General features: G+C 38.8%; 1 protein-coding gene across 1 annotated transcript; it reads right to left on the bottom strand.

Annotated features, from left to right (window-relative positions):
• Positions 1–20,247: 20,247 nt before the first annotated feature.
• KIF11 (kinesin family member 11) lies at positions 20,248–66,818 on the bottom strand. The gene is made up of 22 exons (XM_055560079.1): positions 66,676–66,818; positions 60,028–60,160; positions 59,700–59,797; positions 59,535–59,613; positions 58,274–58,459; positions 58,024–58,148; positions 55,388–55,478; positions 54,569–54,811; positions 53,172–53,267; positions 47,084–47,172; positions 45,536–45,623; positions 44,605–44,793; positions 43,462–43,669; positions 41,967–42,139; positions 39,971–40,096; positions 38,492–38,650; positions 36,013–36,119; positions 28,780–29,059; positions 26,054–26,276; positions 24,580–24,728; positions 23,597–23,713; positions 20,248–21,699 (listed from the first exon to the last, which is right to left on the bottom strand). The coding sequence occupies exons 1-22, from the start codon at positions 66,750–66,752 to the stop codon at positions 21,568–21,570; spliced, it is 3,168 nt and encodes a 1,055-aa protein (XP_055416054.1). The 5' UTR covers positions 66,753–66,818; the 3' UTR covers positions 20,248–21,567.
• Between the last annotated feature and the right edge of the window lie 5,271 nt (positions 66,819–72,089).

Raw genomic sequence — 72,089 nt, 5'->3', positions numbered from 1 at the left:
ACCACTTCCCCGGGGACGCTGGTAGAAGTCCCTTCGGGCAGGAATCAAGGGAAAGTCGGGGTCCTACGGCGCCTGGCAGGAGCTGTGCAGTCTTCTCTGACCTCATGCGGGCTGCTCCATGTCCCCGGTCCCCAGGTCCTGGGGGATCGCAGCTGCGCGCGGTCCCGCTTTCCCGTTTTGCACGTGTTTTCTATTGAAGCGGCGACGCTACCCGGTGTGGCCTCGGCTCTGTGCAGCTCCACTCGCCTGCGGGGCAAGGGGGCATTTTCTTGATTGACGCCCTCCCGCGGTTGTCACACCTCGCGGTGAGCGGTTTCTGCTAAGGTCCTCCGTCAGTCGTGGAATTGGAAGAAAGAAAAAAAAAAACTTCCCGGCTTTTTCTATTAAGAGTTTTTATTTACATCTTGGGATTATTTTTCCGACTGCAGCGGGACAGCACTAGGCAGAGTGGGCTGGAAGCCGGATGGCTTGAGTTCGAGTCTCAGTCCAAACTCTGTGTGTGTGTGTGTGTGTGTGTGTGTGTGTGTGTGTGTGTGTGAGCAACTACGGTATGCCAGCAGTGAACAGAACAGATGTGGGTCCAGTCCTCGCAGTGGCAGGAAACAAATTTTGAACAGTGACTTATGTCTGCGCTGGGAGAAGTAAGTGCACGATGACCAGAAACCTTGTAAGAGAGGACATCTCCTCCTTGGGGGAGGAAGATGAATTAAGGAGGGGAAAGGGTTCCCCAAGGAAGTGATGTTTGAAAAATGAGTAGGTGTCAAGGAACCCGGAGAGGAATTAACATTTCCAGTCCAGAGAGTATATTATTTGAGTGTTCTCAGTACAGCTTTTCAAGTCACCGTCCCTGAGTTTTTCTTATCTGAAACATTTAGCATTTAGCCTAAAGGTTTCTAATCTTTTGGGATTGGGATCCTAGGCATCTTTCAAAATCTGATGACAGACAAGAGCTACAATATGATAAAATGATAATCCAAAGTGATAATATGCTATCACTTCAGTTAAAACGTTGACAGAAGAATATTTATCTGCATCTTTGCTCTATTATAGAAACTATCTCTAGAAGGATACACAAAAACCTAGTAACATTGGCTGTCCATGAAGAGAGAGGTAGGGTTGGAGGGAGAATGTACTGTACGCTTTGTGACAGTTTGGAATTGGAGAATTGAACCGTGTAGATGTATATAAGTAGGTCCTTGAAGGAGTGGCTGATTCTAGGTTGGGGCAGGAAAATACAAGGTGAGCTCCAGGCATCTGGTACCAAAAACCACAGAAAGAAAACAGGAACCAGCTTGAAGGGTCTTCCATTGGCCAAATTTGGGGTCATTTAAGCATCAAAACTATGGATTAAAAGAGTTCATAGTATCACTGCCTATAGTGATACTCAAAGAGAGACAGAAAGGGATGGTAGATGGTAAAACTGGAAGAATGCTAGCTAACAAGTGATAAAAATCAGAAAAGTAATAATTCATTCAAGAATCACTGGACACCAAAACCATCAAGGGAAACATTGTTAAGGATGAGGATTTTCACAAGGTCTCAGTGTCACCCCAGATTGATCGGATTCTGGATTTTTTTAAGCTATAAAAGACATTTAGGAGGATAATGGGCAAAAACTGAATAGGAATTGTATGTTAGATGACATCATTAGTGTTCACTGTTTTAGATGTGATATTGGTATCACAGGTGAAATATCCTTATTCTGGGAGGTACAAGCTAAGGTACTGGGGTGTGAAGAGTCATGAAACCTGTAAGTTACTTTCAAATTGATACACAAGCATATATACATATATGTATATGTAAAGATGGAGATAAACCAAATTGAAAAATTATTCATTTGTGAATTTAAGTGAAGAGCATACAGATGTTCATTGTACTAGTTTCAGCTTCTCTGTAAGTTTGACCTTTTTGAATATAAAAAATTCTAAAAAGTATGATTTTTATTTAAAAATGAAAACACTCAAGTCTTTTTAAAAGGTAAAATTATTTAAATTATTTGTTAAATCTGCATACAAGTTTAGGTAGTGCATACCTCCTGGAAACCATCTGTGGAGGGCCATTTGCAAATCATTGGTCTCTCTGGGGTCTGGTTTGATGTTGTGTGCCCCCCAACCCTACCGCACCCCCACCCCACCCCACCCCCAAGTCATATTTCTCCTCCAAAGATGATGGAGAATTCAGGCAGGTGCTGGGAGACTGTGACATGAGGGGTGTGTTCTTCTGTACCAAGGTCAGAGATTGGATTTGGGGACAAAAAAAGAACAGTGGTTATGTTAAAGGACTTCAGAAGTTATGTTTGAGTCTTCAAAGATTGGGACCTCAGGAAACTAACCAGGTGACTGTGATTTAATATTTTGTCACAAAAATTTTCTCCCTCATCTTTGTTTTTCTCCTTTTTCCTGCCCCTTCTACCTAGCACATAATTGAGATTATTATTCCAATTCATTTAATGCCCTTACAGTAAATCACTAGTGAGCCTTCATTCTCCATCTTCATAAATAGTATGAGTTTATAGTTTATTCTGTACATGATTCAGCCACAAGTCAAAAAGATCTAGGTCTACAAGCATTCCAAAAATAAATATTAAAATACTAGGGAAATAATCACTAATATAGGAAAAGGAAGCATCATTCCTTTCTTTGATTTAGCCACAGATCCTGTGAGGTGATGGAGATCTTATAAGGCATTGGTATAACATTCCAACTCAGCTACATAATCCTAACCAGCAAATTGAAGCACTTAATTCTGTTAAGCTATATAACACCACCTCTTCTAAATCCAGTCGTCAGATCCATGTTCATTTCGCTATAGTTAAAAAAAAATTACAACCACATTTGTGAATGTCACATTCATTGAACTACATAATTTTTAATATCACTTGTGTAGGTTTTATAGTTTGTTTTATTGTTTTAAAAGTCATTTGGGGCTCTAAAAGAACTAGATTTTTCCAAAGTTGTCCTTATAATTTTTTTTCTCCCAGTCAGAACTAATAAAACAAAACTGTTGTAGCTATTTAATTCAAAATCTCTTGGAGTTTCAATATTTTTTCTCTGCTGGATACTAAAACCAATAAAGCTACATGAGATTTTAATTATATTCTGAATTTAAAAAGACTCTTTAAAATTTTGGCACCATTTATTTTAGTCACTACTATTGTGTGAGATACCAAACTTTGTAAGAAGAGAAGGTGGTTCTTACCTCTAGTTTATCTAATATCAGCTTTGGTAAAATTTTTGGAACTTATTTTCAATAATTAAATGTACATAGAAGTAAAACTTCAAATTAACTATACCTTGAGGGCACGAATGGATTTTGTATAACAATGTAATCCTGTTTTTGCTTACACTAAAAGTTTTATTATCTTCAGCCATTGAAATGACTAAATCATTTAGTAAGTCACATATTGAATCATTGTATTATATTTTATTTAAAATTTGACAATATCTAATTTGTGTTTTAGGGTTTTACTGACTTAAGAGATGCTACTATGATCAAAAGAAATATTTTGTCCTTGTCATGAGTGGGATCAGAGCTCTGGAATACACAGGCAACAGTCATCACGATGTTGCTTCAGTGGTGGTCACATTTCATACTCTCATGTACTTTACATAACACCATAATGTGGATAAATTTTACCAACCATTGAGCTTTGGGTGGAGCTTATGATATTTATTTGCTCCGTTTAAATAATGATGAATTCAATAACAAGACAGAGATCACTATTTTTTAAACGGGCAAAAGATCTGAATAAACGTTTCTCCAAAGAAGATACACAAATGGTCAATAAGCACTTGAAAAAATGTTCGATATCGTTGGTCATCAGGAAAATGCAAATGAAAACCACAATTAGATACCACTTTGTACGCAGTAGGATAGTTATAGTAATTTCTTTAAAAAAAAATAATGTTGGTAAGAATGTATAGACTTAGAACCCTATACGTTGCTGGTGGCTGTTTAAAATGAAGCCACAGCTGTGGAAAACAATCCGGGAGTTCCTGAAAAGGTTAAACAGAGTTACTGTATGACCCAGGAATTCCACTCCTATGTATACATCCAAGAAATGAAAATGTCTGTCCATACAAAAACTTGTATACAAATGTTCACAGTAGAAATAGTCATGACAGCCAAAAAGAAACACACCAAATGTCCCCAAATGTCCACATACTGATGGATGAATAAATGCACGTCAAGCAATGGAATATTATTTGGTAATAAAAAGGAATGATGTACTGGTGGATGCTACAACATGGATGAACTTAAACATTTTGCTAAGAAGCCAGACACAAAAGGCCACATTTATGTTTATATGAAATGTCCAGAAAAGGCAAATCTGTACAGACAGAAAGTAGATTAGTGGTTGCCTAGGGCTAAGGAGAAGGCATTGGCACCCCACTCCAGTACTCTTGCCTGGAAAATCCCGTGGAGGGAGGAGCCTGGTAGGCTGCAGTCCATGAGGTCGCTAAGGGTCGGACAGGACTGAGCGACTTCACTTTCACTTTTCACTTTGATGCATTGGAGGAGGAAATGGCAACCCATTCCAGTGTTCTTGCCTGGAGAATCCCAGGGACGGGGGAGCCTGGTGGGCTGCCGTCTATGGGGTGGCACAGAGTCGGACACGACTGAAGCGACTTAGCAGCAGCAGGGCTAAGGAAGTTGGAGGTAAATGAAGGGTGACTGCTAATATGTACAGTTTCTTTTTGAGGTAGTGAAAATGTTCTAGAAGTTATTGTAGTGATAGTTATAAAACTTTGAGAATATCCAGAAAAGAAAATATTTAATGGGTGCATTATATGGTGTGAATTATATCTAAGTAGAGTTGTTGCATTATTTTTTTTTAATGATGAAAGAGTGTCACATGAAAGTCAGTAACGTGCCCTATAATCATTTTAACAAGAGCAATAATATCAGAAGTGACAGTTTGACGTGTAATCGAAACTTATAGATATGCAGCTAAGCTCCCAGGCAGTAGTCCTGGAGAAAGAACCAGAAGTGATGAACCAGGACTCATGGTGTGTGGACCACGGGCCCTTTCTATTCAGTGTGCCAACCTTCTCCCCTGGCCCTGTGTTCCTTCATTTGCAGTCTTTCACCAGGCAGGTGCCCTTCTTTCTAATCACACCCTAGAAAGGAGAGAAAGAGGAATTTTATTACCAAGGAACCAAATAATCCAAAGAAAAAGTTAAAGCCATTTCAGACTCTGGTTCTGATTTTTTAAATTTTCATGAAATCATTTGAGATCTAATGGGCACAAAATTCCACTGTCCTTAACTCTAAGGAATACTCTAAAGATTGTTTTCTGAGACAAGGAAAAGGCAACAAATTTCATGATTCCCAGACCACAAAGGAGATGCAGGCCTTATTCAGCAGGACTGTGGGGATCATAGAGAAATCTTCAGTTCAGACAGGTGAAGTGGAAACATTTTGGAAATCCTAAGTGTGAGGATCACTGAGACCTGGGGTGGATGACCTCCTGGAAAATTAAGTGCCTCATGGTCAAGAAACTGTGAGCTGCCTACAGGCACTCATTCTCTTGCTTGGCAATGACCTCGTCTCAGATAAAACTTAATCTGGCTTCCCAAGGACACATTTTTTCCCCAGCTGTGAAATGGGCCTGAAATACTGAGTTGTTTCACACAACTCATCAAAGAAGTCTGAGACTATTAGGAGAGGTGGGGAATATCGATTATGCCAAGGTTTGACCTAAAAGGGAAATTCCTGCCTGAATTTATAGGTCCCAAGAAACTGTAACATCAGTAGCTTCGAAGGCAACTGCATGGTGGTGCAGACGTAGGAGTGGGAGTAAGAATGAGACTGGAAATGGCTTTAGGCTGTACTTTTGTACTTTTTGAATTGTGAACGCAGTTCCTGAAACGGTGTCTGGCATGTAGTAGGTGCTCAATAGATATTTTGGAAAGGGTGAATGGAGTCAAACAAACGTAATTTTTTAATTCGAGCTCTGCCATTTTTACTGTGAACTTTGATAAGTTTCTTAACCATTTTGGGGCTTCCCAGGTGGCAGTAGTGGTGAAGAACTCAGCTGCCAGTTCAGGAGACATGGGTTCGATCCCTGGGTTGGGACGATCCCTTGAAGGAGGGCATGGCAACCCATTCCAGTATTCTTGGCTGGAGAATCCCCATGAACAGAGGAGCCTGATGGGCCACAGTCCATAGGGTTGCAAAGAGTTGGAGACAACTGAAACAACTCAGCACACCCTGACCTGGTGCATTCTCAACCTCCTTCTGTCTGAAAGGAGTAGAATAAATGTTGCCTAGTACAAACACTAAGCAGTGAAGAACTTAGTTTAGCCCATCTTTCCTTCTCCCTCAGTGAACACAAGCGATTTTTGGTTGATTAATTTTTAACCTCATAAATTATGCAAAATACTATTTGCATGGCTTATGTTGAAGAAAAAGGGAATTGATAACAGAGGCAGGGCTATATATTTCCTAAATTGTTGCTAGTTGAGGAAAGATCATTTTGATTTGTTCCTCTTCTGAGTTCAGGATCCTGGTTTTTAGAACCTTGTATCACTCAGCCACTTAAGGTAAAAAGAGAAGAGTCATGTTGGAGACAGGGAAGAGGGAAGAAAAGAGAAGAGGGATTGAATGATTGAAGTGGAAGTAATGTAAGGGAATTCCCTGGCAGTCCAGTGGGTTAGGATTCCACACTTCCACTAAAGACGGCACAGGTTTGGACGTAAGATCCTGTATGCTGTGCAACAGGGCCAAAAATAAATAAATAATAATAATAATAAGTGGAAGTAGTATAAAAGAGGAAACAAGAACATGAATGCCAGGTTGATTTGGGGTACTGAACTTAATGAAATAGGATATAGTCCCCAAGACTGGAGAAGACTAATGGTTCCTAAAGAGCAGAAGCTCTATCTTGGTCATCCCTGTCTCCCGTCAGCATCCATCACTGTCCCTGGCCCCAGGATTGTGTCATCAAATATGGGTCACTGAGCATCACCCCAGCACTTCTAGGAGAAAGAACAGAGTTTGGCAGGCTAATAGCCCAACCTTGAGTACAAAACGGGTTTTCTGGGTTTCTAGGGAGAACAAGCAGAGGAACCAGAGATCAAATTGCCAACATCCGCTGGATTATCGAAAAAGCAAGAGAGTTCCAGAAAAACATTTATTTCTGCTTTATTGACTATGCCAAAGCCTTTGACTGTGTGGATCACAATAAACCGTGGAAAATTCTGAAAGAGATGGGAATGCCAGACCACGTGACCTGCCTCTTGAGAAACATGTATGCAGGTCAGGAAGCAACAGTTAGAACTGGACATGGAACAACAGACTGGTTCCAAATAGGGAAAGGAGTATGTCAAGGCTGTATATTGTCACCCTGCTTATTTAACTTATATGCAGACTACATCATGAGAAATGCTGGGCTGAAAGAAGCACAAGCTGGAATCAAGATTGCCAGGAGAAATATCAATAACGTCAGATATGCAGATGACACCACCCTTATGGCAGAAAGTTAAGAAGACCTAAAAAGCCTCTTGATGAAAGTGAAAGAGGAGAGTGAAAAAGTTGGCTTAAAGCTCATCATTCAGAAACGAAGATCATGGCATCCGGTCCCATCACTTCATGGCAAATAGATGGGGAAGCAGTGGAAACAGTGGCTGACTTTATTTTGGGGGGCTCCCAAATCACTGCAAATGGTTATTGCAGCCATGAAATTAAAAGATGCTTACTTTTTGGAAGGAAAGTTATGACGAACCTAGACAGCATATTAAAAAGCAGAGACATTACTTTGTCAACAAAGGTCTGTCTAGTCAAGGCTATGGTTTTTCCAGTGGTCATGTATGCATGTGAGAGTTGGACTATAAAGAAAGCTGAGTGCCGAAGAATTGATGCTTTTGAACTGTGATGTTGGAGAAGACTCTTGAGTGTCGCTTGGACTGCAAGGAGATCCAACCAGTCCATCCTAAAAGAGATCAGTCCTGGGTGTTCATTGGAAGGACTGATGTTGAAGCCGAAACTCCAGTACTCTGGCCACCTGATGCCAAGAACTGACTCATTGGAAAAGACCCTGATGCTGGGAAAGATTGAGGGCAGGAGGAGAAGGGGACGAAAGAGGATGAGATGGTTGGATGGTATCACCAACTCAATAGACATGAATTTGGGTAGACTCTCGGAGCTGGTGATGGACAGGGAGGCCTGGTGTGCTGCGGTTTATGGGGTCATAAAGAGTCGGACACGAACTGAACTGAACTCTTTCAGTTCAGTGACTGAACTGAACTGAGGGAGAACAAACCTATTCTTTCTCTCTCAATAAGGAGGTGACCATCTGGATAGTCCAGAATATTTAGAGGGGATGAGGACAAAGAATACGGACAAGAGCAGCAGTCACAAGGGCAGCAGCAAATGCTGCAGCAGCTCTAGGTCAAGATGAAAAGCAGCATCTCCTAAACGTGGTGGCTCACGGCACTGAGCAGAGTTCGTGAGATCCTTCTCATTCGTGGTCTTCAGGAGCGCTCACTGTGAAAGTAGAGCAGGAGGTCATCACACGTGGAGGTCCAGCCTTGAAGCTGATGGAAAACCAGCCACCAAATGACTATAGACTCAGGCTTCCCTGGTGGCTCAGTGGATGAGAATCCCCTGCCAATGTAGGAAACACGAGTTCAATCCCTGATCTGGGAAGATACCCCAAGCTGCGAAGGAACTAAGCCCATGCGCCACAACTACTGAGCCTGTGCTCTAGAGCCTGTGTGCCATGACTACTGAAGGCCGAGTGCCCTAGAACCTGTGCTCCACGACAAGAGAAGCCACCGCAATGAGAAGCTCATGCACTGCGACTAGAGAAAAGCCCGCACAGCAATGAAGACCCAGCACAGGCAAAAAAAAGTAAACATTAAAAAAAAAAATGACTCCAGGCTCATTATTTTCCACCTGATTATCCCTCTAAGGCTGGAAACCCAAGAAACTTTGCTACCTTTTGATAGTCCAGCAGATAGGTCACAACTTCATGTTATGGTTGAGTTATTAGGCCCAGAGAAATCAAACAACTTGTCTAAAGGCTCAGAGCTGCTGCTCCTGCTGCTGCTGCTGCTGCTAAGTCGCTTCAGTCGTGTCCGACTCTTTGCGATCCCATAGACGGCAGCTCACCAGGCTCTCCCGTCCCTGGGATTCTCCAGGCAAGAACACTGGAGTGGGTTGCCAGTTCCTTCTCCAATGCATGAAAGTGAAAAGTGAAAGTGAAGTCGCTCAGTCGTGTCCGACTCCTAGCGACCCCATGGACTGCAGCCCACCAGGCTCCTCCGTCCACGGGATTTTCCAGGCAAGAGTACTGGAGTGGGGTGCCATTGCCTTCTCCGAAAGGCTCAGAGCTAATGCATAGCAAAGCAAGGATTTAATCTCAGAAATGATTCTTAAACAGGATCTTTCTGTGGCTCTATTGGTTAAGCAATTGTAGCAGGTGCAAGTACTGTTTTTAAATAAGTCCATAACTATTACTTTATTCCCTGGGTATGCAACCATTCCTGAGTGATCTGGAACATTAAAGTGAAAAACAGTAAGTCTCCTCAAAAGAAAAAAGGAGGGCAAGTTATTTCATTAAATCTAAATGTATAAGCAAGTATATATTGTCTATTATGCTCAAGACATAAGTACATACATATAGTATACACAAAATTATTAACCAGTTAGCTCAAATTTGATTTCTACTCTACTACCTTTTATTTTAAAAATTGCAATAATTGCACTGAGTTCAGTTCAGTCGCTCAGTCGTGTCCGACTCTTTTCCACCCCATGAATTGCAGCACGCCAGGCTTCCCTGTCCATCACCAACTCCCGGAGTTCACTCAGACTCATGTCCATTGAGTCAGTGATGCCATCCAGCCATCTCCTCCTCTGTCGTCCCCTTTTCCTCCTGCCCCCAATCCCTCCCAGCATCAGAGTCTTTTCCAATGAGTCAACTCTTCGCATGAGGTGGCCAAAGTACTGGAGTTTCAGCTGTAGCATTAGTTCTTCCAAAGAACACCCAGGACTGATCTCCTTCAGAATGGACTGGTTGGATCTTCTTGCAGTCCAAGGGACTCTCAAGAGTCTTTTCCAACACCACAGTTCAAAAGCAGCAATTCTTTGGCGCTCAGCTTTCTTCACAGTCCAACTCTCACATCCATACATGACCACAGGAAAAACCATAGCCTTGACTAGATGGACCTTTGTTGGCAAAGTAACGTCTCTGCTTTTGAATATGCTATCTGGTCATAACTTTCCTTTCAAGGAGGAAGCGTCTTTTAATTTCATGGCTGCAATCACCATCTGCAGTGATTTTGGAGCCCAAAAAAATAAAGTCTGACACTGTTTCCACTGCTTCCCCATCTATTTCCCATGAAGTGATGGGACCAGATGCCATGATCTTCATTTTCTGAATGTTGAGCTTTAAGCCAACTTTTTCACTGTCCTCTTTCACTTTCATCAAGAGGCTTTTTAGTTCCTCTTCACTTTCTGCCATAAGGGTGGTGTCATCTGCCTATCTGAGGTTATTGATATTTCTCCTGGCAATCTTGATTCCAGCTTGTGCTTCTTCCAGCCCAGCATTTCTCATGATGTAGTCTGCATATAAGTTAAATAAGCAGGGTGACAATATACAGCCTTGACATACTCCTTTCCCTATTTGGAACCAGTCTGTTGTTCCATGTCCAGTTCTAACTGTTGCTTCCTGACCTGCATACATGTTTCTCAAGAGGCAGGTCACATGGTCTGGCATTCCCATCTCTTTCAGAATTTTCCACAGTTTATTGTGATCCACACAGTCAAAGGCTTTGGCACTAGATTATTTCAAACCCTGGACTTTGAAATAATGGGCTTTCCTGGTGGCTCAGATGGTAAAGAATCTGCCTACAGTGTGGGAGACTGGGGCGTGATTCCTGGGTCGGAAAGATCCCCTGAAGAAAGGAATGCAACCCACTCCAGTATTCTTGCCTGGGGAATTCTGTGGACAGAGGAGCCTGGCAAGCTACAGTCCATGGGGTCGCAAAGAGCTGGACATGACTAAGTGACTTTCACTTAACTTCAAACTCCATATATTAAAAGTGTTTTGATTACATTTTAATTATCCAATATTTTATTTTAAATAAGTGAAAGATACTTTTTCATCCAAAGGATAGAAAACAGGCACATTATTTATCTTTATAGAAACTTCAAGAAAAGCTTATTAGTTTCATCAATTCATGGTCTATTCCCTTTGATAAAAAGAAAAATCAGAGTGATTTTAAAAGTTTAGCTTGATTTTGTTTTTGCTATTCTTTTTTTCATTTTTTGATGGCACCACACAACATGTGAGATCTTAGCTCCCTTGCCAAGGATCAAACCCACATCTCCTGAATTGCAAAGCAGATTCTTAACCACTGGACCACCAGGGAAGTCCCTGTTCTTGATTTTCTAATTGGCGCTCTTCTAACTGGTAGTGTAGAGATCAAATTTATTTTGAGCATGGTGCTAACTGGTTAATTCTTCTAATTCTGAGTTATCCAACCATGTGATCTATAAATCAGTGAGAAATTAACAGCCATTTAAAATAATATTTTAAATAGAATATCTATGAAATAGTTTTTATCAGTTTCTCTTCTTTGTTTTCCTCTTTAGGGGAAAAAGTACCAAGTGAAATGTGCTACTGAAGCTTCTATTGAGTGAAAGCCACTTGCTCCTGCAGATAATTTACCACCCAAGGTACAGCAGCAAGGTTTTCAGTTTCCTTCAAAATAAAAGCTTTTCAACATGGAGATTAGATTAAACTTAATAGGATCTAATTCTTATATGCTTACGTGTTTTTCAAATACACAGGGGGAAGTATCTTTGAAGGCATGGGAGGTTATCATAAAGACTGAGAAAGATTTGGCTGGTAAGGAGCCAGAAGAAATAATAAATAAGAAGAGTCAAATAGGAACAAAACAGGCACTCATTTGAGAAGGGAATCTCTCTTGAAATCAGTCCCACTATTTATCTAACAAGTTAGAAGACGTTAACAGGAGACTATTGATTTTGCTCCCACCTAGGATGCAGCAAGTTGTAAAGACCATTGTTGTCACTCTAACAGGAAAAAATCTAGACAAACACAATCATAACTTTTCTGCATCAGTCAGAGAGCTGAGGTCTCAGGCCAGCCAAGCACTTTGAGAAAAAAGGACTTCCTATTGAGAGACAGGGAAGAGTGATAGCTGACCTGGGAGAAGGAGACACCAGATATCATGCAAGCAAGTAAGAAGAATTCAGCTAAAACATTTAACAAATTGACAAAGGTTTAAGAAGGCAATGGCACCCCACTCCAGTACTCTTGCCTGGAAAATCTCATGGACGGAGGAGCCTGGTAGGCTGCAGTCCATGGGGTCGCTGAGGGTCGGGCACGACTGAGCGACTTCACTTTCACTTTTCACTTTCATGCACTGGAGAAGGAAATGGCAACAGGCTCCAGTGTTCTTGCCTGGAGAATCCCAGGGACAGGGGAGCCTGTTGGGCTGTCGTCTATGGGGTCGCACAGAGTCGGACACGACTGAAGCGACTTAGCAGCAGCAGCAGCATGAAAGTACAGAACCCCTGGGAGCTGCAGACACAATGGAAATTTGCACCCACTACCAGGCTCTTCACAGACATTACAGGTGCTCAAGAAAAACAGAAACCCAGGGAGGAAATCAGAAGAAGCCTCTATTTGTGATGCAGGCTTGGAAAAGGAAGCAGCCACTACTACAAAAACAGGCATGAAGCTCTGACCAGAGACTTCTTCCTTACAGACCAAAGCCACAGGGAGAAGGGCAGCAAAAGTTGTGGCTCCTAGGGACACATGTGAAGACTGCTGGGCATGGGTGCTAAGTCGCTTCAGTTGTGTCCCACTCTTTGCGACCCTATGAACTGTAGTCTTCCAGGCTCTGCTCTCCATGGGATTCTCCAGGCAAAGATACTGGAGTGGGTTGCCATCCAGGAATTTACTGCTATCTCCTGCAATGGCAGGCGGGTTCTTTACCACTAGGGCCACATGGAAAGCCCACTATGATCAAGGTTTAAAAAAAAATTTTTTTTTACTCATAGAGGAAGGGCAGGAAACTCTCCTGCAAAGAGCCTGCCAAAGTTCCCAGCAGAGTTTGGCTACCCCAGAGAGGGACAGGATCACTGAGAAAGCCCAACTCTCCCAAGACCCAGGACACAGGGCCTGCTAGGACGAAGGCTGGACCTGGACAGCAGAAAACACTTCCCAACCCCCAGCTTCAGGCCAGCGAGACCCAAGAATGAAAAGAGAGTAGCACCTTCCCATGGCAGAAGTGCTCAGAAACCCTACACCGGTTCAGGCACACAGGGAAGGCTGAAAGCTGAGGGTGGAGAAAGAACATTGAGAAAAGCTCTCTAGCAACCTAGCTCCCACCCTAATCCAACCACTGAAAACCAAAGTTAAAGAGAAAACTTTGAAGGCAGCCAGAGAAAGAAGACATTAAATGCAGAAGAACAAAGATAAGAATTGCACATTAGGCTTCTTAACAGAAACTGTGCAAACCTGAGGATAATGCAGTGACATTTTTAATGTGCTGAAAGAAAATAACTGCCAACCCAGAATCACACACACGATGAAATATCTTTCCAAAATGAAGACAAAGAATATTTTAGAAAACAAAAGTGACAGAATTCATTACCAGCAGTCCTATACTGTAAGAAATATTAAAGCAAGCTCTTCAACAAGAGTGTATTAGACAATATGGTATCATACATAAAGGCAGATCTACAAAAATAAAGATCTCTGGAAATGGTTAAAATGAAAATAGACATTCTTTCTCTTATTTTTAATCTCTCCAAAGATTTTGAAGAGATTATTATCCAAATATCCAAAATAATTATCTTTCAAGATGAAATATAGTAACAGTGGATTGTGGTTTTATTGCAAATATAAGAGTAAAATGAAAAACACAGAAAAGATGAGAGAGAATAATTAGAAGTGTGCTGTTGTTAGGTTCTGAAGCTATATATGATTCAGTATAATTTTTTTGAGGGCAGACTATGATTAGTTCTATATATATATAGTAAGCCTTTGGAAAAAACTAAACAAAAGTTTTAATGGAGATAAAATGGACTCATAAAAACATTATTTCTAAAGGAGGTAGAAAAAAAAGAAAAAATAATAATTATTAAAGAAATGCAAATCAAAACTATAGTAAAGTATTACCTCACACTGATCAGAATGGCCATCATCAAAAAGTCTACATCATTAAGAAAGAGAAACCTGGAGTTATAAGTCAACTATACCTCAATTTTTAAATTAATTACTCTTTTAAAAAGGAAATAAAGAAAGCTAGAGTATCTACATTAATATAGAATAAGGAATGGGCTTCCTTGATGGCTCAGATAGTAAAGAATCTGCCTGCAATTCCAGAGACCTGGGTTCGATCCCTGTGCCAGGAAGATTCCCTGGAGAAGGGAATGACTACCCACCCCACTGGGCTTTGCAGGTGGCGATGCAGGAGACATAACAGACATGGGTTCAGTCCCTGGGTTGGGAAGAGCCCCTGGAGGAAGGCATGGTAACCCACTCCAATATTCTTGCCTGGAGAATCCCATGGGCAGAGGAGCCATGGGCTACAGTCCATAGGGTTGCAGAGTCAGACATCACTGAAGGGACTAACTCTTTCACTTTAAGGAATTCACCAAGAATAAAAAGGGACAATACTGATAAAGGTGTTGATTCATCAAGAAGTATAACAATTCTAAATATATATGTACTTCACAGCACAAGCGGCTCAGCTGGTAAAGAATCCACCTGCAATGTGGGAGACCTGGATTCGATCCCTGGGTTGGGAATATCCCCTGGAGAAGGGAAAGGCTACTCACTTCAGTATTCTGGCCTGGAGAATTCCATGGACTGTATTGTCCATGGGGTCGCAAAAAGTCACACACAACTGAGCAACTTTCACTTTCATAGTGCAAGTCCTAGAAGTAGAAAGAAAGAACTGAAAGGAGAAATTTTAAAATTTACGGTTAGAGAGTTCAACATTTTTTGTGTGTGTGAGGGGTGGGGGTGGGGGCTGCACTAAGTGCTTGTGGAATCTTAGTTCCCTGACCAGGTATCAAATCTGGGCCCTTGGCAGTGAAAGCACAGAATCTTAACCACTGGACCACCAGAGAATTTCTGAGACTTTAACATTTTAATTAGCAGAACAACTACACAGAAGATTAGTAATGTTATAGGAGACCTGCAACCCTATCAATCAACTTGGCCCTACTGACATTTACAGAAAAAATTTATCCAATGATAGAATATATTCAAATTTAATATTTAATATTTTCCTTAGACTTTACTTATCAAAGTCTAATATTAGAATCTTTACTACCTCCCTGATAATCAAAGAATCTTTGATTGTTTCAATTCCTCCTTTCTTCCATCTTATGTGTTATTCTTGAGGGTTTTAATTCCATATATATTTTAGACTCATAAAACACTGTTATTGTTTTACAGTGATAATTTACCTTTCTGATGCATTTATATTTTTTATTGTTCTTTATTCTTTCCTACATCTCTGAGATGCCATTTGATACCATTTTCTTTTTGCCTAAAGAACGCCCTTTAGTGTTTCCTTTAGTGCCAGATTGGTGATAACAAAAATCAATTTTCATTTCTTAGACACATAACATGCCTTTAATGCACCATCATTCCTAAAAAGTCTTTTCACTGTGGTGGCAATCACAGTTATTTTGCTTCAGCAGTTTAATTATTGTTTTTACTTCCTTATTTCATTTATCCTTTTAGCAGTTTGCCCGTAGTGTACCTAGGTGTGATTTTGCATTTGTCCTGTTCAGGATTATAAAGCTTCAGTCCTGTTCTCTCTTCTTCCTTGTAAGGCACTAATTATATACATGTTTAATCTCTTCACCATGTCCTGTTTCTTTCGTGTTTCTTATCCTTTCGTCTTGCTATGCTTCAGTGTAATGATTTTCGTCCAACCTATCATCCACTTTTTTTAAAGTATGTATTTATTTGGCTGCATAATAATAAAGTATGTATTTATTTGGGTCTTAGCTGCAGCATGCTGCTGCTACTGCTGCTAAGTTGCTTCAGTCGTGTCCGACTCTGTGTGACCCCATAGATGGCAGCCCACCAGGCTCCCCCGTCCCTGGGATTCTCCAGGCAAGAACACTGGAGTGGGTTGCCATTTCCTTCTCCAATGCATGAAAGTGAAAAGTGAAAGTGAAGTCGCTCAGTCGTGTCCGACTCTTAGCGACCCCATGGACTGCAGCCCACCAGGCTCCTCCATCCATGGGATTTTCCAGGCAAGAGTACTAGAGTGGGTTGCCATTGCCTTCTCCAACATACTGGATCTGATTCCCTGACCGGGGATCAATCCCAGACCACCTGCACGGGGAGCACTAAGTCCCAGCCATTGGACCATCAGGGAAGTCCCTATCATCTACTTTTAAAAACTCTCTTAACGAGGTCTGTTCAGCAACTAAACCCATTCCCTGTGTTCATAATTTATTATATTTTTTCAGTTCTAGAATTTCTATCGATTCTTTGTAAAATAATTTTCATTCAAAATATTTCACTGTCTATAGATTCTTTAAATGTTAATCTTAAAATTATCTTGTTTGGCAACTCCATTAGCTTTAATTTCTGTAATTTGTTTCTGTTCTCTTTCCTGTTGATGTCCGGTCTCTTTGTATATTGGGCTTCCCTGATAGCTCGGTTGATAAAGAATCTGCCTGCAATGCAAGAGACCCCGGTTCGATTCCTGGGTCATGAGGATCCCCTGGAGAAGGGCTGTGCTACCCACTCCAGTATTCTTGGGCTTTCTTATGGCTCAGCTGGTAAAGAATCCACCTGCAATGCAGGAGACCCGGGTTCGATACCTGGGTATTCTGGCCTGGAGAATTCCATGGGCTGTATAGATCCGCAGAGTTGGACACGACTGAATGACTTTCACTTTTACTCTTTGTATACTGGATTATTTTTTGAAAGTGAAAGTGTTAGTCGCTCAGTCACGGCCAACTCTTTCAGTCGTGTCCAACTCTTTGTAACCCCATGGACTGTATCCCACTAGGCTCCTCTGTCCATGGAATTCTCCAAGTAAGAACACTGGAGTGGGTTGCCATTCCCTTTTCCAGGGGATCTTCCCAACTCAGGGATCAAACCTGGGTCTCCTGCATTGCAGGCAGATTCTTTACGGTTTGAGCCACCAGGGAAGCCCAGTTACTTTTAAAGGAGGGTAAACAGCTGTGTTTTATGGGCACACAATATATACAACATATGTTTAAATTGTCATGTTTCTTTAAGAACATTTTACTATCTGCTAATCAGTTCTACCTACAATATTAATGCCTTTATGATTCAAGTTCTTCTTCTTTAATAGATGATAGGACTCGCTTTATATTTTGAATGGCTTTTATTCTCAGGTCAAAATCACATAAAATGAATAATTGTGAGAATTATTGTGGTGATTTTACAATGTATACAAATATCAAATTGTTGTACAATTAAACTAATATGTGCCAATTATACCTCAAAATTTTTAGTTAAAAAAAATAATTCCATGGCATTTAGTATATTCAGTGTTGTACGACCACCACATCTGCCTGGTTCCAACACATTTCCAACATCATAAAAGTCCACATTTGTTAAGCAATCACTCCCTTTCTCCCAAGTCAAAACAACCTTGGCATCTACCAATCTGCTTCTACGAATTTACCTATCCTGGATATTTCATACAAATGTAAACATACAACATATGAATTTTTGCATCTGACTTCTTTCACTTAGCAGTTTTTTTTCAAGGTTTATCCACACAGTAGCAGGTATCAGCACTTCATTATTTTTATGGCTAATAATCCATTATGTTATTTTATCCATTTTGTTATATTGTTTATAGCATTTATAGTGCTAACATGAACATCTGTGTACAGATGTGTGTGGATAAATTTTTTCTTTTCTCTTGGAGAGCTATCTAGGAGTAGATTTGCTGGGTGAAATGGTAATTCTACGTTTATCTTGTTTAGGAACCACCAAGCTCTTTTTAAACAGTGCTTGACATTTTTCATTCTCACAAGCAGTATATGAGGGTTTCCACTCACCATCTTCACCAGCACTTATTTTGTTTTGGGTCGCACTGTGCATCAGGCAGGATCTTGGGTTCCCCAACCAGGGATCAAACCTGGGGCCCCCTGCAGTGAAAGTGCAGAGTCTTAGCCACTGGACCAACAGGGAAGTTATTTTTGTTGTTTTTGTTTTTGTTTTTTTGTTTTTACTACAGCTATTCTTGTGGATGTGAAGTGATATCTAACTGTGGTTTTAATTTGCATTTTCCTGAAGACTACTCTTGCTGCTTTCAAGATTCTGTTTGCAGTTTTAACAGTTCAGTTATAATGTGTCTTGTGGATCTGAGTTTATACTGTTTGGACTTGTTGAGCATCTTGGATATGCAGCTTTGAGTGTTTTAGCAAATCTAAGTTTTCAGCCATTATTTCTTCAAGTATTCTTTCTGCTCCTTTCTCTATCCTTCTGGTACTTCCTTTTTGCAAATGTTGTCTTGTTATGCTCTACAGGTCTCTTAAATTCTATTTGTCCTTCATTCTTTTTCCCTCCTGATTCTCCAACTGGACAATTTCAATTGACTTAGCTTCAAGTTCACTGGCTTTCAATTGCCTGTTCATATATACTATTGGAAGCCTCTAGTGGTTTTTTTTCACTTCAGTTATTTTTCAGCTCCAGATTTGTATGGTTCCTTTTTACAGTTTCTTCACTGATATTTTCTATTTGTGGAGACAACTTAACTGGATTCCTTTAGCTCTGTGAGCATATTTGAGACAGTTGATTGAAAGTCCAAAGTTTATGCTCCCTCAGCAAGTTTGTTATTTTCTTCTGCGAATGAGCCATACTTTGCAAAATTCCCAGTTTGTTGTTGAAAACTGAACATTTGAATATCATGGTAAGTTTGGCAATCAGATTCTTCATGCCTCATGGTTTGTTTTTGTTCCTTGCTGTGGGCTGTAGCAGTTTAGTGACTTTTCTCAACTTTTTTTGTAAAGTCTCACTTGACTTTTCTTTGAAGACTTTTTTGCTTGTATTCAGCTAGTATTGACAGATTTCCTTGAATGCCGGTGGCAAAAATATATATAAGACAAGAATTAAAAGAAAACAAAAGGGGAAAAAACCTCCCCCTAGTCTTTGTAGAGTGGCTATATTGGAGCACTCCTTTAGTGCTTAGCTAGATCATTTTTAAATCTGCTTAGCCTTCACTTCCTACTTGTGCTGAGCTCAGTTCAGCCAGCAGTGAACACTTAAGTCTTCTCTGGTCTTCCCTAAGGATGCAACTTGCCCTAAACATAGATGGCTTTCTCAGTTCCCTAGTATACACTGTTGTTTTTGAATAGCCTGATTTCCCTAGGAAATCCTCTCCCATTATTTCCTCTCAGGCTTTGGGCACACCTTTATTTACCTCAACTGTAATCTTTTGCCAAACGTGGCAGCAGGTTATTTGCTTACAATATTTTCGAGAAATGCCTTCCATTTTTCAACCTGAGTTCAGTGTTAGCTGAAACAAAGGAAAGTCCCTTGCTTCACTCCTTCACGTTGGCCTAAACAGGTTTCAACAACTTTTTGAGATTAAAACTGCTTCAGCTTCTTCGGGACCAGGGAACAAGGTCCCTCTCTGAGAACCCTGGGCTGCTGCCTGCCTTCAAGACTACCACAGTGCTGGGAACGGGGATGGAGCAAGGGCAAGTAGAACACCAAAAGGCTTTCCTAATTCTTAGGTTACTTTGCTCCTGATGCGACATTTGCTTGGTTCTATAAACTTCTGTTTTTCCAAGTTATGACAAAATTATTTCTGAATGTTTTCATCTCTGAGGAGGAATGATGGGCCCTTGAAGCTACCTACTCTATTTTTGCTGAGGGTTACCTTTTGAGTGCTTCACAATGTATATTAAAATGTACCAAGTTAATTTAAGGCTCTAGATGTTAAAATTCTCCTGATTTATTTTGGCTTCTGTAGGCTGTTCAGCCAGCTGCATTAGCATTCCTAGATAAGCTTAAAACAGTTTGGGAATGAGATGGCTTAAAGCTGGACATCAGGCCCTGTGAGGGCTAATCTGTTTCTCATTCATCTCACACTAAGGTGTAGCCCCGTGGGGTGCAACAGAAAGCTGGGACGTTTACCAAGGCCTTTCTTCCTTGCTGGTACCTGTGCAGAAGTCTATTTTAGGAATTCTAATACAACTTGCTTAACTCTGTAAACCCACTGCAAAATAAGAAATAATGAGACAAGGAACTTAATGTAGAAATCAAATTTATTAATCATGGATTTACCAAGGGTAGCTTATTTTTATTAGATATTATTCATAGCTTGTATTGACATCTGATTTTGCAGAGAAATTATATGATCATTTTTATTAAGATAATTAATACTCTGCAAGGCAAATTGAGTTCCTTGAAGTAGCACGTTTTCTAATTCTCCAACAGGGCTTGGTTTTACTTAGTTATCAAAATCAAACCCTGAATTTCTACACTTAACTTGACGTGGGCACAAATTTATTCTTTGCATATATTCTAAGTGCTCTGGTTCTTCATGCTGAAACATCCCAACTTCCAGAAATTTGGCTGCTAGATCAAAAAAATATCAGGGACCTTCAATTAAGGGTTAAGATTTCAGCAGAGAAAAATATATACACACATATTTTATTATATACAAAGAACAACAAAAAGTTTCATCAAGTAAACAAAAGAATATAAATTACACTCATAATCAATAGCTTCAAAAAGCCCTTAAATCAGTGTGACCTTTTGCACAAGACATAGGCCTCAAAATGGGGTCACACAGCCATTAATCAGAACTCAGGGTTTTTCTCCCATAATAGCAATCTATATTCTGGAGAGAATGGCTTTTTGTGAACTCTGTAGGGGCTGATATGTTAGGCCTCAAAAAGGAATGAAATGCTTTTTCACATGTAGGGGTAAACAAAAATATTGATGGGATATTTCCAGGGTTATGTTTACTGTTGACAGTGATTTTAGAGATAACCACAGAAAAGTGTCAAAGATGTCTAGATAAAACTCTGGCTATCTCATAATAATAATGGACAGATACCATTTTCTAGCTCTACAAATGGTTTGGTGACAAATAAAAAGGGAGAAAGTGAGCTGAGAAAGCAGAATAAAAAAGTCTAGGGAAGGAGGCAAGGAAAAATAAACATAATTCAATCATAGTAAGAAAAGAAAGGATATGGCCTTCTAAGACCAAGTGCTGGTGATATTTACCTATATAAGTTCAAGCCTAAAAGAACACTGCAACATCTATCTATCTGCTATTTAGTAATATACAAGAAAACACTTTTCATTTGTTCTGAAAGAGCTATTTTATATCAAAAGCTAGAAATACATATTTACTCCATGCAAATCCCAAATGAAATCTAACTTAACACAGAGGGAACTACAGCAATGACAGAAAAATAGGTAGTAAATTCAACTACATTTACAGTATTGCCTTGATATTTTCTACTCATTTTTAATCTACACACAAGGCTCAAGTTCTGGGGTTACAGGTTTTATTTTTCATTTTCCTTAAAAAGTAAAATTACCAATCCTCAAGTTAACTAAAAATTGTTCTGGGCTCGTAGAGGTAACCTGCTCTTCGTAACAGATTGCTCTATGATTTCTTCTACTTTAGACTTCTCCAATGGATTAGTGCCTCTGTTTTCTTTGTCTTTTCCATGTGATTTTTTATGCTGTGGATTTAAGGGAGAAAATTAAGTCAATATAAAGTAACATGTGACACATATTAATCATATTCTATTTTCAAAATTCTCTGGGTTATAGGGAAGAAATTAGGTGTGGAAAACTTTAGAAATACTCAGCACAAATTTGAGCCAACACTTTGCCTAGAAAGTAGAAATGAATGCCTTCTTATTTTATCACCAAGTGGGGGGTGTGTTTGAGAAAGAAATTTAACTTTATGTATGGTTTTCCAAAAAAATAATTACAGATTTTACTGTAGGGCCATGGTGATCAACACGGAGACTTTTGCCTCTCGGGACATTTGCTTATGTCTGAAGACATTTTTGGTTGTTAAAGCTAGAGGGGTACTACTGGCTTTCGGTGGATAGAAGCCAGGGAAGCTGCTAATGAATACCACATAATACACAGGGCAGGTCACCACAACAAAGAATTAGCCAGCCAGCTCAAAATGTCAATAGTGCTGCTGCTAGCAATCTTGCTCTAGGGAAACAAAGATGGGCTATTGTACAAAAATGGCAATTCTGGGACTTCCCTGGCAGTCCAGGGGTTCGGACTCTGTGCTTTCACTGCCAGGGCCAGGGTTCAATCCCTGGTCAGGGAGCTAAGATCCCACGGGCTGCAAGATGCAGCGCCCCCCACTCCAAAAAAAGAGGTAATTCTATTTTAAGCATAGATCTATAGGCGATCGCAAGATACTTTTTATTTAACCTATATTTTATCTTTTAAAAAACTTATTTCATGTTTCTCATTTGGGAATACTTCACTGGAATCCTTGTACTTGCCCTTAGAGAGCTTTAGGTAACTGATGACTTTTCTTATAGACCCACTCATCAATTCTTAGACAAATTGTAAAGCAGCTTTAGAGTTTCTAACCTAGAAAACTTCCCCAAATCAGATAGATATCAGAGAAAAAAGTAATTTCTGGACTTTAGCTAAAGGTCTAAAATCCAGTCCCAAGTCTTTTCTGGTACTGTAGGAACTTCCTTGCCGTAACTGAAGCACTAAGCCTGGCCTTCAGAACATCATATGCTGTAATAATGAAAGAATTTTCAAATAGGGATTAAGCAGTCACTTAAGTCCTCTTAACTTTCCCTCTTTTCTTAATTTTATAAGATAGAAGAGAGGGTTGAAAAATAGAAATATATCTAGCATTTTCTAATAGTAAAGAATAAAGCAAAAGGTAGGAAGATTTGGAGGATAAAATTGCCTTGATGCAGAGAGAGAGGAATTTAATGGAATCTGAGCTAGAATAGGAAATTCTTACTTCACAGACTCTGTCTAGGCTTATGCCTTTAAATGAGAGGGAAAGATTAGACAGTTGGGAGTGTCATACTCCCAAAAGGGGTGAAAAGCGGGAAGGAGAGGGCACAGGATGTAAATAAATGCTCAAGATCAAGGCAGGTGAGAAGTGCAGGCTACCTGGGGGAATAGTTAATAGGAGAAAAGCCTAAGGCAGGAGACTCAGTCATTAAACCGGAAAGGCATTCAGTCTCAATTTAAACATCTTAGCCTTCAAAGTCTTATTGTGGGCAGAGATAGGCTCCAGGACATCCACTTCGAAGGTGGAGGGAAGAGAGAAATGACTGCTTTTAGTATCATTCTGAGTATGGAGGAAATAGAAAAGGGGTAAGGATAACAACAGAAGATTACCAGCCAAGGATGGGAATAAGTCAAATTTTGCATTTATTTATCCTACCAAAAAAACCCTAACCAATTATCATACTTGTATAAATTCTTTAAACCAGAAAAGTTAACAAGCCATCCCAAAGGAATGACTAAAATACTTTTCCTGTTCCATCCATCAAGAGCAATGCCTTTATACTGAATAGCAAATAACAGATTTACGTTACATGTGGAAGGGTTATCTAACAAGATACAATCAGGTACCTGGAAAAATGGAACCCCACCACTTGATGAACAATCCAAACTAGTATCTACAGATGGCTCCTGAGTTAGAGGTTCTTCAACAGTGAGCACCAGAACCGCATTCTCTTCATCCAAGTCCTAAAAGAAGAAGCTAGATGAATTGATAAATTCCCAGGGCTCAAAAATCTTCACATGGTGGGGGTGAGGTTACAAAAAATCTTCACACAAGGCAGTTTTCTTCTTTGAAAAATAACACAATGTCCATTACTTAAAAGTTAAACCTCAACAAAATTAGCGGAACATCTACAAAATAATAAAAATAATTCCTGTTATGTTTTCACATAGAGAAGTACCTATAATAAAGTGTTAAATGTGATAATCTCAGAATAAAGAGATTATAGTTTACTTTTTACTTTCTTCTTTGTTACTTTCCAATTTCCCAACTTTTCTATAATTACTATAGGTAAACACACAGATTGTAGAGATTCTCTACGTTCTACTTCCAGCTCCATCCTTGTGATTTGGGACAAGGTAATTCTTAGTTTCCTCACCTGTTAAACTGGGGATAGTACTAGCATTCACCTTATGGAGTTACTGAAAGAATTGACTAAGTAAATACATATGTAAAATGCTCAGAACAATGTCGAGCACATAATAAACACAACATAAACATCGTCTAGGGCTTCCCTGGTGGTCCAGTGGCTAGGAGTCCGTCTTGCAATGCAGGGACATGGGTGGATCCCTGGCTCAGGAAGCTCCTACATGCCAAGGAGCAACTAAGCCCACGTGCCCCAACTCTGGGACCACACACCTAGAGCCCGGCTCTGCGACCAGGGAAGCCACCACCACTAGACAGCCTCTGACTGTCACAGCTAGAGAGAGCCCTCATGCGGCAGCGAAGACCTAGCACAGCCAAAATCAGAGATACAATAATAGATAAAGGTAGATTAAAAACAAAGCTTATGGGAGAGTTCTAAAATTATGATGCCTAAAATAAATTTTACCTGACTGGTCTCTTTGTTGTTTTCTGAACAGTTTAGCGTTGTTAACAGTTCAGGCTGTTTCATTTTCAACTGATCAAGGAGCTGTTCACGTGGCTGGGTTCTCACCAGTGTTGATGGGTATACATAATTTTTCCTCTGTGGGGTTGTACCTTTAGTGGATATAAGTGGTAAAAATTGAAATGTGGCTTATGAGTAAGGTTTTTTTTTAACTGAAAAATAATTGTTTTATAATATTGTGTTGGTTTCTGCCATACATCAACATCAATCAGTCATAGGTATACATATGTCCCCTCCCTCTTGAACTTCTCTCCCAGCATTTTTTTAATGCTAAAACTTATACTTCCCAGTAAGTCTTTGTCTTCCAAAAATATAAGCACTGCCATATATAAGAATCAATTTTGTTATCTGTCAGGCATATGTTGCTTAAAATATTTCCTAAATTGACAACTCAACCAATTGCAAGATCCAACCTATGCCAAAACATGAAATTTTCCCCCTACAGAAGATGTATTATAGGCTCTAAAAGGATTCAGAGTGTTCTGAAAAAGATGGCAACATTATTGGAATAAGATACAATTTTCTCAGCATGATCAGTTAGACAGGAATAATCATTTTACTGTAAATTTGGTGGAAAGTAAATATTAACCCAGTTACATTTCTTTATAATAATTCATGTTCTAATAATTTACATGGGCACTGGCCTTTTCACTTAACATCTATATTTCTAATTTCATTGGAAAATGGATAATAAATATCAAGAGTCTTGGGGGGAAAAATTAACTAGCATCCTTTAGTGCCATCTCCTTTTATAACTGCTAAAAAAAAAAAAAGACTTTAAAGTATAATTTACATACCACAAAATACACTCAATGACTTTTAGTAAATTTACAGTGTCACCACTACCGCAACCTAATGAATAACTCAATTACTCATCCTGTGTTAAACAGTTTTCAACATCCTGTGTTAAACCTTCTTTCATGAAGGCCTCCCTGAATACATTATAGCTTACACTGCCCTGACCTCCCCAAATGGTAATTCCTGATTGCCAATCTAAATGGTCCACGACAAAAGGAGAGGTGCACATAAAAAATGTACAGTGTGGTGAACCTTGCATTGAACTAGATTTATTTAATTACATTCCTCCACTTTTGGTATGAAAATGTCCTTTTATAGACAGTGCTAGATAGATGGTAGGCTTTCTTTTTGTGTTCTCTTAATAAAGCCAGTTGCCTGAATGTTTGTAAACTTTTACTGAATTATGATTGCCCAAGTTTCTGGGAGTATATGCCATGTATATCATCTAATGCTTGATTAAATCTACTTTAGGATTCCAGTTTTTCCATATTTGAATTAATCAGAGTGAGATGGTAAATCAGTGTCAGGGAATGGCAGGACCTAGTTTCTAGGAACAACTAGCACTGTATACAGTTGAATTCAACTTCAAAAATTTAATTCAATTTCCCTTTAAAAGTACCTGTTGAGATATCCAGTTTCAGATCCTGTTGTAGAAAGCAGTTAAGCTTATTCAAACCTATTTTTACTGTTTTATTAAGTTCTTGACTTCGTGTCATTAATTCTTCTTCATCAACAGTTATCTGACTGAGAAAAAAGTTTTGCTGGTTCTCATTAGCTGCTTTATGCCTACTTAATTGTTCAGTAATCTCTAAACTTGAAGTCTCACAGCCTTGGTTTACAACCTGTAAATGATGCAAATGAGATTTCATTACTAAGATCAAAGTTGCCAGTGCTTTATGCAACATTTTAACTTCTTACCTTGAAATTTTCCATAACAAAGGTTTTAGAAACACACATAAAAATATAAATAGTAATACTAATAATCCCTTTATATTCACTACCCAGCCTCACCGTTTATTACTACATGGATATAGATCAATTAAGACTGGCCAGTTCTGAAGCCAAGACAGTTCTGAAGCAATTTCTGTATCATTTTATCCTTTTACATCGGGTACTTCTCCAAGAGTTAAGAACTTTTTAAGACCACTCTCACATCTAAATGGCATCACCAACTCAAGGGACATGAGTTTCGGTACAGGAGTTGGTAATGGACAGGGAGGCCTGGTGTGCTGCAGTCTATGGGGTTGCAAAGAGTCTGACACGACTGAGCAACTGAACTGAACTGAACTCACATCTAAAAAATTTAGCGTTCCTTTTTTTATATCAAATGTCTAGTCTGTTTAAATTTCACAAGTTCTCTCATGTTTTTCAGACTTGTTTGAATCAGAATTCATCATTAGATTTGGTTGATATGTCTTAAGTAAGTGACTATATAATTTCTCATCAAAACTGAGATATTCTAAGAGTAAAAAGGGCCATTAATAATAATTACCCCAGTGCAATAAATATAAACAAGGACTATGGAGAAGGCAATGGCAACCCACTCCAGTACTCTTGCCTGGAAAATCTCATGGATGGAGGAGGAGTCTGGTAGGCTGCAGTCCATGAGGTCTCAAAGAGTCGGACACGACTGAGCTACTTCACTTTCACTTTTCACTTTCATGCATTGGAGAAGGAAATGGCAACCCACTCCAGTGTTCTTGCCTGGAGAATCCCAGGGACGGGGGAGCCTGGTGGGCTGCCGTCTCTGGGGTCGCACAGAGTCAGATATGACTGAAGTGACTTAGCAGCAGCAGCAGCAGCATCCTAGGCAAACCAGGGCTTAAGGCCCTCTAGGTCTGAACTCTCTTTTGATATAGGTTATCCATACTTTCTTCTTTGAAAGAAAATTTCATTGAAGAAACCAGGTATTTGTGCTCTACTGAATATCTCAATTATTAGATATGTTCAATTGCACCTCTGTCATTTTCACATGTTCATTTGTCCTCTGTATCTTCTACAAATTAGTTAGATCTAAAGGCTTGATCTAGACCAGGTTTTAACTTTTTGGCAAGAATATTTCATAGGTGGTACTGAAAGTACATAATGCCTGGTTGTGTCTCTCACGTTAAGATTAATCGGTGTGGGGAATTCCCTGGTCGTCCAGTGGTTAGGATGCAGTGCTTTCACTGGCAAGGGCCGAGGTTCAATCCCTGGTTGGGAAACTAAAATCCCACAAGCTGCATGGAAAAAAATCAGCCAGTGTGTTTGAGTATGGTCACCTTCTTAGTTATAAAGATCTCTCATCAGCTTTTGCTCAAATGGCGTACGCAGTCACTAATGTCCGCAAGGATTATTTCACTAGGGTTTTGCAAGATGGTGATATCCTAATTCTATCATTTCTTCTGCATTTTACTAGCTGGAATTCTTCTTTGAAACACTTTTCGTCATCTACTACCCTGCTAAACCAAGACAGAGTTCTTTCAGGAAAGACAGATGACCTTTCAATTGTTTCCCTTCATTTACCACTTCTTAGAGAATAATTTACTGCTTCCCTAGCATGATCCAAAGGAGACTAATGAAATTTCTATGAATTTATCAATTTTAACATATTTGATATATCTTTACTGTAGCAATGGTTGCTCATGATGCTCAAATTGTACCACCTCCAAATAAGGGAGTGTCTCAGGTTGGCTCCTAAGTCTTTTTGAGACAATTCCATTCATCTTTAACAGCATCTTTACTTTCTGGTATGACAAGATCTATAGGCTCATCTGGTATATTTCCTGCTCCAAACCTGAAATTATCTATTTTTCTACTAGTCATGGTTCCTTTTTGTGAAAACAGGTTATATAGCTTAAAACACGTAAGTTCTTTTACCTAATTTCTAAGAATAGTAGTAAAATCCTTTCATTGCACAGAAGGAAAACCAAGGCACAAAGGGTTCATGCAAATGTTAAGTTCAAGCAAACCCACAAATCTATCAGATATCTTCTGAGTAACCAGAACAATATCCTAAATACTTAAAGCAATAGAAGGTTTGAATGTACCCAGACAAAAGTAAAAATCATTTATAAGTGAAAAGTATTATATACCAAAAGACAGCATGCTCTAAACCAAACTAACAAATCAAAAACCAAAGATAGATATAGGACAGATCAGACAAATGTTAAATCATCTGGAGATCTAGAAAACGTATATATGTGAAACAAGATCATGTATAAGCATACCAACTGTTATCCCTACAATTTTAAGTTATTCAGTATACTTTAGCATGTGTTTTGAAGCCAACTCTTAGCCAAGAATATAAAATTTTCTGATTATCACTGTTATCCCCAAAGGAGGTTCCAGTTACAAAGTAATTACCTTCAATAAATTCTGAAGTTCCTCTTGCCTTTTACTTAACCAAGATGCCCACTGTTCAGAAAAACAAAGTGTGCTTGTGTTCAGAGCCTCGCATCTCTGTTCAGTCTCTTTAGAAATTATTTCAAGGTTGCTACTGAGTTTATCACAGTGTTTCTTAGACTCTTCAACCAATTTTGTACCTTCTTGGTTAAAATGTCTGAGTTCCTCTGACAAATCTTCAAAATCAGCACAAAATTTTTCACTGTGAGAAGTTGTTTTGCTAATTATATCTTTAGATTTCCTATAGGAAAAGAGAATAACACTGTTAAAATGAAAAACTAAGACTCAAAGGATACATAACTTGCCCAAGATCACACAGCTCCAAAATGGAATATTCAAACCTCAGTAGTCTTATTCTAGAGTTCAAGTTCTTGTCTTTTCACAGCAGATTGATATCACATCTGTGACTAAATGACTTTTGAAAATATCTCTTTTCTTATAAAACCTTTTTCAGCCCTTTTCCAGATGTGACACTTTACTTCATACCTCTTATAATACTAACTATATGGTTATTAAAATGAACTCTGCCTAAGTATTTTACTCCTTCCAGGTTGCTCAGTGGTAAAGAATCTACCTGCAATGCAGGAGATGAGGGTTCAATCCCTGGGCTGGAAGGATCCCCTAGAGAAGGCAATGGCAACCTACTCCAGTATTCTTACCTGGAAAATCCCATAGACAGAGAAGCCTGGCGGGCTATAGTCCCAGGGGTTGCAAAAAGGCTGGATACAACTTTAGCAACTAAACAACCACTGAATTACGTTACTTAAGAACATCTCCTATTGCCTGTAGTCTCTAGTTTACAGTCCCTAAACTGTCCACAATCAGTTAAGTCATTCTGTTCTTAAGCAGTTTTGCCTTGTCTATGACACAAAATAAATAAAAAATAATAAATACTATAGAACAAAGTCAATTATAAAACTTTCTAATAATTAAAAGACAAGTATATTGAGGTGTGACAAATTATACATATAGAACATATAGTGCAATGTAACATAATGCTGATATGAAACTAATATCAAAATATATATTTAAAATTCATCAATGGCTTCCTTCTCTCCTTAAAGTTCCCTATAATATCAAAAGCATTCAAAGTCATCTCATAGGAGCAGAGTTAAACTTTGGGGAATGAAGGTTACCCTTTGGCAACCCACTCCAGTACTCTTGCCTGGAAAATCCCATGGATGGAGGAGCCTGGTAGGCTGCAGTCCGTGGGGTCGCTAAGAGTCGGACACGACTGAGCGACTTCCCTTTTACTTTTCACTTTCATGCACTGTAGAAGGAAATGGCAACCTGCTCCAGTGTTCTTGCCTGGAGAATCCCAGGGACAGGGGAGCCTGGTAGGCTGCAGTCCATGGGGTCGCTAAGGGTCGAACACGACTGAGTGACTTCACTTTCATCACTAGATGGTACACCATGTGAGCAAATCAAGTGGGGAAGCAAATGTGCCCAAAACCAAAGTTCAGCTACAGATAAAGTGGAAATAATTGAAAAAGGAAAAGAGAATTAAGTGGTAAGCTTACAGGTTATTGACACAAATCCATCCCCTCAAGGAATCACAACCCACTAGAAATAAAAAGTGGGGAAATGCTTCCTAGATTCAGAATCCAGAAAGAAGAGTTCAGAATGGAACATGTAATAATGAACAGGACCAACAACAGAACTGAAAAACTGATGACAGGAGTTAGTAGTAGGAGAGGTGACATCCAGAATTCTAGAGCTGCGTCATTCAATAGAAATATGAGTCATATACACAATTTAAAAATTTCTAGAAGCCATATTAAGAAAGAAAACAGATAAAGCAGAAGAACAATGTACTGGGTAAATATAGCATATGTATAAGTAAAAAACATGAAAATAAAGCGTATGCGATAGGAAGGAGGAATTGGGAATATACTGTTAAGGTCCTTTCATTATACACGAAACAGCAAACTATTTGGAGGTGGATTAAAATCATTTTAAAATATATATTATTAATCTTAGGAAAACCAGTTTTAAAAAGTAATTTTAAAAGCATAAATGACAAGTCAATGGGAGATAAAATGAAAACATAAAGATGCTTGACTTAAATTAGGAAAGGAAAAAATGAAAACAAAACACAAATGATGCAACAAATAGAAAATGACAAAATGGTAGGTTTTAATCCAACCATACCAATATTTAAATGAGAATGGTCTAATCACAACAGATAAAAGCCATACATCGTTAGATTTGATTAAAAAAAAATAAGCAAGACCCAATTATATGCTGTTTATAAGAAATCCACTTTAAATATAAAGACTTACTTCAAAAGTAAAGAGATAGAGAAAGCTATATTATGCAAATAGCAGTCAATGGAAAACTGACATTTTTTGTATTGAAAGAAAGTGAAAGTGAAGTTGCTCAGTCCTGTGTGACTTTTTGCAGCCCCACAGACTGTAGCCTGCCAAGCTCCTCCGTCCATGGGATTTTCCAGGCAAGAAAACTGGAGTAGGTAGCCATTTCCTTCTCAGGGGATCTTCCTGACCCAGGAATCGAACCCAGGTCTCCTGCACTGTAGGCAGACTCTTTACCATCTGAGCCAGAAGATTTTGAATTAATTTCAGACAAAGTAGACTTCAGAACAATGAAAACTATCACAGATAAAAAGGGACTCTAGTAATACATAATGATAAAAGGTAAATTCTCCAAGATATATCAACCCTACTGTGTATGCATCTGCAACAGAGTATCACTTAAATGAGGCAAAAACCTGACAGAACTGAGAAGAGAAACAGACAAATCTACAATTAAAATCAATTTCAATACCCCTTTATTAGTAGAACAAGTAAACAGAAACTCAGTAAGGATATAGGTTACCTGAATGGCACTGCCAATTGTCCTAAATGACATGTTTAGAACACTATTCATCAAAAGCAGAATACAGATTTTTCTCATATAGGCAGCACAGGAATGAAGCATGCCATAATAAAACTACTGGGGCTCTGAAAAGTAAATTCTTATTGGAATCACAGCCCCAAAAGGGGGCCAAGACCTTCCCATTTAAAAAAGATTTAAATAGGGTTCTGAATCACCTAACATAATAAACAAAATGCTCAGGAAACAACTGAAAACCGCTCTGGAAAATCACACCTTGAATGTGTAAAGACAATAGGTACCAACACTGAGATAATTCAAATGTTAGAACAATTTCATAAGGATTTTAATCAACCATCATAAAAATGTTTTCAATGAGCAATTAAAATACATCTAGAAAACAGACAAAGAGAATCTTAACAAAGAAATAGAAGAGATTTTTAAAAAGAAGAAAAAGCAAATTATAAAACTGAAAAAAAGCAGTAATTGAAATAAAACATCTCACTGAATGGGTTCAACAGTAGATTAAACAGGACAAAAGAAGGGTCAGTGAGCATAAAGACAGATTATAAAATTTACTCAATCTTATCAAAGAGAAAATAGACTATATATCTATAGTCTCAGAGAACTATGGGACCACAATAAAAAAAGTAAAACTGAACATTTGTGTCATCAAAGTTCTAGAATCAGAGGAGAAAAAAATACAGTGCTGAAAAATGTTCAAAGACATAATGGAGGGAGTTCCCAGGTAGTCAAATGGTTAGGACTTGGTGCTGCCATGGCCTGCGGTTCAATCCCTGGTTGGAGAACTAAGATCCCACAAGCTGTGTGCCAAGGCCAAAAAAATCAATCGATCAATCTTGGTTTAAAAAAAAAAAGGATGAAAATTTCAAAGTCTGATAAAAGACATAAATCTACAGAGTCAAGAAGCTGCTGCTAAGTTGCTTCAGTCATGTCTGACTTTTTGCAGTCCCATGGACCACAGCCCACCAGGCTCCTCCGTCAATGGGATTATCCAGGCAAGAATACTGAAGTGGATTGCCATGCCCTCTTCCAGGGGATGTTCCTGACCCAGGGATCAAACCCACATCTCTTACCAGTTCTTTACCACTAGCGCCACCTTCAAGATACTGAGCAAACCCAAAGATGATTAAATCAAAGAAATACCTAAGCAAACACAATATAATCAAACGTTTAAAAACTAAGGACAAAGAAAATATCTTGAAAGCAGGTACAGAGAAACTGCCTATACATGAAAAAGATTTGAATAACCGTGGATTTCTCATCTCTTGGAGACCAAAAGGAAATGAAACAACATATTCCAGGTGCTAAAAGAAAAGACTTGTCAACTCTGAATTCTACAGCCAGTGAAAATAAAATACTGTTCAGGAATTAAAGGAAAATCAAGATACTGTTAGACAAAGCAAAACAGCATTTGTGGGCAGCAGACCTACCCTAAAGACTAAAGGAAGTTCTCCAAACAGAAGAAAGCTTGAAACTTCAGGAAGGAACAATTTAATGGGCAAAAATAGGGGTAAATATCAGAATATTCTTATCCTTGTGAGTTTATAATATCTACAGGCAAAAATCTCGACAAACCCCACACCTTACACAAAAAATTAAAAACCAGATCATGAGGAATTCCCTGGCAGTCCAATGGTTAGGACTTGATACTTTCACTGCCAAGGACTCAGATTTGATCCCTGGTCAGGGAACTAAATTACTGCAAGCCACGTGGTATGGCCAAATTTAAAAAAAAAAAAAACTCATGTATTTAAATCTTATATAAAACTGTAAAACTTCTAAAAGAAAACATAAGTGTGATTGAGCTATATGATAAGGATATGAGACTGGCAAGCAATGAACTATAAAGTAACATTAAACACTAATGCAGGAATCAGCAAACTTTTTCTTTAAAATCCAGATAGCAAATATTTTAGGCTTACAAGTAGTCTTTGATATACTCTTTGCGGTACAAAAGCAGCTAAATACAGCCAAAGGCAACACATAAACAAACTGGCAGATGGAGTAAACAAACATGGGTATGTCAATAAAATTATCTGCAGTAGCAGGCATCCAGCCCAGAGACAGAGTCTGCCAAGATCAGATCAGTCGCTCAGTCGTGCCCGGCTTTTTGCAACCCCATGAATTGCAGCATGCCAGGCCTCCCTGTCCATCACCAACTCCCGGAGTTCAATATATATTTACTAATTAGAGCAGGGTTTGGCAAACTACCCTGCTCTAATTAGTAAATATATATTTCATCACGAATATGAGTTAGAAATTGTTAAATTACTTAATGTGTATTCTAAAATTGAGCAAATATGTAAATACATTGTGGATGAAAGCCAAGTTTCTCACAGTCTGAAAAAGCAGCACAAATATGGACTGAAAAGATACTTATGTGCACATATATGCACACATTCACACATGTATTTCCAGCTATGTCCACCTGAGAAGCCTTAGAAGAAATGATACCCCAGTAGCAGTAAGAACATCTAGTGCCCAGATCTTGGTTGCTATTACTGTGACTTAGAGCTGGAGCTGAGAAAGTACAAGATTACTGGAACACCACGCTATGTGTCTGTCTGTCAGTTGCTCAGTTGTGTCTGATTCTTGGCGACCCCTCAAAAGAGACAGATCATATCAAAAGCACACAGAAGACAACTTGAAGAGGCTCTCACTAGTCAAAACTGGGACAGGGAGCTCCCTGGCTGCCCAGTAGTTAGGGCTCCATGCTTCTACCGCACGGGACACAGGTTTGATCCCTCTTCAGGGAACTAAGATCTGACATGCCATGCTGCACAGCCAAAAAAAAAAAAAAGATAATAACAAAACAAAAACTTGAGATAATTTGAGCATCAAAATGAAAAAAACAGTGGATTATAACCCAGAGGATAAAAGAATCCATGAGTACATGATAACATAAATGAATAAGAATAAATGGCAAGGGAAAGGGAAAGCTCTTCCTCTCAATAGAATGCCAGCTAACACATGTAGAAGGAATGACGGAATTAGAAAAAGATCATTTGACAACCACTATCATAATTATTTCAGATATACATATCAATGGATTCTAAGAAGAACAGGAGACTTATATAGTTTCAAAGTATCTCTCCTTAAGTTCTTTATTAATTGCAAAGGAACTTTACAGGGGAGAAATCTACAGGACAACACTATACCCAAATTATCAAAGTTAAACCTCTTGATATCTGAGATGCACTAAGAACACACTACTTTTGTGTTATTCTTGACAACTCCAACTAACCATGAAGGCCACCCCAAATAAGGGACACTCTACTAAATAAATACTCTATGCTCACGGAAAAAGAAAAGGCCATGAAAGACAAAGACTAAGTGACTGCTCTAGATTAAAGGAGACTCAAAGAGACATGACAAATGCAATGTGTGATTCTGAATTAAATCCTGGACCAGGAGGAAAATCCTTTTTTATTTTTTTCTTATAAAAAACATTAGTGAGAGAATTGGCAAAAATTGAATCAGGTATGTATATTAGATAACAGTAGTTCTCAATATTAATTTTCTAATTTAAAATAATTGTTACAATAGATAATAAGAACCTACTGTATACACAGGGAATTCTAGTTAATATTCTGTAATACTATACATGGGAAAAGACTCTAAAAAGAAATGGGATATAGGTATATGTTTAACTGATTCACTTTGCTGTATACTTGAAACTAACACAACATTGTAAATCAACTATATTCCAATAAAATTTTTAAATAAAATAATTATTATATAAGACAGTATCTTATGTTTTTAGGATATACACTGAAGTATTTGGGGGAAAGTGGAGATTACAAAGACCATACTTATTCAGAAAATTATATATATATAGTATTATATGCTATATAATATATATATATCTGTATCCACTGTCATTCAAAAGATTGTTCATCTACAGGCAATATTATATAATACAACATACTAACTATATGGGCTTCCCTGGTGGCTCAGACGGTAAAGAATCCACCTGCAATGTAGGAGACCTAGGTTCGATCCCTGGGTTGGGAAGTTCCCCTGGAGAAGGGAACAGCTACTCACTCCAGTATTCTGGCCTGGAGAATTCTATGGACAGAGAAGCCTGGTGGGGTCACAAAGAGACATGACTGAGCAACTTTCACTTCACATCACTTCAACGTACTATATAATATTATATAATTATTTAATATAGTATATAATATTACAGAGAAAGGGGGAGAGAGGAAATGAGGATGATAAAATGAACATAATAAAATATATGAGAAAATGGGTTGATAGTATTTGTACTATTTAAACTTTTTATTCAGAAATAATTTCAGGGAGAGAAAAGCTAAAGCAAATTTAAAAACAGCTTACTGCTCTGTATTTTCTTGAACACTGCTAAGTGGTTTCTGGATGTTTTTACACTTTTCCTCCAAATCACAGTATCTCTCCTCCCAAAGATTGATTAACTGGTAAAGTTCCTGTAAGAAAGGTGCGGGGAGGGAAAAGATTGAAATTATAATGGTTAGACTTTTTACTCCATACTGACATAAAGTATTTTCCCATAGGTGAGAATGATTCACATTCCTGATAAGAGATCTTTAACTCCACCTCTGTGACAGAGGAAGGTAGTAGAAGTGATGCTGAAGGAATAATCATACTACAGGCACTTTTTAAAAAAACTAAATAATTAGCAAACTTTTAAATTAGCAAGCTATTTTAACTATAAGTAACAAGTTGCTTTCAGTGTACTTCAGAACTAACCAAACATACCAAAAAGAGAACCATTCTGACAGATACACATAGTTGCTTCTTAACTGATAACACTACTAGAAGGGAAAGTAATGCTGAAAATCTAATGAGTCAAGTAATCCAAAAATATTATCAACCAATATAGCTGAAACATTTTATAGAACCTAGTTGGATCATTTTAATGTTAAAAGAGCTTATCATTTTCTCAATGTGGCATCTTGAAACACATCTCTGAATAACACAACAGCTGACAATACACATTCAACATATTGATTTTGAATAAAATGTCAATATTTCTGCTGATCTCAAAGTAGAGGGAATGCAGGTATTAGATTTATCTACATGTAAACAGGTTTGTCAGTGCTAATCTCAAGTTCTAGAATATCTAAGAAACAGCTCAGTTAGTAAACCTGCTTCTTTTAAGCCAAGGAAGTCAAGTCACTCATGCTAAAATACTTTTCACATCATAGGTGTTCCTCAGAATATATACCTAAAAAGATCTAGGCAGGTTTAAGGCAAACACTCTATGAAGAGGTATAAGAAATTGCTGCAATTTCAAATTTCAAGAATATGTTCTAGAAACATTTAGAAAAGCTCCTTCAAAAATGGATTCCTTTCAGGCAGTATAATCCCCACCATAGCTATAAGGGGATCTAAATATTGTCAGATGTTCCCAAGGACTCAGTTTCCTCATCAGAAAACTGAGCTAGTAATAGAACCTGTATCTATGCTGGTGGGAGGAATAAATACATAGTGAGTTGCTCAATAAATGTTAACTATTACTTGTACGAATTTCAATATTAACCTTTTGTGTGAAAAGTTTTATGCTTATCAGTTAGGGAAACAATCTTATTTTAAAGTTTCTTTCTTTTCATTCCATCCAAGAGGGGTGTATTTGTTTTGGTTGGTTTGGTTTCTTTGGTCACAGTGAGCAGCTTGTGGGATCTTAGTTCCCTGGCCAGGGATAGAACAACCCGGGCCACAACAGTAAAAGCATGGCGTCCTAAGCACTATACACCAAAGAATTCTCTCAAGAGGTTATTAAATGATTACACATGATAATGGATGATTCACAAGCTTCATTCCATCTAGAACTTTACATGGCACCATAATTCAAGTTAGATATATTGCATAGGATGTGCCAACAATCATATTAGTAACCTAAAAACTCCATGACTTTGCTTGGGTGACCTCTTTAGCTGTGAACGCCAGGTCATAACATAGTAACTGTTAGTTCAACTACAATAAGCTTTCTGAAGACAAGGCCTTCTCCGCCCAAGCAGGCTGTAAATAAATTCCGAACCCAGCATCACCCTGAAGGAAATCTGACTTCACAATGTTGGGGTAGTTTACCAAAATGGCTTCAGAGTAGACTGTTTTTAAAAAGACACATTTATTCAGTGTCATGATCAGACTATTACATTTAGCAAACAACAGAATAGGCACAAAAAAATAAAATCTACATTAAAACCCTCTGCTGGAATGCTTTACACTTTCCACAGAATAGAAACTAAAATAAACTGTTAACACAATTGGTCACAAATATAGTTCTCGAGTTTTTCTGCCCATACACATAAGTATTGTCTAAAACGTGTCTTCTTTGAGGCAGCTAGGCTCTGCCACCACCATTCTTGGCTGAGTTCATAAATCTATTGCATAAATCTAGCTCATGAATCTATCTATGCCTCTCCTGTCACTTCTCTGGCTCCCCTCTCCGGCTAAGCTTTGTCTCCTTCTGCCACTACTGCAGCTCCTGTGCTGCTGGACTCACTCGAGGCACCTGGGTTATAACGCAGATACAAGTTCACTTTAAATGCTTTCATCATTTTCTTCTAATTGTATTCCCAATGCAATATTTCTACAGCTTCAGCGTTCTTCTTGATATGAAGAAAGGACTGTCTTGTCTCACTGTGCTCTGAATGTAGCAAATCATCAAATATTAACTGATCAAGAGAAGTACTCTTATTTCACATTAATTACTGTTATAAGCAAAAGTGCTGACAGTATTTTCAGGTTTCTAATTTAGTTATCTAGCATTCAGTCTGTAACAGGGATCTAAAGATCATAAAGCTTTCTTTTTACACTCAAATCACCTATATACCTGTGATTGGATTTTCTTTGTTTTCTTCATGTCTTCAGTTAAGTTTTCACACAGCTTCTGTGATTCAGCCAAGGAAGAAACTGTATTTTCTTTTAGTTCATGTAGATTGTTACACAATGTACTAAGAAAGCCATCCATTTCCTTCTTCTGATCTTCTATCTTTGAAGAGAAAAAAATAATTTTTTTTCTTTCTTTTCTTAAATTAAAAAAAAATGTCCTAAGGGCTTCCCTGGTGGCTCAGTGGTAAAGAATCCACCTCCCAATGAAGGAAGACACAGATTCGATCCCGGATCCAGGAAGATTCCACAAGCTGCAGAGCAACTAAGCCTACAAGCCACTATTGAGCCTGTGCTCTAGAGCCCAGAAGCACAACTACTGAGCCAACACACTGCAATAACTGAAGCCCATGCACCCTAGAGCGTGTGCTCCAAAGGAAGAGAAGGCGCCACGATGCAAAGTCTACACACCACAACTAGAGCAGCCCTGCTCACTGCAACTAGAGAAAAAAGCTCTTGCAGTAACAAAGACATAGCACAGCCAAAAAAAAAAAAATTATTTTTTTAATGTTCTAAGTCTATTTTTTATTTTTACTTTTTTGAATACATATAAATTAGAAAAGGTAGAAAACAGTATTGCAGAGAAAAGTCCCTTCCTTTCCCCTCTAGCCCCTAGAACCCCAGTCCCACTCCCACCTCTGAGAGGTGATTATTACCATTTTTAAACACATCTAGAGGAGCCTGGTTGGCTGCAGTCCATGGGGTCGCTAAGAGTCGGATACGACTGAGCAACTTCCCTTTCACTTTTCACTTTCATGCACTGGAGAAGGAAATGGCAACCCACTCCAGTGTTCTTGCCTGGAAAATCCCAGGGGCGGCGGATTTGGTGGGCTGCTGTCTATGGGGTCGCACAAAGTCGGACACGACTGCAGCGACTTAGCAGCCGCAGAGGTATTTTGGGGCTTCCCAGGTGGCCCTAGTCATAAAGAACCCAACTGATAATGCAGAAGATGTGAGTTCGATCCCTGGGTCAGGAAGATCCCCTGGAGGAGGGCATGGCAACCCACTCCAGTATTCTTGCCTGGAGAATCCCACTGACAGAGGAGCCTGGTGGGCTACAGTCCATAGGGTCGCCAAGAGTCAGACATGCACGCAGAGGTATTTTATTATCCATATTTAGGCAGGTATGCATACATATGTATATATAACCACATATGTACACACACACACCATATGATAGACTGCTATGTATGCTATGATTCTTAAAGATCACTTCCTCTCGTTTTTCTTAGCCATGATTCTGCAGACCACATCAATGGTCAGCATCCTGACCACAGCATCCTCTCTTCCTCCCTCCTCCAGATTCCTTCTCATAACCCACGGATTCTGCATATAAACACTTCTCAACTAACAAGTCCTGGGTCCCTTGAATTCATGTGGAGTTTCTTCCTTAACAATTTGAGACAATAAGAATATTCATTACCTTATTAGCCACAATCGACAAAGTCTTGAAAATATTCTTCAGTTGACTATTGATTTCCAGTATAGATGCCACAGTGGGGGATAAAACTGTTCCCAGTGAACTGAGGAGGTCCGTCTGAAGTACATTCTGGTTTGAAAAATACACACACAACTCTTTAAAAAGGATATTTTCACTTCCATAAATCTGGATAGTTAAATGATAATATATTAAATACCCTGTTAACTAAACACATGTATATTAAAATCCTAAGTGTCCATTCTTTTTTTAAATAGTTTAAACACGTTCTCTTTTTTATAGCCTACAGAGCCTATTACTAGAGTTTATATTCATAAATCACTTAATCCTGCATATAGGAATTAAGAAATGGTCACTTTATGTACAATAAATTCTTAATAGTCTACTGTAACATAAGTCAGAAGAATTCAGAAGAGGGGAAAATGACAGTCATTTGATAAAATTTCAGCAATGCAACCAAAGAAAGGAAACAAACACCTACAATTTTATTTCAAAGAAATAAATTTCAAACAACTTTAGGTTACTAAGTCAAAAGGGCTGAAACCACATAGCCTTGAAAAGTAGGCTTTGGGTTGGAGGCATTTAAGTTTGAAGAACTGGTGACTTACATTCTATTGGATAAGAACTTGTCATGGTTCTGGTTCTTATCAAGGTATATACAAAAGTTAGAAAGTATTGTAGATTGGAAATTTTTATAAAAAGAAGAAAAAAATTCCGAACTAAGCTCCTATTACTAGGGCAAGGATGAAGAACTATAACGAAATAATTAGTAAATGCTTAAAAGAGTACTGGTTTTCTTTGGAAAGAAGAGCTATCATACTAATTTCAACTCATTCTGTGGGAACAGCAATCACCTCTTCAGACTCAAGCTTGCTTATGACTTGGTAGGAAGACATCAATAAACAGAGACTACCATTTATTTAGTGAGTGAATCAATTTTCATACAGCAGAAACTAACAGAACATTGTAAAGCAATTATACTCCAATTTAAAAAAATTCCCAAAAAGTAAGTACCAGTGAGCATCTTTTAACTTTGTCAAATTTGGGTGACTAAAGAAATCTACCTAATAATGTCATGCAAGCACTGAATTTAGGCAGAATGTTGGCTAACATGAGCAGTATTTACTTGGAAAATGTTCAACAAATATTGTTAAACTCAAAAAGGGAGGCACAGAGCCTTTACAGAGGGAAAAACCAAAGTAAGTTATATGGCCAAGAACTTCCTAGACAAATGATACAATTACAAAATGAAGGGTATAAAGAAATCAAGTGTGGAGAAGGTAAACAACATTGTGTAATTAGATGACTGGCTTCTAGAGAATTATGGGAAAAAGCCTCACAGTTACAGGCCAGAAGGACTTGATTACACATACTGGACCCCACAAATCGTTTTATAATAATATATAAATTGTTATATATGTTCCCCAAATTCTATAAGTCATTTTTCTTACACGTTTTTCTGTATTTCTGTAGTTTTAAAATTAACTACTTAATATACTTCAGGTTGGGTCAGTGTAACATTAGCATGACTCTTCCAGGACCCTTAAGAAAAGGATAACTGACCAATTTCTGAGCCAGCTAACAAGTCATAGGTCCCCTGAATTCATGTGAAGCTAAACCTACAACTCTTTTAAAAGGCATATGAACTCCTACACTCTATGTTACAGAATATAAGTGAAAAAAGTTTTGAAGGTTATATATATGCTACTGGAAATTAATCTTTCTGGGAGGAAAAAAACAGTGAAGAGACCTGTCTTTAAAAATATCATTTGGCAAAACTAATACAATTATGTAAAGTTTAAAAATAAAATAAAATAAAAATAAAAAATAAAAGTAATGAAAGACGAAAAAAAAAAATACATATAAACCTACTCTATTAAAGTAATCTGTTTACCACTGTGTCTAGTAAAGCTTAAGATGAAAGAAGAGCAGTTAACATTGTTTTTAGAGACTTATCAAATGTAATAAAAGATTTACTAACAATTAATCCCTGAAGTACAGTTTTACTTTCTGCTGCTAATGACTGTTCTTTCAATATCATATTAGAAATCTGAGAAACAAGTGTAGACACATTTTCTGGAATCAATGAGAGAGATCCAAGTGCTGTTGTAGTAATAGAGTCTAATGCAGAGACGCTGGAAGTCAGCAGGTTACCTACACCAAGAAGAAAAAAAGATGTAAATCTGGACATGAATATATTTAAACATAAATACAATCTTAGCAAAATTTACATCCCTGTTGTGGAAATTTGTAACAAATAAGCTTAAAATAATTGACTCACTACATAAGCATGGAATTATTTTAAACATAAATTATGTTCTATAGTATTCAGGAAGCACTTGGCACATCTGTAAGTGTATCAGACCTGAAACTGTAACTTAGTGTAAGAGTCAGAATAATCTAAAAATTAATCTGTAACTAAAAGTAATACACAGTAGTACTGAAGATAAAAAAAGGTTAAAGAAGAGAAACTAGAAATCAATCAATAAATTTTTTAGTGGTTAGCTTAGAGTGACTAGACTCTAAGTGACCTTTTAAATTTTTCATGTCTACATCTTCCAAATTTTCTATAGTGAAAATAATACTTTAGTATCAGTTTTGAAATTAGTCTCACACTAAACACGGTAAGACTGGAATAAGAAATGCTTGAACTAAAGATGGTACTGATGAATTATTTGCAGGGCAGCAAAGGAGACACAGATGTAGAGAACAGACTTATGGACACGGGTTGGGGGAGGAAGGAGAGGGTGAGATGTATGGAGAGTAACATGGAAAAATATTACCATATGTAAAAATAAGATAGCCAATGGGAATTTGCTATATGACTCAGGGAACTCAAACAGGCGCTCTACAACAACCTAGAGGGGTGGAATGGGGAGGGAGATGGGAGGGAGGTTCAAGAGGAAGGGGACATATGTATACCGAGGTCTGTCTAGTCAAGGCTATGGTTTTTCCAGTGGTCATGTATGGATGTGAAAGTTGGACTGTGAAGAAAGCTGAGCGCCGAAGAACTGATGCTTTTGAACTGTGGTGTTGGAAAAGACTCTTGAGAGTCCCTTGGACTGCAAGGAGATCCAATCAGTCCATTCTAAAGGAGATCGGTCCCGGGTGTTCTTTGGAAGGACTGATGCTAAAGCTGAAACTCCAGTTCTTTGGCCACCTCATGCGAAGAGTTGACTCATTGGAAAAGACACTGATGCTTGGAGGGATTAGGGGCAGGAGGAGAAGGGGACAGAGGATGAGATGGCTGGATGGCATCATGGACTCGATGGACGTGAGTTTGAGTGAACTCCGGGAGTTGGTGATGGACAGGGGGGCCTGGCGTGCTGCAATTCATGGGGTCGCAAAGAGTTGGACACGACTGAGTGACTGAACTGAACTGATGGCTCATTCATGTTAATGTTTGGCAGAAACTAACAAAATTCTGTAAAGCAACTATCCTTCAATTAAAAAAAAAAAGAAATGTTTGTACTTACCAAACAAGGTCTTATGAACTTCTAGCATGGCCTTTTGTTTCATGCTGCCATCCTTAATTAATTCTTCCATGTTATTAAATAGACTATTCAAGTTTTTGCCAAAAACATCTTGAGCTTCTGCGTTATGCTGATCAACTGCCTTCTTACGATCCAGTTTAGAATGGAGATCAAATACATCTTTTGTAGTTTCTTCAACTGTGTTAAGCAACTATATATGATTTTTAAAAATAAGTGTTGATAAGATGGATATGACAAAAGCAATCTAATGAAAATATCTGTGCTTCATTAAAGACTTCTAAAAAGAACTAGTAAATTTTATATATAGTATCAGAAGAAAATTTTAAATTCATGCCAATGTTTATTTCTCCTTCGCTAGCCATCTAGACAAGGAAAACTGACTTTGCCAATCAATTTTAATAATTATTCTCCCTCACAAATGTTTCCCCAATATGTGTTACTAAGGCAGGAGACCCTGGTTCAATTCCTGGGTCAGGAAGATCCGCTGGAGAAGAGATAGGCTACCCACTCCAGTATTATTGGGCTTCCCTTGTGGCTCAGTTAGTAAAGAATCTGCCTGCAATGTGGGAGACCTGGGTTCGATCCTTGGGTTGGAAAGATCCCCTGCAGAAGGAAAAGGCTACCCACTCCAGTATTCTGGCCTGGAGAATTCCATGGACTGTACAGTCCATGGGGTCGCAAAGAGTTGGACATGATTGAATGACTTTCACTTTCATGTGTTACTAATTTCTGAAGGATACACCTAATAAAAAAGTGAGTACTTTCAACATCGTCCATCATTAGAAGATACTAAATTCTTGATGACTAGTTTCAACCATGACCACAGGTAAAGCAGTAGTACATTCTAAACATTCACAAAATATATTAAAGTCAGGTTCTATTTTCAAAACTTAAGGAATAGATTTTTCTTAAATAAGCATCTCCAGTAAAGAAAATCTAGATGAAATAGTAAAATAATGTTTCTTAAATGGACAGAAGTATCATTTGGAGTAAATAAACAGAATTTCACAATTTCTTAGCTTATGCTAAGAAAGTTACTTCTATGCTTTCTTATGCTTTCTAACTTTCTTATGCTAAGAAAGTTAACTTCTTTAACGCAACTTCAAATAAAAACAAAAGACAAACCCTGTTGGCAGCATCATGAAGTCTCTCCTCAGTACTTTCCAAAGCCGAGGTGATATATTCTTCTTCAACAAGCTGTAATTTAGTTTCCTGCAAATGTCTTTGAGTGGTTTCAAGTTCCTGTGTCTTACTTTGCAGGTCAGATTTGCACTGGTTAAGTTCATTTTTACTATCCATAAACAATTCTGTAACCTACATATAACACATGAAACATTTTTGTTTTAGAATTAAAAAATGCCGAACTGGTCGCTGACACACCTGGCTAGTTTATAATACTAAAAGAACCAAACAAATTATTTCCATATAAAAGTTGTAACAAGTTACCAGGTAGGTTAGAACATTTCATATGGTAACTGGTTTCTTCCTATAACTGCTACTAGTACTGGTGGTCCAGTGGTTAGGACTCTGCGTGTCCAGTGCTATGGGCACAGGTTTGATCCCTGGTCAGGGAATTAAGATTCCGCAAGTCGTGGGGCACAGCCAACCAAACAAAAACAAGTAACAGGTCTAATGAAATGGTGTTAATTCTTCAGATTCCTTTCGACACTGCCAGTGCGAGGGTGGCACTGAAGGGTCAGGTCTCTCAGCCTTAGTTATTTATCTGGCTTCTCCCAACATCTGCCTTTTGTCACCTGATAAACATGTTGATGAAAATGTCTCAGCATTCACTATACAGCTTTCATATTAAATTATACAATTCAGTTAATTTCTTAAAATGCTGCATTAGTATGTGTCAAATTGAATAGCTTCTTCAAAAACGACTCACTTCTTCATTATCATTAATGATAAAAAAAACTGTGATATAACTTAATTTTAGTTTAGAGGTCAGCAAGAAAAAAAATCTTAAAGAAAAAATATCAGGTGCCTCACATTCTGATATTGCCTTTTAATATTTGCTTTTTACATGACAGTCAGTACAGTTTTGAATGCTTACCCTATTTAGCTCTTCCTCAACAGCAGCGATTTTTTCAACCAATTCTACAATTTGTTCTTCTTGAACAGTTAGTTTTCCACTCATAGCTCTAAAATAAAATTTAAAAGGATTCTAACAGTGAATATTGTTTCCTAATGCCTATAAAATTTACTCTAACACAACTTCGGCAGTTACATATCATCTCTACTATTTATCACTATCATGATAATGATGCCTAAGTATCAATAAGCAATAGATACAAAGTGCAAAAAACAAATATATTCTTTGTCTTAGGTTTATAAACAGACTGTTTTTCTTGTTTTTTCCATTTTGAAACTGAGAATCCCTACCAGTTACAGGGGAAAAAAACATGTATGTATATAAAATTTGAGAAGCTACAAAGGTGACAGAGGACAATAACCCACATAAAGCAGAGGTAGGGGATACTAGGTGTCTATAATCAGGAATATGAAGAATAATAAACCAGACAGGCATAATCCTGAAGAGGCTTGTGGTGTGAAAGCATCAGGTCTCACAGGAGGAAGGGGTAAGGGGCTAAAACCTGGAAAACTAAAGTATGTATACAGAGCAATTAAACCTCCTGCCCCCAGCACACAGACCCCAATACACACCCCAACACACATACCACTATCACACCACCACAAAAGTCCTCATAAGATAAACGATTCTTCTCTGCTGCTGCTGCTAAGTCACATTAGTCGTGTCTGACTCTGTGCAACCCCATAGGCAGCAGCCCACCAGGTTCCTCTGTCCCTGGGATTCTCCAGGCAAGAATACTGGAGTGGGTTGCCATTTCCTTCTCCAGTGCATGAAAGTGAAAAGTGAGAGTGAAGTCGCTCAGTCGTGTCCGACTCTTCGAGACCCCATGGACTGTAGTCCCCCAGACTCCTCTGTCCATGGGATTTTCCAGGCAGGAGTACTGGAGTGGGTTGCCACTGCCTTCTCCAGATTCTTCTCTAGAGCACAGCTTCTCAGCTTTAGCACTACTGACATTTTGCACCAGACAATTCTGGTCTGCTTTAAGGAGCCTCTGATTTCTTGTCAGTGTCAGAAGCGAGTGCTATCGTTGGCATTCCTCTAGTTCCTTCATAACTACCAGCCATTTTCTATTCCACATTGTGCTTAAATGACAAAGAATTTTAAGAATGCAGATTTACTCAAACTATTTGCTAGAGATATTGATTAAAGGAAAAGATAAAGTTGAGGGGGTATAAGAAGAGAGTTCATTCTAACAGTCTTTTGTTAACTATATCAGTTCTTTATTGGAAATAGCTCTTCAAAGTAGATGAGCTATTTGAAATACTTTCCTACATTAAATGTACAAAAGGAATGCAACATTGTTATTAAATGAATGATATAGTTTAGATAAATAATTTTTAATTGACGTATAATTGACTTATAATATTACATTATTTTTGGGTGTACAACATAGTGATTTGACACTCTTTTACATTACAAAATGATCACCACAACAACAGTACAATACTACTGACTATACTCCCTATGCTGTACATTCTTAGAAATTAATTTCCATAACCAAGGGCTTACCTAAAATTTTCTTCAGAAATGTACACTCCATTTTTTTCACGAGCTGCAGCAAGATCCCGTTTCAGACGCTCTATCTCTTCTGTATATTCCTATGAAAGAAGAATGTTGTGTCAGTTTAGCACTTCACTTTTTTTTCATTCAGTTTGGGGAAGATTTATAATAAATAAAACAAAATTAGCCCTCTTATCTTTTTTAAAGCATAAAAGTATGTGATTAAAAAGTCACAACCTTACTTTTCATTCAATATTAATATGGTTAGAATAAAGTCAATAGCTTTCATTCATTATAAAAATACAGGCTTCTGAAGAAAAAACAACCCCCAGTAGCCAGGTTGGTCTCCAAATCTCATTTCACACTAAAAGGAACCAGGGTTTCTTAGGGAAGTGTCTGACTCCAGGATTGGGGCAAGAAACATTCAAGAAGATCCTGGAACATCTTGTAAAACAAAATAGAAAGGAAGCTTAGGCCAACAAAAAAGACTCAAGAACCCACTGAAAGGGTACCCAACGGCCAGAGAAGGAACAATTTGAATGTCAGTGAGGTTGTTAACTACAATTGTTAGCACAAATATTCTAAATCCATGAGTTTATAATGATGTTAAGAAAGTTGGGAAACCAACCCATTATTTTCCAAACTGTCAAAGGAAATGAATCAAGCATTTCTCCTGTCTTTCCTGAAAGAAGTATAGCCTTCAGGAGCTGAGGGAATATTGCTCTTTACAGAGTTAGTCCAGCAGTCAACTAAGGAAGAACAATTCGAAAATTATTATTATTTTGCAACCCTTAAAGAAGAACTAGTGGATCAGGTCATTTCAATATAATCAATCCCTTAACAAAAAAAGGGAAAGAACCAGATATTATGTGCTTCCAAGTGGGAGAATATGCCACCATTTATCAAGTATTTTGGCCAAAAATATATAAATAAGATAAAACCCGACTCTATCAAGCTTGAAAATCCAACTACTAATTTATGGCAATCCTTATTTGGATCCTAAAACAAAATATTAAAAGTCTACACTGAACAACTGGAATTTTAAACAAGGATTAAATATTTTATCGTAATAAATTACTGTTAAATATTTTTAGATTTAATAATAGCAACAGGCTTCAAAAATTCAAGTGTCTAAAATAAAATGAATGCTTATAAAACAGCATGGACTTTAAAAAATCAGATGAGTTGCTTAGTCATGTCTGACTCTTTGCGACCCCATAATCGCAGCACACCAGGCCTCCCTGTCCATCACCAACTCCTGGAGTTCACTCAGACTCATATCCATCGAGTCAGTGATGCCATCCAGCCATCTCATCCTCTGTCGTCCCCTTCTCCTCTTGCCCCTAATCCCTCCGAGCATCAGCGTCTTTTCCAATGAGTCAACTCTTCGAATGAGGTGGCCAAAGTACTGGAGTTTCAGCTTTAGCATCATTCCTTCCAAAGAAATCCCAGGGCTGATCTCCTTTAGAATGGACTGGTTGGATCTCCTTGCAGTCCAAGGGACTCTCAAGAGTCTTCTCCAACACCACAGTTCAAAAGCATCAATTCTTTGGCGCTCAGCTTTCTTCACAGTCCAACTCTCACATCCATACATGACCACAGGAAAAACCATAGCCTTGACTAGATGGACCTTTGTTGGCAAAGTAATGTCTCTGCTTTTGAATATGCTCTCTAGGTTGGTCATAACTTTCCTTCCAAGGAGTAAGCGTCTTTTAATTTCATGGCTGCAGTCACCATCTGCAGTGATTTTGGAGCCCCTAAAAATAAAGTCTGACACTGTTTCCACTGCTTCCCCATCTATTTCCCATGAAGTGATGGGACCGGATGCCATGATCTTCGTTTTCTGAATGTTGAGCTTTAAGCCAAGTTTTTCACTCTCCACTTTCACTTTCATCAAGAGGCTTTTGAGTTCCTCTTCACTTTCTGCCATAAGGGTGGTGTCATCTGCATATCTGACGTTATTGATATTTCTCCCGGCAATCTTGATTCCAGTTTGTGTTTCTTCCAGTCCGGCGTTTCTCATGATGTACTCTGCATATAAGTTAAATAAGCAGGGTGACAATATACAGCCTCGACGTACTCCTTTTCCTATTTGGAACCAGTCTGTTGTTCCATGTCCAGTTCTAACTGTTGCTTCCTGACCTGCATACAAATTTCTCAAGAGGCAGATCAGGTGGTCTGGTATTCCCATCTCTTTCAGAATTTTCCACAGTTTATTGTGATCCACACAGTCAAAGGCTTTGGCATAGTCAATAAAGCAGAAATAGATGTTTTTCTGGAACTCTCTTGCTTTTTCCATGATCCAGCGGATGTTGGCAATTTGATCTCTAGTTCCTCTGCCTTTTCTAAAACCAGCTTGAACATCAGGAAGTTCACGGGTCACATATTGCTGAAGCCTGGCTTGGAGAACTTTAAGCATTACTTTACCAGCGTGTGAGATGAGTGCAACTGTGTGGTAATTTGAGCATTCTTTGGCATTGCCTTTCTTTAGGATTGGAATGAAAACTGACCTTTTCCAGTCCTGTGGCCACTGCTGAGTTTTCCAAATTTGCTGGCATATTGAGTGCAGCACTTTCACAGCATCATCTTTCAGGATTTGGAATAGCTCAACTGGAATGCCATCACCTCCACTAGCTTTGTTCGTAGTGATGCTTTCTAAGGCCCACTTGACTTCACATTCCAGGATGTCTGGCTCTAGGTCAGTGATTACACCATCGTGATTATCTGGGTCGTGAAGATCTTTTTTGTACAGTTCTTCTGTGTATTCTTGCCATCTCTTCTTAATATCTTCTGCTTCTGTTAGGTCTATACCATTTCTGTCCTTTATCGAGCCCATCTTTGCATGAAATGTTCCTTTGGTATCTCTGATTTTCTTGAAGAGATCTCTAGTCTTTCCCATTCTGTTGTTTTCCTCTATTTCTTTGCATTGATCGCTGAAGAAGGCTTTCTTATCTCTTCTTGCTATTCTTTGGAACTCTGCATTCAAATGTTTATATCTTTCCTTTTCTCCTCTGCTTTTCACTTCTCTTCTTTTCACAGCTATTTGTAAGGTCTCCCCAGACAGCCATTTCGCTTTTTTACATTTCTTTTCCATGGGGATGGTCTTGATCCCTGTCTCCTGTACAATGTTACGAACCTCATTCCATAGCTCATCAGGCACTCTATCTATCAGATCTAGGCCCTTAAACCATACTCACAGAAAACTAGTCAATCTAATCACACTAGGACCACAGCCTTGTCTAACTCAATGAAACTAAGCCATGCCCGTGGGGCAACCCAAGACGGGCGGGCGGGTCATGGTGGAGAGATCTGACAGAATGTGGTCCACTGGAGAAGGGAATGGCAAACCACTTCAGTATTCTTGCCTTGAGAACCCCATGAACAGTATGAAAAGGCAAAATGATAGGATACTGAAAGAGAAACTCCCCAGGTCAGTAGGTGCCCAATATGCTACTGGAGATCAGTGGAGAAATAACTCCAGAAAGAATGAAGGGATGGAGCCAAAGCAAAAAGAATACCCAGCTGTGGATGTGACTGGTGATAGAATCAAGGTCCGATGCTGTAAAGAGCAATATTGCATAGGAACCTGGAATGTCAGGTCCATGAATCAAGGCAAATTGGAAGTGGTCAAACAAGAGATGGCAAGAGTGAATGTCGACATTCTAGGAATCAGCGAACTGAAATGGACTGGAATGGGTGAATTTAACTCAGATGACCATTATATCTACTACTGCGGGCAGGAATCCCTCAGAAGAAATGGAGTGGCCATCATGGTCAACAAAAGAGTCCGAAATGCAGTACTGAGATGCAATCTCAAAAACGACAGAATGATCTCTGTTCGATTCCAAGGGAAACCATTCAATATCACAGTAATCCAAATCTATGCCCCAACCAGTAACGCTGAAGAAGCTGAAGTTGAATGGTTCTATGAAGACCTACAAGACCTTTTAGAACTAACACCCAAAAAAGATGTCCTTTTCATTATAGGGGGCTGGAATGCAAAAGGAGGAAGTCAAGAAACACCTGGAGTAACAGGCAAATTTGGCCTTGGAATACGGAATGAAGCAGGGCAAAGACTAATAGAGTTTTGCCAAGAAAATGCACTGGTCATAACAAACACCCTCTTCCAACAACACAAGAGAAGACTCTATACATGGACATCACCAGATGGTCAACACCGAAATCAGATTGATTATATTCTTTGCAGCCAAAGATGGAGAAGCTCTATACAGTCAGCAAAAACAAGACCAGGAGCTGACTGTGGCTCCGACCATGAACTCCTTATTGCCAAATTCAGACTTAAATGGAAGAAAGTAGGGAAAACCACTAGACCATTCAGGTATGACCTAAATCAAATCCCTTTAAAAAATAATGAATATAAAAATCACTGTAGTGTTTCTCAGATCCTGACAATTTTGACACCCTTTATCAAGAAAGATTTGCTCATATAAGCTTCCTTGTAAACAGTCTTGATTCCAAGAGTTATTATAAAGCTACAGTAACTAAAACTGTGGTTATTAGTGAGCGACAGACATAAATCAATGCAACAGAATAGAAAGCCCAGCCATTTTGGAAAGCAACTTGGCAGTTCCTTAAAAAAAAAAAAAAAAAAGGAAACTTATATTCAATTACTATACAACAACAATTATACTCTTGGGCAATTATCTCAGAAAAATGAAAATTTACATGTACACAAATTGCTATAAACAAATATGATCAAAGCAGTTTTATTTTCAATTGTGAAAAATTGAAATCAGCCCAAATGTCTCTCACAGGTGAATCTGACAACAAACTATGTGTGGTGTATACATGTGCCGTGCTGTGCTGTGCTTAGTCGCTCAGTTGCGTCTGACTCTTTGCTACCCCATGGACTGTAGCCCACCAGGCTCCTCTGTCCTTGGGGATTCTCCAGGCAAGACTACTGGAGTAGGTTGCCATGCCCTCCTCCAGGGGATCTTCCCAACCCAGGTATCGAACCCAGGTCTCCCACATTTCAGGTGAATTATTTAGTCTGAGCCACCAGGGAAGCCCAAGAATACTGGAGTAGGTAGCCTATTCCTTCTCCAGGGCACCTTCCTGACCCATGAATTGAACTGGGGTCTTCTGCACTGCAGGCGGGTGGTATATACATACCAAGGAATATTCCTCAGCATTAAAAAGTAAAGATCTATTGATATGCACCACTCAGGTTAACCTCCAGGGAATTATGCTGAGTGATAAAAGCAATCCCCAAAGTTTACATACTGCATGATTCCATTCAGTAACACTCTTAAAATGACAAACATTTAGAAAGAGAACAGATCATTGGATAACAAAGATTAGGGCGTGAGGTCAGAGTGGGAATGAAGTGATTATAAAAGGGCAATGAGGAATCGTTGCTGAGATGGGACTGTTCGGGACCTTGACTGTGGTAGTGTCTCCATGAACCTACACATAACAAAACTGTATAGAACTAACTAAACACACACATGAGTACCAGGAAAATTGAGGAATAAGACCAATGAATTGCTATTAATGGTGTCCCTACAGTGATTTTACTGTATAGTTTAATAAAATGTACAAAGGATCTCTCTGTATTACTTCTTTCAACTGCATGTGAATCTATAGTTGTCTCTATAGAAACAAAAAAAACCCCACTACCAATAAAAGGAAAAGACAAGCCAGACTGGGAGGAAATATTTACAAATTATTTCATAAAGGATAGTATGTATAAAATATGAACAATCCTTTACAACTTCATAAAAAGACAACCCAATTAAAAACTGGTAATTTAAATAGATATTTCACAAACGAAGATATACATATGGATAATAAGCATGTGAAAAGATGCTGACTATCACTATTAAGGAAATGCTAATTAAAACTGCACTGAAGTACCATTATACACTTAAATTTTACTGACTGGATAGAGCTTGTAAAGTCATCTATTAGTATTAGAAAAAGCATTTTAACACACAGGGCATTTAATTCAAGCCATTAAATGAAAAGCCTTATCAAAGGCAATTTAATACATTTTTAAAAACAATTATCTATTTCAGTTCCTCATTTTCACATTTGTCAAACAAATTTATATTACTCCATTAAAATTCACAATTACCTTAATCAGAGCTTTCTTGGTGAGTTTCTGGTTAACCTCAGGCTTATTGAGTATGTTCTTTGCTCTATGAGCGTATTCCAATGTACTCAGAGTTTCCTGTGATGAAAAGAAAAGGCCAATTACTGAAGATATGAGAATAATGTAGTTCTGTTACCTAAAATGTAGTATACAATAACATAATAATTTTTGGTTATATCTAATATAAACATTTACCCACTAATACTACTATATCCAACCTTTAAAAACAAGGAATGTTCTTGAAGCAACTATACTCCAATTAAGTAAATAAATAAGACAGAGGACTGTTTAAAACATCCTTATTTTTTACTCCTCAAGGTTCAGGGTCTTTAACTTTACTATAATTTAATCTAATAATTTTTTGCTTTAGTCTTAAGCTCTATTAAAAAGAAAACCTCAATGAATTTCATCAACTGATGAATAAACAAAATGTCCTATATCCATATTATTCACCCACAAAAAGGAATGAGTTCTGATACTTGCTGCAACATGGATGAACATTGAAAACATTATGCTAAGTGACAGAAGCCAGTCACAAAAGAACACTTAATGTGTGACTCCATTTATATAAAATATTCAGAATAGGCAAAGGCATAGATTAAAGAAAGTAGATTAATAGTGACCTAGGGTTAGAAATGGAAACTGATGGGGAGTGACTGCTAATAGGTTACAGAGTTTCCTTCTAGGATAAAAATGTTTAGATTTTGGTGACAGTTGCATAGCTCAATGAATATAGTACAATCACCTAATTATATACTTTCAATGGATGAATTTTATAGTATACAAATCATTTCTCAACAAAAATAGTTTTTAAAATGAAAGAGGAATTAAGAGACTTTATAAAAGCTTTTCTAATTCCATTTAAAGAGGATAATCCAGTAAAATTAAAGTAGATTTTACCATCTTTGTTGTTTCTCTTGGTTTTCCTACCTGTACCCCCACATCCAGCCCCATCTTTAGTGATCTCTAAGCAGCCTCTAAAGCACTAGTATTCGCTTAACCCACTTCTAAGGCCTCAATTAAACCATCCACTGCTAATGACCACTGCAATTATCTTTGAAGACTGGAAAAACACAACTAAGTAACTAGCTTTTTAAGATTGAAAACTGCCAGGAAGGAGAAAGACCATTTTTCAGTGGTGTTCTCCTCTGTGTCCACCACATACAATGTCTAGATTATTTTTACTGTAGCATAGAATGAATGAAGCTAATTAGTGAACTCTAAAAATATTACACATGATAGTTAGGGAATTCTCTGGCAGTCTCGTGTTTAGGACTCCAAATTTTCACTGCTAAGGGCCCAGGTTCAATCCCTTGTTGAAAACAAAGATCCCACAAACCACACAGCACAGCCAAAAAAAGTGATGGTTAAGACCTTACCTCCAGATTGAGAGATGCAGGAGAAACTGTTGCAATGATAGATGTTCTTGTACGTCCCCCAAGAGAGTCCTGGAGGATTCTAGTCAGTTTAGATTCTCGATAAGGAACATGAGGTGTTCTTTCTACAAGAGCAGTAATAACCCTTCCCAGAGTCAACAGGGACTGATTGATATTTCCAGCTTCCCGAGCTCTCTTATCAACTGCTCCAGAACGGCCAATGTTCTCACTGCCTGCAAGATCAACCTTGAATTTTAAAAATAAAAATAAGTCCTCAGTCTATGGATTTGGAATAGAAGACTTTCATTCTCATATTGTACATAAAGATATAAAATAGCCAGTAAAATAATTTTCTATTAAGTAACAACCCACTACAAAACCAATAACCCAGTGACTACAAAAGTACTGTCTCTAAATACACAATTTTCAAACTGCTCTATGAGGTGATAAAGAAGAAACAGTGGAACAGAACTACCATTTGACCTAGCAATCCCACTTCTGGGTATGTATGCAAAGAAAATGAAATCATTCTCTCAAAGAAATGTCTGCACTCCCACGTTCACTGCACTGTTAATGACAAACAAGGTATGGAAACAGCCTAAGTACCCACTGACAAATGAATAAAGATGTGACATGATGTGCATGCACACGCACACACACACACACACACACACACACTCGAATATTATTCAGCATGAGAAAGGATATCTTGCTACATTGTACATTTTAAATACATAATTTTATTTGTCAGTTATACCTCAATAAAACTATAAAAAAAACAAACCTGAAAGAATGAACAGTGGTATTACAGTTGATGCTTACCAAGTTCAACTTTCCAATTTTAACAAGCTCCTCTCCATCAACTGTAGTTTCTTTCATATGTATTGTAACAGAGAAAACTGAGTGGGATCGACTAGAAAACAAGACCAAGTTGCCCAATCATTATAATGCAAAACATTATTTGTTTTCTTTCTGTAACATAATGAAAACATCAAAGAAAGATCTAAATTCATCAGGGTAGAGAAACATAGTATCAGACAGGATATCAGTAAGATTTTGGAAGACAGTGGATAGATAGAATGATGCTAGGTTTTGGCTTTTTTCTTCCTCCTGCTGCCTGCACAGAGGAAACCAATAATAAGCTACCTGAAAACAGCTTAAATGACTTAGAATCCTCAGGCACCTCTGAAAGCTGTATGTGGAATAATGTTTGAACAGCTGCCTGGTATGTCAGAAGAGATGGCTTGCAACTGATCTAAGAACCACTTAAAATATCATTACCTTAAACTCAAACAGCATCAGGCAAGCTACCAGATCACTCCCCCTCAGTGTCAACTGTCCTAAAAGTACATTGCTCTGCCTTGAGAAGGTCACCAGAGACAGGTAGGTCCTTCCTCTGAACAGCACAAACAGTAAATAGCAGTGTTCACTGAAACATGACAAGTAATCACTGCTAGACTACAAGGTTTTCCAAAGTCCTTCTTAAGCTGTACACTGACACTCAACTTTTATCTTAGTGATATAAAAAACAATACAGACAACCAAAGACAGCATTCCTTTGTGTATCAATATCTGATGAAGAACATTATGTTTGTTAATGTCATTGATGGTTGGAATATGGTAATTTCTAATTTTCTCATTTGTACTTTTCACGTGACTTGGAAAATTTTATAAGTATCATTTTTACAAAATTATTTAAGTTATTTTAAATAACAGAAAAAGGGAGGGACAGAGGGAAAAATATAAACTATAGATTTGAATTATAAAATTAATCTCATGTTTTCCTACCATTATTTGCCCAGGAGATCAGTCCTGGGTGTTCACTGGAGGGACTGATGCTGAAGCTGAAACTCCAATACTTTGGCCACCTCATGCAAAGAGTTGACTCATTGGAAAAGACCCTGATGCTGGGAGGGATTGGGGGCAGGAGGAGAAGGGGACGACAGAGGATGAGATGGCTGGATGGCATCACCAACTCAGTGGACATGAGTTTGAGTAAGCTCTGGGAGTTGGTGATGGACAGGGAGGCCTGGCGTGCTGCGATTCATGGGGTCGCAAAGAGTTGGACACGACTGAGCAACTGAACTGAACTGAACTGAATTTAAGATAATAGGACTAATGCTATTAAGCATAAAAGTCAATTCTGATTTTGGAAAACTGAATCATGTTTCTTTTCTTTATCACATACATTGATAAGAAGATATCTTTACTGCAGTCTTCAGTGAAAATTAGGAAATTTTAAATTATTCAAATTTACAGAATAATGGGAATTTTATATTTCAGAGAAAAGTATTTAGAGAAAGAAAATTTCTTAAATTCCTTCTTCCAAAGTCTAAATCAAATGAAGTTATAAAGCAAACATTTAATTCAAGTGGAAACTTCATTCTATGATTTGTTTATAATTCCATTTTTAATGGAAAGCTATTACAGGAAATTTAATTTAAATTATAAAATCACCCATAATTCCATGATACTGATTACTTTCATGTTATGCTATTTTTCTTCTTTCTTTAAATACACACATATTTATATACAGCTACAATTATAATTGTTATAGCATATTGTAGAAATGTCCGACTATAAGACAGCAAGACCTCAAAGTCATTTTGCAGTTCAGGGAAAATGATATTCAAGTAAGTTTAACTACCTAAAGTAACATATTTAGTTAACTGCAGAACTGGAACTAAGCACAAATACCTAACTCCTAATCTACAACTCTTTCAATTACATTCTGATATTTCCTTCAAAGACGAGGGGAAAAAAAAAAAAAAATCACCTCTGATTTGGTAAAGTGCATTTGTAGAGTCTGGGATTCATCTTATAAGGGATACTATCAAATATGCCTCTTTCTCCCCTTGAAAGCCTGTATTAGTGATCATGTGTATTCTATTAGTGATTATGTGTCTTCCTACATTAAAGTGAAGCCATTTGAGAAGAAAGAAGTCATGTTGTACAACCTAAATATATAAAATTTTGTCATTTATACCTTGATTCAGCTGGGGGGGAAAAAACAGGCCATTTGGTTTTCTTCTAATCTTTACTCAAATAAGGGATTTTCAAACTGTATTCTAAGTATCCTTAGGGGCTCCAGAAAAGTACTCAGGGCAAATCTCCTGAAGGCTGAAGAGGTAAGCCCCTGAGTATCCCACTGCCAAATCAACTACCCCAGCCACATTTTAATCAGGGCTCCCATGTATAATTTCATTTGGGAAAAGAAATCTTCTACTTAAAAAACAAGAATTCTGCTCAAGTTTAACTTGTCTTTGTCCTCTTTCCAACATTCTCCCAACACTGGTGCTCTCCTTATAAACCTCAAGCCAAGTGCCAAGGCAAGCAATCCAGCACACAATCTAGCTGTGTGACTCACACATCTTGACATGCCCCAATTTGATTTCCCAAGTTTGGATATTCTTCTTGAAAACCAAATGCAGCAGCAGGGGAAACAAGGGCTTTCTTACCTAGAGTAGGCGTTCATCAGAGTTGCTGCGGTTGTCCTTTTTGCTGCCCCCTTCTCCAAAATTTGATAGACTTCATCCTTGTTGTGTACTGTGATTTCCTCTAAACCTTTGATTATCACTCCCCTCTGACCAAATATCAGAAGAGCACCCATTAAATTGGTTAAAAAGAAAAAAAACACATAAATATATATTTCTCAAAATATCACACATTAACATTTGGAGACATTTCATTGTCAAAGACTCAAGTTACCTTGTTACGGGGATCATCAAACATCTGCAGTCTCTCAGAAACATCAGAAGACGGATTAAGGAGATCAAAGAGCTCTTCATTATAGATTTCCAACAGCGACACTTTCACTGAAAATTCAGTACCGTTATCAGTAAGTTTCTCAAAAATTTGATGAAGAGTACGTGGAATTATACCAGCTAAAGGATCCTGAAATTATAATATTAATAAAGACTTAAAGAAAACCATTTACTGAAATAGTTAAAACACATATATAACAAGGGCCTCCTTTATAGTATATTTAAACATAAATATGTCAAAACAGGTTTAAAAAAAAATAAAAAACTAACCTAATGTTAGAGAAGCCAAATCATTTACAAGCCATTTACAACAATCTGTTCAATAGCAATTATTCTTCCTTACACCTTCCACAAATCTGTCATTCCAGTCAGCTACTTCATGCCTGAGCATTATACAGAAACCAACTGAATCAAGCTCCTTATAAAGCCAAGTTCAATCATCCTCTCCAATTTTTCTCATGAGAACATAGAACCATTCTTTTAATCAGAAAAGTGGCTCATCTAACAGTATATTCCCTAATTCCGACATAAAACAAAGTTGTTTCTCAAATGTCTAATTATCCTTAATAAAACTTATGACTCTAAATTTTGAAACTGTGCTTTAAGCCTAGTCCATATTTTCTATGATTACAATTCCATAACACTATTACCCATGCATAAAGTAAGTTAATGCCCCAACCACTAGAAGAAAGGATCTACCTAAATGTTAGTAATTTGGAAAATATCAGTCATTAAACTCATTTAGGTTTAAACACATTTCTTTGTGAAATGTACTATGTGCTTTCTATAATCTTCAGCAATACAGTGATCTTAATTTTATACTCAAAGTCATCATTAATAAAGTACCACACTGCTCCCATGGTTGTGCTAACTTTACAAGACTCCCTCACTGCAAAGCCTTCCTCTTCAAGTCTTACTCACACTCCACTTTCCCACAATAGTCTGCTCCAACTCTCTGTCCCAAAGAGACCCTTCTCTCATCATCTAAGTGTACCATATGTATTGCTCCTCTCTCCCAGTAAGACTTTATGTTTCTTAAACAGAAGCCATTACATATACTTTAATATCATTCTACTAATAGTTTATCCTAAATTCATGTTTGACATGGTACTCTGATCTATTTCAGACAGAGGCGTCCAACCAAGTTTTATTCTGCTGCACTTGAGCCACTTTAGAGACAGAAGTCTGATATAAACAATAAATACCTCCTCCCAAGTATACTCTTCATTAGGGGACCTTTCACCTTCCATTGTAAAGGTTTTTCCAGTGCCGGTTTGGCCATATCTGTCAAAATTAACAGAAGTGTTAAACAAAAAAAAATGATTACATGCATCTAAAACTTTTCATCAATTTGAAAGTGTTTAACTCACGCAAAAATAGTGCAATTATAGCCCATAATAACTTCATCCAGAATTGGACAAACGACACTTCGGTAAACATCAATTTGTTTAGTATTTGCTCCAAAAACCTAGCCAAAAAACAAAAGGCATTTCTTAAAAAAAAAAAAAAAAAAACTTCAAAATTACCTTAATAATTGTTTTTAATATATTAACTTATCCAGCCCACTAGAAACCATTTGACAACTCAAAGGATCAATTGCAATTTCTAACTATACCAGAACCTACAGAAAATATACATACTAGGATAATTTTACATTAGTGGATAATAAGAAGTAGCAGAACTTTAGGAAGTAAGTACCATATCAAAAGTGTATGTTTTCCTTGAGCTTTTGTCTGCCAGTCCTCCAGTTCGAACACTAACTTCTTTCCGCACATGATCACATTCTACTACCGAATGGGCATTAGCTTTCCGCTCTGCCAAATTAAATGGTCTGTAAAATGAAACACACAAGGTTATTCAAGAACTCTTTTTTTTTAAACTTTTTATTTTGTATTGGGGTATATATAACCAATTAAAACTGTTGTTATAGTTTCAGGTCAACAGCTAAAGGACTCAGCCATACATATGCTGCTAAGTCGCTTCAGTCGTGTCCGACTCTATGTGACCCTATAGACGGCAGCCCACCAGGCTCCTCCATCCATGGGATTTTCCAGGCAAGAGTACTGGAGTGGGGTGCCATCGCCTTCTCCGCAGCCATACATATAAATGTATCCATTCTCCCCCAAACTCCTCTCCTATTCAGGCTGCCACTTAACAGTAAGCAGAGTTCTATGTTCTTGTGCTTATCCATTTTAAATATAGCAATGAGTCCATGTCAATCCCCAACTCCCTAACTATCCCTTCTCCCCAGCAACCCTAAGTTTGTTCTCTAAGTCTGTGAGTCTGTTTTGTAAGTAAGTTCACTTAAGAATTAAGAACTCTTAATTATCAGGTTACTGATGACATTTTTGTTAATATCTCAGACAAGAACAATGGGAAGTTTTAACCACACTGTTGGTGACAGAGATTAAATGGGGCCTAAATGACACTGCTAAAGCAGACAGCAGAATTTTAAGGGTTTCAATTGCCAGAAATAAAATTAGTTTAAAAAGTTTTGAAAGATATATACAATTCTGACAGTTTCTTGGAGTAGATGCTAAGAGAATTAATTTGTAAAAAAGGTGAAACTTATTTTTCAGAATTCTATTTCCAATGTTCCTAGAATCCGGCCAAGTTAGGTTATGATGTATTAGAAAGAACATGCCAAATTTGCATCCAAAATATTAACCTGCCAAGGGATAACTGGCACAAAATTAAAAATATATTAAAATAATGACTACTACATAGAGCGCTTACTACGTGCCAGGTACTCACTGTTCCAAGTGTTTCACATGTGTTAATTCAATCTGTCCTCAAGACACTGAGGTCTAGTGGGGAACATAAAACAAGTGATTTTAAGAGAGACGATGTTTAGTAAGGGGAAGTAAAAGGTGCTGTAGGAACTTACAGCAGAAACTTAATGGGGCCTTGATTAGGACAGAGAAGGATAGAGGAGGCGTGATGGGAAAGACTCCATGTGAAGTAAAATAAGATAAATGCCTCCTTAGGCATTTCAGTACAATGAGGACTCTTCATTCAGTCTGCCTGGGCAATGAAGCCCTTTGTGCCTGTCTCCTCATTTGAAAATTAAAAGGTTGGTAATAGTACCAACCTCAAAATGTAGGGAAACAAGTCCTATGTAATTTACTGTTTCCCCAGCGTCTACTACTCTGCTTAGCAGACACTCAAATATTAATAATATCTGTTACACTACACTGCTTAATAAATGTCATCCTTAGGGTAACGAAAAGGAAAGCTAAAAAGAACCACAGTCCACAGAGTAACATCCATAAGATACTGACATACTGAGCACAAATCTGAGCCAAAGGGAGAGGTACTCTTGCCCTGAGTTCACTTTTCCCATTCATTATCACATACTGTGACAGGAAATGCTAAATAGGAAGTTATCTTTCCCCTCATCACTAGACTAACCAAACTGCTGTTTATGTTAAGGATACCTCAATGTCCCTGTCATGCCCCACCCCCATGTTTGAAAACCACATTTGTGATCCTGAGAAATCTAACTCAGTAACTTCCAAGTAATATCTTGTCATGTTATCATTTGTTAAATGTACTGAAACCTAACAATGCACAAAACTCACAGTATCCAGAATTGCTCTCCTGTGGTTAAAGCTTTTCCAATTGGTCTAATCTCTCGTCAGGATGTGTGATTAAGTTACCAAATGAATACCATTCAAGTTATTTGGGCAAAGTAGTAGAAATGCCCACAAATCACACACTCCTAAAAGTTATCAAAGCTCCCACAAAGGAGCTTTAGGGACTGTTTTTAACTGCAATAAAGAGTACTGTCAACCAACTATTTTCCTATCCAGACTTCTTTAATTAGAAATTGCAAGGTTGCTGCTGATGACACTAGCAAAACCATCAATTGTAGTTGGCCTTCCCTGGTGGTCCAGACAGTAAAGAATCTGCCTGCAATGCAGGAGACCCGGGTTCAATTTCTGGGTGGGGAAGATACCCTGAAGAAGGGAATGGCTACTCACTCGAGTATTCTTGCCTGGAGATTTCCATGAACAGAGGAGCCTGGCGGGCTACAGTCTATGCAGTTGCAAAGAGTCATACACAACTAAGCGACTAACGCTAATGCTTTCACTACAGTCATATTAAAACTCAAACTACCAAAATGGTAAAGAAAGACTGAAGATTAAAAAAAAAGTTCTAACCACTAAATTCATTCATTCACTCCATAAATATTCATATAGCTACTGTACAAGTAAAGAACATCATAAAGATTGTATTCATTGTAATAAAAAAACGAAGTCATCTCTTAAAATTTTGCTGATTTCTTAGGTTATCATAAAGATTGCATTCATTGTAATCAAAAACTGAAGTCATCTCTCTCAAAATTCTGCTGATCTCTTGGTGGTTTAGTTGCTAAGTCGTGTCCAACTCTTGTGACCCCACAGACTATAGCCTGCCAGGCTGCTCTGTCCATGAGATTCTCCAGGCAAGAATACTGGAGTGGGTTGCCATTTCCTTCTCCAGAGGATCTTCCGGACCCAGGGATCAAACCCAGGTCTCCTGCATTTTAGGCAGATTCTTTACCAACTGAGCTACTAAGGAACCCCTTAGGCTGATCTCTTAGGTTATCACAAACTGTTGCCATTAAAAGTTTAAAACTGGGAAAAAAAAAAAACAGACAAGATTATGTGACAGAAACCACATGTAATCTGAAAAGCCTAAAATATTTACTATGTGGGCCCTTTGAGAAAAGATTTAATAACCTTCAAGGCCATAAGTTGTTTATTTAGTAAAGTTTAAGGACACATGCAAAGAGGAAAACAACAGAATGGGAAAGACTAGAGATCTCTTCAAGAGAATTAGAGATCCCAAGGGAACATTTCATGCAAACATGGGCTCGATAAAGGACAGAAATGGTATGGACCTAACAGAAGGAGAAGAGATTAAGAAGAGGTGGCAGGAATACACAGAAGAACTGTACAAAAAAGATCTTCACGACCCAGATAATCACGATGGTGTGATCACTCACCTAGAGCCAGACATCCTGGAATGTGAAGTCAAGTGGGCCTTAGAAAGCATCACTACAAACAAAGCTAGTGGAGGTGGTGGAATTCCAGTTGAGCTATTCCAAATCCTGAAAGATGATGCTGTGAAAGTGCTGCACTCAATATGCCAGTAAACTTGGAAAACTCAGTAGTGGCCACAGGACTGGAAAAGGTCAGTTTTCATTCCAATCCCAAAGAAAGGCAATGCCAAAGAATGCTCAAACTACCGACCGCACAATTGCACTCATCTCACATGCTAGTAAAGTAATGCTCAAAATTCTCCAAGCCAGGCTTCAGCAATACGTGAACCATGAACTTCTGATGTTCAAGCTGGTTTTAGAAAAGGCAGAGGAACCAGAGACCAAATTGCCAATATCTGCTGAATCATCGAAAAAGCAAGAGAGTTCCAGAAAAACATCTATTTCTGCTTTATTGACTATGCCAAAGCCTTTGACTGTGTGGATCACAATAAACTGTGGAAAATTCTGAAAGAGATGAGCATACCAGACCACCTGACCTGCCTCTTGAGAAACCTGTATGCAGGTCAGGAAGCAACAGTTAGAACTGGACATGGAACAACAGACTGGTTCCAAATAGGAAAAGGAGTACATCAAGGCTGTATATTGTCACCCTGCTTATTTAACTTATATGCAGAGTACATCATGAGAAACGCTGGGCTGGAGGAAGCACAAGCTGGAATCAAGATTGGTGGGAGAAATATCAATAACGTCAGATATGCAGATGACACCACCCTTATGGCAGAAAGTGAAGAGGAACTAAAAAGCCTCTTGATGAAAGTGAAAGAGGAGAGTGAAAAAGTTGGCTTAAAACTGAACATTCAGAAAACGAAGATCATGGCATCTGGTTCCATCACTTCATGGGAAATAGATGGGGAAACAGTGCAAACAGTGTCAGACTTTACTTTTTTGGGCTCCAAAATCACTGTAGATGGTGACTGCAGCCATGAAATTAAAAGACGCTTACTTCTTGGAAGGAAAGTTATGACCAACCTAGACAGCATATTAAAAAGCAGAGACATTACTTTGCCAACAAAGGTCTGTCTAGTCAAGGCTATGGTTTCTCCAGTAGTCATGTATGGATGTGAGAGTTGGACTGTGAAGAAAGCTGAGCACCGAAAAATTGATGCTTTTGAACTGTGGTGTTGGAGAAGACTCTTGAGAGTCCCTTGGACTGCAAGGAGATCCAACCAGTCCATTCTGAAGGAGATCAGCCCTGGGATTTCTTTGGAAGGAATGATGCTAAAGCTGAAACTCCAGTACTTTGGCCACCTCATTCGAAGAGTTGACTCATTGGAAAAGACTGATGCTGGGAGGGATTGGGGGCAGGAGGAAAAGGGGACGACAGAGGATGAGATGGCTGGATGGCATCACTGACTCGATGGACGTCAGTCTGAGTGAACTCCGGAGTTGGTGATGGACAGGGAAGCCTGGCGTGCTGCGATTAATGGGGTCGCAAAGAGATGGACACGACTGAGCGACTGAATTGAACTGAACCGAACTGAACTAAAGGACACATTGGGCTTCCCAGGTGGAGCAGTGGTAAAAGATGGCAGAGACACAGGTTCAATCTCTGGGTCAGGAAGATCCCCTGGAGAAGGAAATGGCAACCCACTCCAGTATTCTAGCCTGGGAAATCCCATGAAAAGAGGAGCCTGGTGGGCTACAGACAATGGGGTCGCAAAGATTCGGACACCATTGAGCACACACACACACCACCACCACACCAAGAACAGAAATCTTTGCAGTAGGAGGGCTATTTGAAAAAGAAAAGACTAATCTGAAGAGAAAAAGATCTTTTTATACTGAAGTTATTGTAAACATTGGACACTAAGCACTTGTCATTAACAATAAAATAAATCTCTTTTAAGTTAAGGCTTTAAATGTATGGAGGTAATAAACATGAAATTCAGGATAATGTTCAACTCTTAAGGTAGAAGAAAGGGATGTGGAGGGATACAGTGGGATTCTAGCTATAATGATTCTTCTGTTTCTAAACAAAGATGCTTGTTATATTCGTTATATTTTTTTTATAGGTCTGACCTATTTTTTAACTCACAATAAAAATGAAATTAAAGAAAATAAAGCCACATAGAAAAGGTAATACTGCCTGACTTAATTAAATGATCAAAATCATATAAAAATTTGTACTTGAATATTGGCTGGTTTTTTTACTCTTCAAGACAACTATTAACAGAGGCCAGAGAATGCAACCGGTAATTGGCTAGACTTCGGGTTACCACCAAGTGTCTTGTCAGGCACCTACTTTAGAGTTAGCTATTACCTTTGATATATACAACTCAAGCCACCAAAGCTGTGTAGGCAATAACCTAAGAAAGTTTGTTAATACACTTTTAAAATAACCTTTTAATTTTAGAATACGTTTGGATTTACAAAATAGTTTCTGAGAGTTGGTAGTTTTTAATATCACAGCAACAAAAATAGACACACAAAATACACAAATACCAGCAAACTGTGTAGGGTGTCTAAAAAGTCAAATCAATCCAATATTTGGTTAAGCAATAGATTGTACAAGTATGTTCTTCCTCTCCTGAAGTGAACTGAAGTGAAGTCGCTCAGTCGTGTCCGACTCTTTGCGATCCCATGGACTGTAGCCCACCAGGCTCCTCCATCCATGGGATTCTCCAGGCAAGAATACTGGAGTGCGTTGCCATTTCCTTCTGGGAAATGATGCAGAAACTAATCAGGAGACAGCTGAACACCTTCACCCACCCACTGGAAAATGTAGCACAGCTTTAGTTGTCTCCTTGATTTTTTAAAACATAAACTCATTCTACAACTTCAATTTTAAAAACAAAGATGTTTATTTGTTTACTAAGGATTAAGAAAATATTACTTCTAGAACAAAGTGAAGAGGTAAATGATTACTTTTTTAGAGATGATGGAGAGGATGGTAATAACAACTTAAGTGCTAAAACATCTGTTTAGTAGGTGTGCAGTCGTTTCCAAACTGATCAACTGCAAGGAGTGGCATACAGAATGACACCTAAATCTTTGCTGACAGTATTTTTAAAAAAAAAAACACATTTCACTAAAGAACAGCGACGAACTTCTCCTCAATAGCAGTTTAAACTATAAACTCAGATACAAATATCCTTTCTTCTGAAAACAAAACAAAACAAAATACTAATTTACTCCTCACAGAAACCTGGTGTCATTTTCTCGAACAGAACGCAGGAAACTAAGAAACAGGAAGGTCTGGTTCCTTCAGAAAACTGCCAACAAAATCCCTCTTCTCGGACCGCGCAGGAAGGAGCCCGGCAGCAAAGCCCAGGGCTCGGAACCCTGCAAGCTCGCCCTACCTGCATCGCACCACCACTTGGATGTTCTTCCCCTTTTCATCTTTCTTCTTCGCAGATGAATTCGGCTGAGACGCCATGACTGTCCCCTAAGAAGGCCGGGTCACGGACTCGCCTTGGGGCGTGGAGCAGCTCGGCGGCCGGCGCGGACCTAGGTGCCCTCCTCCCCTGCCGGGTGCTGGCGTGCCCGCGGAAACTGCTATCCACCAGTCACGGCCACCGTGACTGGCCGCGGCGTCTGCCCCGCACCAGTCCGAGCCTTGGAATCACAAACCTAGTCTCCGCCCGAAGCCCAGGAAACCGAGCAACGACTCGGCGCCTCAATTTGAAAAAGGAGCCGACCGGCCGGGCCAATGGCAGCGCTGGGGCGCAAAGCACCATGGGACGCGGTGTCGTCACCAGACCCCCGCCCCCGGGGCGTGGCCCGCGGGAAAGTAAATAGCTGGTCCGACGGTGCCAACTCTGGAACGTGTTGTCTTGTGGGAGACTCCCCGTGAGTAGTGTCACACTTCGACGTGGTCTTGCTCAAATTACACAACGTCTCTAGGCCAGAGTTTCCTCACTGTCTCACTGGTGAGGGTAAATAGTTTAGACTAGAACGACCCTGTAAGCGCTCGGGAAACCTAGCGGTTATTGTAAGTGATATTAGAGAATTGTAAGACAGTGCTGTGGAAGCACAGAAAAGAGAGGTCCAAAGCAAGCCCCTTTCTCGGAGGAAGCGTCCAGAATCGTCTTGAAGAATAATTAGGAAATGTTAAGACTAAAAAGGGCTTCCCTGGTAGCTCAGATGGTAAAGCGTCTGCCTACAATGCAGGAGACCCGGGTTCGAAAAGACACTGAATGTTACTTTATTCAGTATGAATTTATTCTTTGATTGATGAGAACTCGTCCTCGCCAAATGATTCCAAGCAAGAAAGCAAGGTCAGATTTGCGTTTTCCAACCACAGTCCTGCAGTAGCTGTTGCAGGCTCAATCTACGTGGCGCAGCATCCCGTAGGCATCTCAAGGAGGTTGCGCAAACGCCCACGGCCGTCAGCCTACAACTCCCGGCAGGCAACGCTACCCGGCTCCTCTGGCGCTCAGTAACCTCCGGCTTCCGTAGGAGTACTTTGGGCGTTTTGGCAGTGTTTGCGGTTACTCGACCAGATTAGATGTGGGTCACAGACCCCTGAAATAAAAGAATCATGGGCCTGTGCTATACTCGGCTCTGGGAACTTCCGTTTGGGACCATCCTTAGCCTACAGGAACCTAGATATCTTTGTAGTTTCCGAAGTGATGATGTGATGATGGCCAGATGGGGTGGAAATTTCGCAGGCCTCCTCAAGTGTTCCTCTGCTTATTAACCTACCTTCTTCCCCCAAGGAATCAACACATCTACAGCTTAGCCTTTCCTGGTGGCTCAGACGGTAAAGTGTCTGTCTACAATGTGAGAGACCTGGGTTCGATCCCTGGGTTAGGAGGATTCCCTGGAGAAGGAAATGGCAACCCACTCCAGTACTCTTGCCTTGAAAATCCCATAAACGGAGGAGCTTGGCGCAGGCTACTATCCGTGGGGTCGCAAAGAGTCGGAAACGACTAAGGACTTCACTTTCACTTTCACAGCTTAGATGAATGGTCATCTTATCCTGCATAGCCAGTTGTCTACGGATATCTCCTCTTAGATGGCTCACCAGCATCTAAATGGACCTATCCAAAATGAAACTCTTCACCCGAACCCCCCCTTACCTCCACCCAGATCTTTCTGGTTTAGACACATGGTTCTAACCAGACCTTTGATTCCTTTGTTCTCCTTGACCAATGCAGACCTGTTGGTTTTATCACTTCTGCCTACCACTCTAGTCCAAGTGTCTTTTATCTCCACCCTGAATAACTGTCCTTAATAACCTCCTTAACTGGTTTCTCTACTTCTGTTCTTTTCCATTCCCATCTGTTTTGCTTAGCAGAGGGCAGGCACTTTTTAAGAACAGAAGAGATCATGCTCTTCGTGTACTTTTAAACCTTATATTAGCTTTTCATTGTACTTGGGATAGAATCCAAACTTCTTACCATGTCCTGTACAGCCCTTGTCAAGAAGGGGGAAATTTTTAGGATAGGTAAACTATTTTGAGTTCTTACTGCTGGACTAATTATGAAATTGACGCAATACAGGTTACTGCTGCTAAGTCACTTAGTCGTGTCCGACTCTGTGCGACCCCATAGACGGCAGACCACCAGGCTCCCCCATCCCTGGGATTCTCCAGGCAAGAACCCTGGAGTGGGTTGCCATTTCCTCCTCCAATGCATGAAAGTGAAAAGTGAAAGTGAAGTCGCTCAGTCGTATCCGACTCTTAACGACCCCATGGATTGCAGCCTACCAGGCTCCTCCGTCCATGGGATTTTCCAGGCAAGAGTACTGGAGTGGGGTGCCGTAACAGGAGAAAAAAAACAACCTAAATTTTAATTGGAACAGAGGGAGGTCTCATAGAAATGGGATCTAGGAAGTGGCGAAGCAGGCAGTTTATAATTTTAGACAAAGAAGCAATAAATCTGTGAAAAATTGACAAGACAAAGAAACTCAGTTTTGGGTGCTCAATTAGTGAAGAATCTAAACAGTTTAGGTTTGGGGTAGCAAATTAAAGTAACAAGATTTGTTTAACTAGGCTTCTTGCCTGAATTCCCTGTCTCTGGCCAGAGGGTGTCCTTTTACTTCCAGATGCAGGGAGTGCACCTTTCCTGTGAGAGATTATTTCCTGCTCCTAGGGATACAGAGAGTCAAAGAGTCCCTCTAGCATTGGCCATTTCTTGAGTAACGTTAATTCCAAATTATCAAAATAACATTAAGGGACTGGCTCCTGAGAAATCTGTATGCAGGTCAAGAAGCAACAGTTAGAACTGGACATGGAACAGCCTGGTTCCAAACTGGGAAAGAAGTATGTCAAGGCTGTATATTGTCACCCTGCTTATTTAACTTATATGCAGAGTACATCATGAGAAATGCCAGGTTGGATGAAGCACAAGCTGGAATCAAGATTGCCAGGAGAAATATCAATAACCTCAGATATGCAAATGAGACCACCCTTAGGCAGAAAGCAAGAACTAAAGAGCCTCTTAATGAAAGTGAAAGAGGAGAGTGTAAGAGTTGGCTTAAAACTCAGCATTCGAAAAACTAAAATCATGGCATCGGTCCCATCACTTCATGGCAAATAGATGGGGAAACAATGGAAAGAGTGACAGACTTTAATTTTTTTTGGTGGGGGGGGCGGGCTCCAAAATCACTGCAGATGGTGACTGCAGCCATGAAATCAAAAGATGCTTGCTCCTTGGAAGAAAAGCTATGACCAACCTAGACAGCATATTCAAAAGCAGAGACATTACTTTGCCAACAAAGGTCCATGTAGTCAAAGCTATGGTTTTTCCAGTAGTCATATATGGATGTGACAGTTGGACCATAAAAAAAGCTGAGCACCAAAGACTTGATGCTTTTGAACTGTGGTGTTGGAGAAGACTCTTGAGAATCCCTTGGACTACAAGGAGATCAAACCAGTCAATTGTAAAGGAAATCAGTCCTGAATATTCGTTGGAAGGACTCATGCTGAAGCTAAACTCCAATACTTTGGCCACCTGATGCAAAGAAATGACTCATTGGAAAAGACCCTGATCCTGGGAAAGATTGAAGGCAGGAGGAGAAGGGAACAACAGGATGAGATGATTGGATGGCATCAGTCACTCAATGGTCATGAGTTTGAGTAAGTTCTGGGAGATGGTGAAGAACAGGGAAGCCTGATGTGCTGCAGTCCATGGGGTCACCGAACTTGGTGGTATAGTGATTAAGAATCTGTCTGCCAGTGAGGGGACACAAGTTCAATCCCTGGTCAAGGAAGATCCCGCATGCCTCAGAGCAGATAAGTCTGTAGACCACAACTACTGAAGCCCATGTGCCTAGAGCCTATGCTCCACAAGAGAAACCATCTCAATGAGAAGCCCACACGCTAGAGAGTAGCCCTCACTCCAGGAAACTAGAGAAAGCCTGCACCCTGCATACACCCGTGTATGCACACGTGCCTGCTAAGTTGCTTCAGTCATGTCTGACTCTTTGCGATCCCAAGGACTATAGCCTGCCAGCTTCCTCTGTCCATGGGATTCTCCAGGCAAGAATACTGGAGTGGGTTGCCCTGCCCTCCTCCAGGGGATCTATCCAACCCAGAGATGGAACCCAAGTCTCTCATGCCACCTCTATTGGCAGGCAGGTTCTTTACTACTAGTGCCATCTGGGAAGCCCAACAAAGACTCAGTGCAACCCCAAAAATTAATTAATTGATTGATTAAAAATATGGCACCAAGGTACATTTTGGGGCAGCCTACCATAGGCCCCAGCACCCTCATAATCTGACCTTGGCCTGCACAAACAGCTCCAGCCACTACCATGTTCCAGAGTTTCTGAGTTCTTTCCTCCAGCCATACCTTTGTATTTGTATATCTATACATCCAGACCTGTACCATCTCCCTACAGCCGTCTAGTTTGGCTCCTTGGATGCCTTATCCATTCTTACCTTTCAAATCTCAGCTCAACTTTCTCTTTAAAAAGGCCTTTCTTGACTATCCGATCTAAATATATAAACATTTCTCCTATAATTTTCTCTCAAGACCCTCTTTATTTCCTTCATAACTCTTACTACACTCTATAATTACATTACAGTATATTGTCTATCTACTTTTCTAGAATGTAACTTCTGTGATTGTTTTGTTCAATATTGTTTTCCCAGTATCTTGAATGGAGTCTTACACAAAGTGGTCACTAAATAAATGAGTGTGTGCGTGCATGCTAAGTTACTTCAGTCATGTCCGACTCCATGTGACCCTATGGACTGTAGCCCACCAGGCTCCTCTGTCCAATGGGTACCTGAAGGAAATTGCCTAACTTCTCCCAACCTTGGTTGCCTTATCTGCAAGATGGAGATAATAATGATTACTATTATTATAAGAATTAGAATAATAACATATATAAAGTACGTGGCATATGATAGGCCAAAAACTGTTCATTTCTTTTCCTTTTCTTTCTCATTCAGTCAGTTCAGTTCAGTCGCTCAGTCGTGTCCGACTCTTTGCAATCCCATGAATTGCAGCACATCAGGCCTCCCTGTCCATCACCAACTCCCAGAGTTTACCCAAACTCATGTCCATCGAGTCGGTGATGCCATCCAGCCATCTCATCCTCTGTCGTCCCCTTCTCTTGCCCCCAGTCCCTCCCAGCATCAGGGTCTTTTCCAATGAGTCAGCTCTTCTCATGAGGTGGCCAAAGTACTGGAGTTTCAGCTTCAGCGTCATTCCCTCCAAAGAAATCCCAGGACGGATCTCCTTTAGGATGGACTGGTTGGATCTCCTTGCAGTCCAAGGGACTCTCAAGCATCTACTCCAACACCACAGTTCAAAAGGTAGAC

The sequence above is a fragment of the Bubalus kerabau genome, chromosome 22 (assembly GCF_029407905.1).
Source record: "Bubalus kerabau isolate K-KA32 ecotype Philippines breed swamp buffalo chromosome 22, PCC_UOA_SB_1v2, whole genome shotgun sequence".
In the NCBI taxonomy this organism is placed as follows: domain Eukaryota; kingdom Metazoa; phylum Chordata; class Mammalia; order Artiodactyla; family Bovidae; genus Bubalus; species Bubalus kerabau.
Note: the sequence above shows the minus strand (reverse complement) of the source record. Positions and strands in the feature narration are given on the sequence as shown.

Coding starts and splice junctions, on each gene's coding strand:
- KIF11 (XM_055560079.1), bottom strand. CDS start 66,752: ATGGCGTCTCAGCCGAATTCATCTGCGAAGAAGAAAGATGAAAAGGGG. Junction 53,268..54,568: donor CTGCATCTCTCAATCTGGAG/GTAAGGTCTTAA, acceptor TTTTCATCACAG/GAAACTCTGAGTACATTGGA. Junction 29,060..36,012: donor GTTCAAGAAAATACAGAGCA/GTAAGCTGTTTT, acceptor CTTTTCCTATAG/GAAATCTAAAGATATAATTA.